The sequence below is a fragment of the Papio anubis genome, chromosome 5 (assembly GCF_008728515.1).
Source record: "Papio anubis isolate 15944 chromosome 5, Panubis1.0, whole genome shotgun sequence".
Taxonomy (NCBI): domain Eukaryota; kingdom Metazoa; phylum Chordata; class Mammalia; order Primates; family Cercopithecidae; genus Papio; species Papio anubis.
The window spans coordinates 39,057,192-39,129,280 of record NC_044980.1 but is presented as its reverse complement, the minus strand read 5'-3'; the positions used below and the strand labels follow the sequence as shown (position 1 = coordinate 39,129,280).

General features: G+C 38.2%; 1 long non-coding RNA gene and 1 other non-coding gene across 2 annotated transcripts; one reads left to right on the top strand and one right to left on the bottom strand.

Moving 5' to 3' along the window:
* The first annotated feature begins 47,138 nt into the window (after positions 1-47,138).
* On the top strand, positions 47,139-58,174 carry LOC110743445. Its single transcript, XR_002522513.2, has 3 exons — positions 47,139-49,568; positions 54,494-56,118; positions 57,714-58,174. It is a non-coding gene; the product is annotated as an uncharacterized LOC110743445 (long non-coding RNA).
* On the bottom strand, positions 55,471-55,632 carry LOC116275184. The gene has a single exon (XR_004184136.1). It is a non-coding gene; the product is annotated as a U1 spliceosomal RNA (small nuclear RNA).
* Positions 58,175-72,089: the final 13,915 nt, after the last annotated feature.

The following is a 72,089-nucleotide window of genomic DNA, read 5'->3' as shown; positions in this document are numbered from 1 at the left end:
GCTAAGAATAATTAAGTATCTGGAGAACCTGCTCCCAATGTTTAATGTGGGTTCTTTTCTATTTCCTAAGTGTCTCGGCTGGGTTGAGAAATAATGGGAAAGAGCACAAGAGAGAGAAATTTAAAGCTGGGTGTCCGGGGGAGACATCACATGTCGGCAGGATCCGTGATGTTCCCTGAGCCGTAAAACCAGCTAGTTTTTATTAGTGATTTTCAAAAGGGGAGGGAGTGCACGAATAGGGTGTGGGTCACAGAGATCACATGCTTCACAAGGTAATAAAGTATCACAAAGCAAATGGAGGCAGGGCGAGATCACAGGATCACCAGATGAGGCGAAATTAAAATTGCTAATGAAGTTTTCTGCACGCGTTGTCTTTGATAATATCTTATCAGGAAACAGGGTTTGAGAGCAGACAACCTGTCTGACCAACATTTATTAGGCAGGAATTTTGCTTGTCCTAATAAGCCTGGGAGCACTACAGAAGACCGGGGTTTATTTCATCCCTTCTGCTTTGACCATAAAAGACGGCACATGCTTCCAAAGGGTCTGTTTATAGGCTTACCTTCAGGGTACATTCTCTTTCTTAGGGATGGTCCTTGCTGAGAAAAAGAATTCAGCGATGCTTCTCCCATTTGCTTATGAAAGAGGAGAAATATAGCTCTGTTCTGTCCGGCTCACCGGTGGCCAGTTCAAAGTTACCTCTCTTGTTCCCTGACCATCACTGTTATCCTGTTCTTTTTTTAAAGATGCCCAGATTTCGTATTGTTCAAACACACATGGTCTACAAACAATTTGTGCAGTTGATACAATCACAGGGTCTTGAGGCGGCATTCATCCTCCTCAGTTTACGAAGAAGATGATGGGATTAAGAGATTAAAGTAAAGACAGCCATAGGAAAACACAAGGGTATTGATTGGGGAAGTGATAAGTGTCCATGAAATCTTCACAATTTATGTTCAGAGATTACAGTAAAGACAAGTATAAAAAAGTATTAATTTGGAGAACTAATACATGTCCATGAAATCTTCACAATTTATGTTTTCTGCCACGGCTTCAGCCGGTCCTTCCGTTTGGGGTCCCTGACTTCCTGCAACAATTAAGTACCTCTGCAAGGTTTTGTTTTACTCTTGCTTTTATCTAGGAACTCATTTTTAATTAGAAGATCTGCATTTAAACCTATTCCACTTCTCGTTTAATATTCTACTAAGTTATTCTGTAGAACCTAGAGGTACTCTTTGATATTTACAAAAATGACTCTCACTAGACTCTCATCTCCATATTTCCCATGTTTAGAAGTTGTGGGCAAGTAGATATGGTAGTCATGAATTGATTGATTGATTATTTATTTTGAAAAATATATTGAACACATACTATATATCAGACATTGCACTAATGTCTGGGACAGAGCAGTGAACAAGAGAGACATAGCAGTGAACAAGAGAGACAACGAGTTTTAAGTCTATTTATAATACTATATTCTATTAATACACATTTAATAAGTACATACAACTTTAACCTCTTTAGTACTTTGAAGCAAAGATATGTTGTTCCACAAATTCTTGAAACCTGCAAGATGCAAAACATGCAACTGAAGCATTAGGAGTTGAGTAATAATGGCTTTGAAGGTATCAATTACAGCAGGAGAGTATATCACTCAAAGGAAGAGTGATGAGGATAGAGAATACCACCCAATAATCAGAGACTCATTTGTATTTATTTTTGGAATTCATACGAAACTTTTTGAAAGGTGGCAACTTGTTCTCATTAGAGACATGTGCTTTACTTTATTGAATATTAATTATATTTTGATTAGGCTATATGTAGTCACTCCAGAAACCAGTGTTGAGTGTTAGGAAAATCTACCTAAAACCCAGAAGGTGAAATTTTACTTTTTTTTTTTTTTTTAAGAGGGAGCATGATAGGAAAACTGGACCCTTTCTTATTACATGGGTGAAGTAGAGGACTGTATGTTAGTCCCAGCAGTGTTGGTACCAGGCCGTGTGTCCCTCCTAAGTGAAAATTCCTTGTTCACAGCTTATAGGGCAGGTATACTGTGTGGCCCAATAGTCTTCCCTACCCAAATCCAGAGATTAGCCAATTATCTACAATGAGTCCTGGTAAAAAAAGATGTACAGACCAATCAGACTTTTTTCATATAAACCAAATTAGGAAATGCAGAGAGAAATTGGAGGTATGTCAAAGGAAATATAGAGAGCATTCATAATATATGCTTGGGGTCATAAGTCAAGGCCAAGCTGGAGTTATGTTTCTAAAGCAGAAAATATTAAAGAAGAAAGAAGAAAATATACGAAGGTAAAAAGAAAAAGAATAAAAAACTGGTGATGGCACAGAAAATGCCAAGCAGAAATATTAATGACGTATCACTACAGGGCAGCCATAAAGTCTGGAAACAGATAATACTTTATTGTGCATTGTAATGCAGTATCAGTGAAGTGTTTATTATTTGCTTGGCTACATTTACAGACTTGAAATTCAGCCTGTAGGTAGAAATTCTGTAGCATGTCTCTGCTGTGGATCCCACTCCAGTTGTCTGACTTTTCCTGTATTCCACGGCATTTGTATTCACTGTATACCATCTTGCCATCCTCCATATTTCTGGGGATAACTAAAGTAAATCTTTCTTTGCATGCAACAAGAAGATGCTAACTGAACTAGACTCTTTGAGGGGAAGCACATTTCCTAACATAGGTTTATATACTATTTTTGGCTGGGGAGATTTTTCCTGTGTGTGTGTCTTACCTTTCCTGTAATCTATGCTCCCAAGACTTCTAAAAACTTACATTTGTCTTAAGTGCTGTGCATCTATCAGTGCTTCTCTTTGTGTAAATATTTCTACCATGATATAAACTGCAGTGTTTGATTAAAACCATTGATTTGTACTTGCAGAGCAGAAAACAAACCATTCAGTTTACTTCAGTTGAATCTAATATTAACTCTAATACCATGCTTGCCAAAACTTCCATTAAAGACATAGGCCTTGACTCATTGATTCCAATAATAAGGAAAAGCACCATTTCCCAGCAGCTGGAGATTTGATGTTGCTTTTGAGGAAAAAAAAATGATCCCGCCAAAATATTTATATAGCTTGAGAACTCTACAAGCCCCTTAGTAGCAGGCAGGATTCTATGATCTCTAGTAGCACAGAAATCGCTAGTTTTTGAGGAAGTCTAAATTGGCTCATAGTGAGCACATGGATGAGACAAGTAACATAGAATATAAGTTAAAGTAATAATGTTGGGAAGGACAGACATCTAGAAGAGAAGCAAAATTAAAACAAATCTCAGACTAAGAATAGTATCATCATTAAACCCAAACTTAATACTCAGATTCTCAGTAGCTCAGGCAAGAGGGAAACTAGATGATGATGTAGTTCTTATTGTCAACTATGAGATGTACATATTTTAGCTCATTAAACAAAACCCAAACCTTTTCCTGGTCCTTTAATTAGAGGTGAATGTATTATGATGTCTTTATATGTTATGACAGCATTGAATAACATTGTGAACCTCAACCTGCAGGTTGGTAACCATATCTATAAATGTAGTCAAGCACAAAATTATGTACTAAATGGCTTTTTTCTTTTTACTAAAAACTCTTACAGATTACACGTTCGGTGTTTTTATTTTGATTTTTTTTTTTTTACCATAGCTCTTGGTGATAGTCAAAAACTTTAAATGATAATTATGTAAAGACAAGTTTACAGGGCCCTGGAGTAGACATTGAGTGATATGTTCAAGATACATACCTGTCATGCATGTCCTGGATAAAACGTTGGCCCCAGGCCTTGCTTGCACTTCCAGATTTATTTTGACATTCTCATGTAAGCGTCTACCATCTATTTCTCTTGAATCATCTGCAGCTGCCGTGAATGTCATGCTGCCATTTGCCTTCTTGCCCTTTCATTTCGCCTGCCTTTATTTGGAACACTTCTCCATAGCCATCCAATTTTGCCTTTTTCTTATGTTAACTCTAGCGCTGCCTACTGCCAAGGAGAAGAAGGGGCATGGTGCTGGGTACCTACAGGCACCAGAACATTCCTGAGGACTCACACCACAGGGAAAGGTAAGCTATTCACTTCTTGTGCCATCTACTCACAATTTTAGGGAAAGGTATATAAATTAATGGATTCAGTAAACATTAAACTAAATGGAACATTTTGTCTCTTTCTTTTGCTAACCAGTATCTTGTGCTTAAGTGAAAGATATTTAAAGAAAATTATGAAATTAAATTTTCTATGTATTTCTGAGTGGTAGCATGACAAATTTTGTGACTTTCTATATGCCCAGTAAGGAAAAAAAATTTTTTTAAACACACTGTAGTTATAGAAGATATTTGCCAGAATATATGCCTAAAAAAGGTTCATAAACCTTGGATGCCAGGCCACAGACAATCTTCTAACAAGTACTTTTTCCTTCTCAGGGCTTTGTACTCATTGTTCTTCATCCCACTGCTGTGTGCTATTGTCTTTGTGATGTTCATGATTAGATTTTGCTTCTTCAAGGAAGATATAACAGAGCCCAAGTAATTCTGGAAACCAGCATTTTACCCTTGACCTCCTGCTTTTCATACTACTGGTCCTTGCCAGAAGTCGCTGGTTGCCTGGTATAAGAAAACAATCATAATTATCTCATTAATAATTGGACCTTGCCTCCCTGCTAATCAGGTTTGTACTGCTGAGATTTCAAAGAAGGAGAACAGAAATCTACTAAGAATAAATAAATTTGTTCTCAGGCTATAAATAGTTCTAGGAGGCTGCCCAGGGACAAAAATTTGCCTACTGGTGAAATAAAAGACCATGTAAACTGTAGATTTATTTGGAGAATGTAGTTCCATGAATTTAACTGCTCTAGACTCTGGGCCTCTGGAAGGCAGAGACCATGCTCTCACCCTTGCCTTTAGTACCTTGTGTGTAACAGGCTATCAGATACGTTGATTGTGTCAAAGATAAGCAAATTCTGAAATGAGTTATTTTTCATTCTCTATCCTCTCTGAATTCACTTAGTGCTTCTCAGAATGTGTCTGAGTGGAAAGGGATTTTCACAGGATATGTCCAAACAGATTATTGTAACTTTGGAGGTAAAAATTATTCCAGGTTATATATGAGACTATAATAGATAAAAATGATTTAGATAATAAAGTGATCTGTAATTGAAGTAAGTGAGAACTGGGTGCTGTGGCTAATGCCTTGTACTCCCAGCATTTTGGAAGGCCGAGGCAGTAGGATCCCTTAGGCCCAGGAGTTTGAGACTAGCATGGCAACATAGTTAGACCCTGTCTCTACAAAAAATAAAAAATTAACCAAGCATGGTGATGCGCACCTGCAGTCCCAGCTACATGGGAGACTGATGTGGGAGGATCACTTGAGCTCCAGATGTTAAGGCTGAAGTGAGCCATAATCATCCTACTGCGCTCCAGTCTGGGTGACAGAGAAAGACAATGTCTCAAAAAAAAAAAAAAAAAAAAAAGAGAAATAAATGAAAACTTAGAGAAATAGTAGTTGCAGCTTCCAAACCAAACCCTGTAATTCTGGTCACTATGTCTTGGAAATATTTTCTAGGACAACTGTGACTCTTGCTATTGCTCTATAAAATACAAGCTAGGTCCAAAAGGGAATTTCCCCTCCACTGTGTATAATATTGTTAGACAGATGGTATTGTATAGATGTTCATAATGATAATTTTTAAAAATTAACACAGCAAATATTAACTGAGCATGATCTTCATGTCCTATTCCACACAGGCTGTATTTGTTGATGTGGTCTCTAATAAAACTCAAAGTTCTTCTACTAATGAATACAAAACCATCTCATTGCTTACGTTCTTTCTAGAATTTGCATATGCAAAGATACAAATTCCAGAAATAACACACAAGAGAACAGTCTGTAGAAATCTTGTCTAACAACTCTAAATTTTCAATCAGAATTGAATCAGAATTATAGCCATATTTCTCTGAATTATTCATGATAAATAGATGACTGGCTACCCATGGGACTCTGATACAGTGCTTTCAATGTGGTAAAATAATTAGAATTGTCATATCCACTCTTTGTAAAATTATGAGAGCTGTTATTTATTAATAGCAAATGTCATAACATAATCCAACTGTTATTTTCCTATCTAATTAAAGAATACGTGTTCTGATTCTGAGACTTAATTGTTTGTTTACCAGCTGGAAGCAAGCAACGTAAGGAATCATTTTTTGTGTGTGTTCTTAATTGCCAGATCATCCCCAGTGTGCCGTGGTTACAGAGGGCATGGTCACTTGGTAGAGTAGCTAGCGTTGGAGATGAATTTCTCAGGGAATGCCTTTGAACCATCATTTGTTTTCTTAGGAAAAAAGTAGACAATACCATAAGTAAACGTGCACTTTTTTGGTTTTCCAGAAAACCTGGAAATGTCAGAGCTGATGAAGAGCAATTAGGAATGAAAATACAATCCATTGAATCAGATAAGAAACAAACTCGGCAGGATGCTTCTTGTTGTTGTTATTCCATTCATAAGAAAATGTCATCCATTCAAAATAATTTGATTTTCTGCAGCAAATTCCTTGATACAAAAAAGATCCTGGGGTTTATATAGGGCATTACCACATTTAGTGAAAAATTCACCCATTTTTTTCCGCCATAAATGTGTAATTTTTAGATCAATTAAGTACCAAGGAAGCTATTCTCTGATATAATAAAGAGAAAAGAATCTTGAACCTGGTTAAGAGTGGTCTCAAGCCAAAACAGATAATTTCTACAGAACGCAATAAATACTCTTTGGTTCTGTGTGGTGATATTGCCTCCCAGACATTTTAAGGCTTAACACCTAAAGAATGGGTTGATTTTAAATTAATAAATGAATAGAAAAGGAATAAAATCTTCTGTCTTTGTTAATGTCAGACTTTCCTAACCTTTTTCTAATCATCTTATCAATATTTTGTATATTTTTCCTGTTCCTTTTAATTCTTTTGGCATTTACTCAAGGTCTGTCTTTTGGCCTTTTGTTGCTCTGTGTTCTCTCTCTAGGCCTTCTCAACCACTCTCATCACTTCAACCATCTTGAATGATTTGGAAACCTGTATTGGGTCCCAACATTTTCTTGTGGTCCAAAGTGATAACAACAACAGGCTGGGCATGGTGGCTCACACCTTTAATCCCAGCAGTTTGGGAGGCCTAGGTGGGTGGATCACCCGAGGTCGGGAGTTTGAGAGCAGCCTGGCCAATGTGGCGAAACCCCATCTCTACTAAAAATAAAAAAATTAGCCAAGTGTGATGGCATGCACCTGTAGTCCCACCTACTTGGGAGGCTGAGGCAGGAGGATTGCTTGAACCTGGAAGGCAGAGGTTGCAGTGAGCTGAGATCATGCCACTGCACTCCAGCCTGGGCAACAGAATAAGACTCCATCTCAAAAAAAACAAAAAAAACCCCCAAAAAAAAACAAACAAAACAAACAAACAAAAAAACTCACAAAGTGATAACAACAATAATGGCAACATTCATTGTATACTTACTATGTGCTGGGCACTGGGTTAACAAGTGAACATGCATAATCTCATTTAATTCTTACAGCCACCTGTGAGGTAGATGCCATTATTGTCTTCGTTTTGCAGGAAAAAAACCTAAAGTTGAGTGATATCACACACTTCCCCTAGAGTCATACAGATAATAAACAACTAAACTGGGTTTTAAACCCTGACAGTTTCACTCTAAAGTGAGTGTTTTGTTTTCAGCCACCTGCTAAGCAACTGCCCTTGAATCTCCTATAGGCCTCTTAAAGCCAATCTACATAAAACACATTTCCAATTATTCCTGCTTCCCTTTTGGCAATTAATTCATATGTTCCACAAATAAGAATTAATCAAGCATCATGAAGAGTCAGATGGAAGCCTATGCACTGAGGATGAAATGTTGAACAAAATAGTAGTGATTCCTGCATGTATAGAGTTTACTTTTCAGAGAGGGGAGACTCTCATTAATTACATTATTTTGCAAACAGATAATTATTCCAAGCTGGAATAAGTGCTAAGATGAGAAAGTAAAATATGCTGTGGGAGCATCTAATAGGAGACCTGCTTTCTTTGAGGGGAAGATAGGGAAGGGGGAATGCGAGAAGGGCTTCCCCTATAAATTGCTATTTAAGTTGAGATCAAAAAGATGAGTAGTAGTTAACTAGGCAAGGGATGACTTCCAGGCAGCGATTCCAATACCTACAAAGGCCCTGAGATGAGAGGGAGCTTAGCATATTAGAGAGACTGAGAAAAAAATTGGTATATCTGTGACAGTGGTCAAAGTTACAAGGGTAGCAAGGACAAGACCATGTAGGCCCTCCTAAGATGTGTTAAATATTTTCCTCTTGTTCTAAGACCACTGAAAAGTCCTTAGGAGTGTTTAATTATTGTAGTAAAGGAATAAAATCTACATCTTGAAGATGCCATTCTGGCTACTGTTGGGAGGCTGGTTTGGAGGGGGAAGAGTAGATTCAGGGAAACCAGTGAGGAGGATATTTCATAATCTAAGTGAGAGATTATGGTCTTATCTCTCATTATTTCTGTTTAAAGAAGGATTGTAGTCTTGGAGATAGAGATGAAAGACATTCAAATATACCTTTCCATTCAAATCAGAAATCTTGGACTTATCTCAACTTCATCCTTTTTCCTACTCATTTTATCCAATTATCCTCCTGTTGATTTTACCTCAACATGTCTTGTGTCTTTTCCCCTTTCTTCATTTTTATGGCTACTACCTGAGTTCTAAATTACTTTATAAATAGTACTAATGCAATAGTCTGTTTAATTCATTCTCTATACTATTGCCAGACTGTTTATTTTGAAATATAAATACAATAATATTTCTTTTCTGTTTATAACCATTCCATGGTTATGGGATAAAGTCTCAACTTTAGAACATAAGAATCCTATGTTAGCCATATTGAAATATTAGCAGATTTATATGAAATAAATAAATATAAGGCATTTTCATTATACAAATCATTATAATATAGTTGATCCCCGTTAGGTGGAATGGCTGTCTAGAGGTAGAAGAAGTACCAATGATTTTATATGAACAACTCTATTGGTCACCTCAATCTCTGCAAGCTCTTTCTGCAGCAAAAGCTTACTCATATGCACATGTATATATATTTTTTCTGCTATGAGGTGTCCCTGATAGCACAGGTGAAATGCTTTCAGAAACCTCTGCAGTAATTCTGTGCAAACTGGAAGTAGAAATTAATGCCAGTGGGAAACCTGTGCCCAGTGAGAATTGGAATTGGTGGCTATATACCCCCTTACCCATCTTTTGGAAGAAAAACTCTGTACAGCTTCCATAGAACATTCTCCACAGCTTCTCAAAGGGTCCCAATAGGATCAAGCTCCCATTGCCAATTCAATAGATTCTTCAAATGGCCATCTCTCCTTCACTCCTCTTCCCTGGAGTTCTCAAAATAAACCGATTGTGTATAACCCTTGTCATAAGCTCTGCTTTTGGGTGGGAACACAGGCTAGGACATCCATGTTGACTCTGGTAGATGTAATGGTGACTAGAGATTATGATGAAGTAGTTAATGACTTAACAAAAAAAGGTGATGTTTAATTATGCTTAAACAACAGCAATAATAAATGGTTCTTATTAATAATCATTCAGCAATTAAAGATCACAGGAAAATAATTAACAAGCACTATATATGTTAGCTCACTATTTTCAATGCACACAAAAAAGAGGCACTACCAAAAAAAATTGCAAAAAACATTTGATAAGAAAAGTAAAAATGTTTTGGCATTGAATGATCACAACCTTGGGATTTGTAGTGCTAGGAAAAAGTTATCAACTCTAACATAAACTGGAAAGAAAAAGGCACAACAGAGCTTTTATAAGAAGCTGTGCTGTGAAGAACACATAGCATACTGGCAAAAGGGTACAATATCTCACCAAAATTCCAGTATGTGTGTGTCTTTTGTAGCACTCTTGGTACATTAGCTTCCAAGATCTATTCCTTGAATGGTAAGGATAGAAAACTGAAAAACGGCAACTCTTCAGTGAAGATTGAGACTCATTTGGAAAATGTACTTGATTACATGTTAATAATATCATTGCCAATAAGATGAATCTCAACTTTATTTGTTAGAGGACAATCATGAGTCAGTACCCAATTTTTTCAGCTCATAAATAACAGATTGAAATAATACGGCACCCAAAGATGATGGAATTAATACAGAAACTTGTTTCATTGGTAAGGATCAGGTGTTCCTGGTCCACCATTTCATCTAGAGAATCCAAAGTGATGAACCAGTTCATGTTCCTGATATGGAGGTGTTTTAACTAAGGAGATAAATCCAATTGTAAGTAAACTCCCTTTTTCTAGGTTACCGTTTCCATTAAGTATTTTAATTTCAGATTTCTGTGCACATTTTCACTGGTCATGAATACTTGCAGAATTTCTGAGCCTACACTTTCAGAAAGTCATCTTGTGGGAAATAACCATCACAGGAGACAAAATGAAAAGATCAGCTTCTATGTTCCCCTACTATTGCCTTGAATAGTGAGGGCAGCAATAACTTTCTGCTCAACTGTGTCTCACCATATGTAAGTGTGTCCATGGGTGTGATGTGTGTGTATGTACATGTGCATCAGTGGTTTTTGAAGCTTCTCCAGATATTTAAAAATCCCTGGTCTCTCCTTGTCTTGTGCTTGGTTACTGACCAAAAATTCCCCAGGAGAAACAACTCCCAGTAGGGGCCAAGAGACACCTCAAACAAGTGGGTGCCCCTCTGGGATGAAGCTTCCAGAGGAAGGATCAGGCAGCAATATTTGCTGTTCTGCAGCCTCCGCTGGTGATACCCAGGCAAACAGGGTGTGGAGTGAATCTCCAGCAAACTCCAACAGACCTGCAGTTGAGGGATCTGACTGTTAGAAGGAAAACTAATAAACAGAAAGAAATAGCATCAACATCAACAAAAAGGACATTCACATTAAAACCCCATCTGTAGGTCACCAACATCCAAGACCAAAGGTAGATAAAACCACAAAGATGGGGAGAAAGCAGAGCAGAGAAGCTGAAAATTCCAAAAACCAGTGCACCTCTTCTCCTCCAAAGGATTGCAGCTCCTCACTAAGAAGGGAACAAAACTGGATGGAGAATGACTTTGACGAGTTGACAGAAGTAGGCTTCAGAAGGTCAGTAATAACAAATTTCTCTGAGCTAATGGAGCATGTTCTAACCCATCGCAAGGAAGCTAAAAACCTTGAAAAAAGGTTAGACGAATGGCTAACTAGAATAAACAGTGTAGAGAAGACCTTAAAGGACCTGATGGAGCTGAAAACCATGGCACTGAGAACTTTGTGACACATGCACAAGGGTCTGTAGCTGATTTGATCAAGTGGAAGAAAGGATATCAGTGATTGAAGATCAAATGAATGAAATAAAGCGAAAAGACAAGATTAGAGAAAAAGAGTGAAAAGTCCAAGAAAAATGGGACTATGTGAAAAGACCAAATCTACGTTTGACTGGTGTACCTGAAAGTGACAGGGAGAATGGAACCAAATTAGAAAACATCCTTCAGGATATCTTCCAGGAGAACTTCCCCAACCTAGCAAGGCAGGCCAACATTCAAATTCAGGAAATACAGAGAATGCCACAAAGATAATCCTCAAGAAGAGCAAACCCAAGACACATAATTGTCAGATTTACCAAGGTTAAAATGAGGGAAAAAATGTTAAGGGCAGCCAGAGAAAAAGGTTGGGTTACCCACAAAGGTAAGCCCATCAGACCAACAGTGGCTCCCCTGGTAGAAACCCTACAAGCCAGAAGAGAGTGGGAGCCAATATTCTACATTCTGAAAGAAAGGAATTTTCAACCCAGAATCTCATATCCAGCCAAACTAAGTTTTATAAGTGAAGGAGAAATAAAACCCTTTACAGACAAGCAAATGCTGAGAGTTTTGTCACCACCAGGCCTGTCTTACAAGAGCTCCTGAAGGAAGCACTAAACATGGAAAGGAACACCCATACCAGCCACTGCAAAAACATGCCAAATGGTAAAGACCATCGATGCTATGAAAAAACTGTATCAATTAATGTGCAAAATAACCAGCTAACATCACAATGACAGGATCAAATCAAACATAACAATATTAACCTTAAATGTAAATGGGCTAAATGCCCCAATTAAAAGACACAGACTGGCACATTGGATAAAGAGTCAAGACTCATTGGTGTGCTGCATTCAGGAGACCCATCTCATGTGCAAAGACACACATACGCTCAAAATAAAGGGATAGAGGAAGATTTACCAAGCAAATGGAAAGCAAGCAAACAAACAAACAAACAAACAAAAACAGAGGCAGGGGTTGCAATCCTAGTCTCTGATAAAACAGACTTCAAGCCAACAAAGATCAAAAGAGACAAAGAAAGCCATTACATAATGGTAAAGGGATCAATTCAACAAGAAGAGATAACTATCCTAAATATATATGTACCCAATACAGGAACACCCAGATTCATAAAGCAAGTCCTTGGAGACCTACAAGGAGACTTAGACTCCCACACAGTAATAGTGAGAGACTTAAACTCCCCACTGTCAATATCAGACAGATCAATGAGCTAGAAGTTTAACAAGGATGCCCAGGACTTGAACTCAGCTCTGGACCAACCAAACCTAATAGAACTCTACACCCCAAATCAACAGAATATACATTCTTCTCAGCAACACATCACGCTTATTCCAAAATTGACCACATAATTGGCAGTAAAACACTCCTCAGCAAATGTAAAATAAGAGAAAGCACAGCAAACTGTCTCTCAGACCACAGTGCAATCAACTTAGAACTCAGGATTAAGAAACTCACTCAAAACCACACAACTACATGAAAACTGAACAACTTGCTCCTGAATGACTACTGGGTACATAACGAAATGAAGGCAGAAATAAAGATGTTCTTTGAAACCAATGAGAACAAAGATACAACATACCAGAATCTCTGGGACACATTTAAAGCAGTGTGTAGAGGGAAATTTATAGCACTAAATGCCCATAAGAGAAAGCAGGAAGGGTCTAAAATTGACATGCTAATATCACAATTAAAAGAACTAGAGAAGCAAGAGCAAACAAATTCAAAAGCTAGCAGAAGGCAGGAACTAATATCAGAGCAGAGCTGCAGGAGAAAGAGACATAAAAAACCCTTCAAAAATCAATGACTCCAGGAGCTGGTTTTTTGAAAAGATCAACAAAATTGATAGACCACTAACAAGACTAATAAAGAAGAAAAGAGAGAAAAATCAAATAGATGCAATAAAAAATGATAAAGGGGTATTACCACTGATCCCACAGAAATACAAACTATCATCAGAGAATGCTATAAACAACTCTATGCAAATAAACTAGAAAATCTAGAAGAAATGGATACATTCCTGTACACATAGACCCTCCCAAGACTATTCCAGGAAGAAGTCAAATCTCTGAATAGACCAACAACAAGTTCTGAAATTGAGGCACTAATCAATAGCCTACCAACCAAAAAAAGTCCATGACCAGATGGATTCACAACTGAATTCTACCAGAGGTACAACGAGGAGCTGGTACCATTCCTTCTGAAACTATTTCAATCAATAGAAAAAGAGTGAATTCTCCCTAACTCATTTTATGAGGCTAGCATCATCCTGATAACCAAAGTTTGGCAGAGACACAACAAAAAAAGAGAATTTTAGGCCAATATCCCTGATGAACATCGATGCGAAAATCCTCAATAAAATACTGGCAAACCGAATCCAGCAGCACATCAAAAAGGTTATCCACCATGATCCAGTTAGCTTCATCCCTGGGATGCAACACTGGTTCAACATATGCCAATCAATAAATGCAATCCATCACTAAACAGAATCAACAACAAAAACCACATGATTATCTCAAAAGATGCAGAAAAGGCCTTTGACAAAATTCATCAGCCTTCACGCTAAAAACTCTCAGTAAACTAGGTATTGAAGGAATGTATCTCAAAATAATAAGAGCTATTTATGAAAAACCCACAGCCAATATCATATTGAATGGGCAAACCTGGAAGCATTCCCTTTGAAAACTGGCACAAGACAGGGATGCCCTCTCTCACCACTCCTATTCAACATAGTGTTGAAAGTTCTGACTAGGGCAATCAGGGAAGAGAAAGAAATAAAGGGTATTCAATTAGGAAAAGAGGAAGTCAAATTGTCTCTGTTTGAGGATGACATGATTGTATATTTAGAAAACCCTGTCATCTCAGCCCAAAATCTCTTTAAGCTGATAAGCTACTTCTGCAAAGGCTCAGGATACAAAATCAACACGCAAAAATCACAAGCAATCCTGTAAACCAATAACAGACAAACAGAGAGCCAAATCATGAGTGAACTCCCATTCACAATTACTACAAAGAGAATAAAATACCTAGGAATCCAACTTACAAGGGATGTGAAGGACCTCTTCAAAGAGAACTACAAACCACTGCTCAACAGAATAAAAGAGGACAGAAACAAATGGAAGAACATTCCATGCTCATGGATAGGAAGAATCAATATTGTGAAAATGGCCATACTTCCCAAAGTATTTTATAGATTCAATGCTATCCCTATCAAGCTACCACTGACCTCTTTCACAGAATTGGAAAAAACTACTTTAAAGTTCATATGCAACCAAAAAAGAGCCCGCATTGACAAGACAATCCTAAGGAAAAAGGACAAAGCTAGAGGCATCACGCTACCTGACTTCAAACTATACTGCAAGGCTACAGTAACCAAAACAGCATCTTACTGTACCAAAACAGATATATAGACCAATGGAACAGAACAAAGGCCTCAGAAATAACACCACACATCTACAGCCATCTGATCTTGGACAAATGTGACAAAAACAAGCAATGGGAAAAGGATTCCCTATTTAATAAATGCTGCTGGGTGAACCGACTAGCCATATGTAGAAAGCTGAAACAGGATCCCTTCCTTAAACTGTATACAAAAATTAACTCAAAATGGATTAAAGACTTAAATGTTACACCTAACACCATAAAACCCCTAGAAGAAAACTTAGGCAATACCATCCAGGACGTAGGCTTGGGGAAAAACTTCATGACTTAAACACCAAAAGCAATGGCAACGAAAGCCAAAATAGACACATGGAATCTAATTAAACTAAAGAACTTCTGCACAGCAAAAAGAAAAATAAGAAATCAAACAAACAAAAAAAAACTATCATCAGCGTGAACAGGTAACCTACAGAATGGGAGAAAATTTTTGCAATCTACCCATCTGACAAAGGGCTAATATCCAGAATCTACAAAGAACTTAAACAAAATATACTAGAAAATACAAACAATCCCATCAAAAAGGGGGCAAGGATAAGAACAGACACTTCTCAAAAGAAGACATTTATGCAGCCAACAGACATGTGCAAAAATACTCATCATCACTGGTCATCAGAGAAATGCAAGTCAAAACCACAATGAGATAACATCTCACACCAGTTAGAACGGCGATCATTAAAAAGTCAGGAAACAACAGATGCTGGAGAGGATGTGGAGATATAGGAATACTTTTACACTGTTGGTGGGATTGTAAACTAGTTCAACCATTGTGGAAGATGGTGTGGCAATTCATCAAGGATCTAGAACTAGAAATACCATTTGACCCAGTGATCCCATTACTGGGTATATACCCAAAGGATTATAAATCATGCTACATGCTACTATAAAGACACGTGCACACATATGTTTATTGCAGCACTATTCATAATAGTAAAGGCTTGGAATCAACCGAAATGTCCATCAGTAGTAGACTGGATTAAGCAGTTGTGGCACATATACACCATGGAATACTATGGAGCCATAAAAAAGGATGAGTTCATGTGCTTTGCAGGGACATGGATGAAGCTGGAAACCATAATTCTAATCAAACTATCACAAGGACAGAAAACCAAACACTGCATGTTGTCACTCAAAAGTGGGAGTTGAACAGTAAGAACACATGAACACAGGGCGGGAAACATCACACCGGGGCTGGTCAGGGGGTGGGGGGCTGGGGGAGGGATAGCATTAGGAGAAATATCTAATGTAAACGACGAGTGGATGGGTGCAGCAAACCAACATGGCACATGGATACCTATGTAACAAATCTGCACGTTGTGCACGTGTACCCTAGAACTTAAAGTGTAATAATAATAATACAAAATTCCCTAGAAGATGGTGAGGTTTCACACGCATTTTTTAATGAACCCATGTCTAAGATACATGAACCTCTCTGCTAGCTCTCAGAAAGGGTATCACTACTAGAGGGAAGCTATTAACAGTGACTCCACTGAACACAAATAGTTTTTTCACGAAACAGGAGATGGAAGCAACTTGATCAATGTCACCTTGAATTGCATTAGGAAGGCAAAACTGAAGCTCCATTGACTCTGTTTGTGTCATTTGTTGTAATTATCTCTAAGACTCTTTTCAGAGTATTGCAATATGGGTCTATTAATCCTTCCTGGAAATGTTCCAAATCAGATATCTGGGAAAATGGACAATGACTATTTCTATTTCTCTATTTTATTTAGTTCAAAGAAGACCAAGCACATATACAGAGTAAGTTTTATTTTCTCAGGAATAATATACAAAACAACTCTAGCAGTACATGTAAATACATATAGTCAACTACACACAGAACTTGGGTTTTCTCATCAATATATTCTGTTCATGCTTTGCTGTGCATATGTTTTTATTATTCTTTGTAATTGAGACAGCCAACTACTTACAAAACAAGAGATTTTCATATGAAAACAAACAGAATTGGTTAGAGCATTTGGTAAAATAGATGGAGAAAAGAAAACTATGCAATATCAATAGTCTTTATTTTCTATTTAAGCAATAAGCCATTAGAAGTGGAATGGGAAAAACGGTCTATTCACAATATCAACAAAATCTCATAAAAGTCTTAGAAACAAGTTTAATTGGGATGGAATGGAAAATTATAAAACTTATTAGCATTCATAAAACAATATATACCAAATGAAAAGAAATATGTCTTCAAATTGTAAGATTTAATTAAGCTGAACTCCATGTATATCCCATATACAGATGACTTAGAGATTTGAGTATAAATATCTTAAAATTATAAAGCTATAAGCAAAAATCTGGGAAGCTGCATTTTAAATTAATTTTATATTTCTAGTAACAAGTACTAGAAACTCAGAGTCCGTAGGGAACAAAAAAACATAAATATTTGATTTTTTAAAAAACCTGTATTCAAAGCTACTCTAAGTGAAGTGAATTGACAGAAAAGAAACTAGACAAAAATATTAGTACCACAGATGAAAAAAATATTAATATCTATTTTATAAAATAGAGTTTTTTCAAATTGGCAAGATAAAACTAAGCCAATATAAAATTAAGCAAAGAATGTGGATAAACAGATAACAAAAGAACAAATTAGAAAGATCCAGAAACATAAGAAGAAATGGTATTATTTTTCAATGATCAGGGAAATTCAAGTTAAATAGTTATAACTTTGCATAACTAAAAATTATTCAAATAATGGAATCCTTAACACTGTTAGGAATATTAAAGGAGCCTTCTCATACATTGTTAGCAAAAGTGTGTATCATTGCAATTCTTTTGTGAAGCAATTTGGTAGCATCTGCTAAAATTTAAAATACATACATCTTTTAACCCAGTGATCACAGATTTCAGAATATATTCATTAGAAAAAAAGCACCACTACATAAGATATATATTTAAGGCCACAACAGCCTTATTCCTAAAGATAAAACAAACTAAAAGCCAATTTTTCAAACTAAACATAATGCCCATGAATAGAAGAAATAGTGGGAAAAAATATGGCTATTCACAACATGGAATATTATGCAGCTATTACAAAGAATGAATTACTTCTCTGGTTGACCTGGAGGGATTTCCATGAGATAGTGTTGAATGAGAAGAGTAAGATACAGAAAATCATGTGCTTATACATTTCCATTTTTTATATAATAAATGATACTTAAACATCCTATATATGTGTGAACCCATATCTGATTTACATGAGGCTGAAGCTGAAAAATATTAAAGAACAATACTAGGATGTTAATATGCTTGTCGGACAGGTACAGGGCAGGGTGCCCTGAAATGTGTGTGAAAAATAAAGGTAGGAGGAAAAGAAAACAAGTAAAAAAGGGGGGAAAAGAATGTTGAACAATATATATGTTAAAAATCACATTTACATATTTAATAAAAATTGTATATCTGTATAAATATATAAGAAATTTCCTTCAAAAAAGAATACTATAAACTACATTTTTGCTTTGCAGATTTGAATATCTATAATTTTTATTTTGCTAGACTTGTGCATGTTCTCAGAACAGTTCAGTAGGCACGTGCTTCTCTTAACTCTTCTCCAGAAAACTGTGTTCTATTGGGAAAATAAGCTTATACTTCAAGAGAAGTTCTGACCTCTTTTTTTCCCTCCCACATAAAGATTTTTATAAGTAACCCCCTTTCAATTTTTCAGAAGTTTCTTGCTAAATCTTGTATTGTGCCTAGATAGCCTGAAAACATCTTGGTCATCAGGTGTTCCAATAAAAATATAACTAATTTATTGACATTAAGCCAAATGTATTGTTTGTTGTGGTGAGAAAAACAATTTTTCAAAAATGTTTAATCAAAAATAGATGTGTTCTATGAACACAGCAACTAAACTTCATAGCTTGACAATTAAGGATCTATCTTTTCCTCCTTTGTATGTTAGTTTCCTGAACATTTACTATGGATATGACCTTTTATCAGTTTTTAATCCTGGGTATACTCTAGTATCTATATAAATGCTGAAACCATACAAAATAATTTGTTTCTAAATGATTTTATAATAAAAACTAACTTAGCAGAAGTTCTAAATGGTAGCTTCTTAGTGCCTTTGTTTTCTCATCTATTAGGATGAGAAAAAATAGGCCATGTGCGGTAGATCATGCCCATAATCCCAGCACTTTGGGAGGCCGAGGCGGGCAGATCACCTGAGGTCAGGAGTTCAAGACTAGCCCGGCCAACATGGTGAAACCCCATCTCTACTAAAAATACAAAAATTAGCTGGGCATGGTGGCAGGCACCTGTAAACCCAGCTACTAGGGTGGCTGAGGCAGGAAAATTGCTTGAACCCGGGAGGTGGGGGTTGCAGTGAGCCAAGATTATGTTATTGCACTCCAATCTGGGGGACAAGAGCAAGACTTCGTCTCAAAAAAGAAAAGGAATGAGAAAAATAGATTTGTTTTAAAGATTAAGTAAAATAACACAGAGAAAGCATTCAGCGAAGGCTTCTAGCATTCACTCAACTCCTTCTCTTCTTTTCTTTTTTTTTTTGATGATTATTGTTTGAGAATGTTGATAACAACGTAAGTACATATGACATGCATGGAAAGGTGTAGTATACACTAACATTATATATGCTTTTTTGAAATGTTAAAAATAAATAATGTTCTCATTATTATTACATTGGGATTTGCAGGTCTCAAGTTGGGAATGATTTGCCTTAACATGAATCTAATCTCCTTTTAATCCTCATATATAAGACCATGGTCCTTTCTGTCAACTGATTTTGGCTCCTTCTGCTGTCTCCTCTATCACTTGGTTTCCTAGGTGTCCTATAAGCCAGAACTCAAGTGCCACTTTCTTTATTGAATTCCTACATTGTTTTAATAAAAATTCAATGATCAATTCTTTTTCAACAAATAGTTATCAAGTGCATATGTATACAATGAACAAGACAGTGTCCCAGAATTCATGGCATTGTGGGAAACATAAATAAATAATTAGCAACCAAAACACAGTGAATGCTTTTCCATTAATTTTTTTCATGCTCTAATCTCAGGTATCCAAATTCAACTTGAAGTCTGGAAGGCTTTCTAATCAAACAACTAATTAGGAATTAGTCTGATGAAACAGGAATGAGGAAGGTGAACTTCAGAAAGGGGAATGAGAGAAGCAATAGCTTGGGAAAAGGCTCAGAGATAACAAGCAGCAGAATATGTAAAGAACTCAACAACAAATTGAGGAAAACTAAACCCAAAATGTGGAAAAGAGACAGAATGTATGGACCACACAGTAGGTGAAGTATTTGTTGTTCATTTCATCTCCCTATGTAGATTTACATTCCATGTGAGCAATAACCAAGTCTTCTGACTTTTATTTACTATTTATAGATATAGCATAAAACTGGGCTTCTAGTGGACGCTCAAAGAAAACTTACTGATGGATTTTGACACAGCTTCTGTGTGAGTTTTGGCTAAAATTACTATTATATTTCCAATTTTAGCCAAAATTTCATGAGTATCATAATGATCTTAAGTGCCTCATTTGACTTCATAAATGTCTGTGATTCTGTCCTGAGTCTCTAGGGATGTATATTCCAAGCATAAATTTTTACTGAGATTTATCACATGGTCTTGCTTACTCTGGGATCAGTAAGGGCAAGCCCCTGCCAAAATAGTAAAGCAGTGACATTTGTTTTTGAGGCTGACCATCCTTCTTTCTGCACTTCCCTTCTCTTTCTTAATATCGTCATAGCCACTTTTCACCCCCAAGCTCTACCCACACCCCAAAACCCACACCTGCTACTAGAACATCCATGCAACCCCCTGGTTCTTTGTGACATTAACTTCACAGTTAATGCTAAGGATCTGTAGAGAATTACCCTTACTTTGATTTTTTTTTTTTGGTCCACAATACTCAAATATAAACCACAAAGGGAAGAGAGGGTTTTGGCATTAGCCTAAGACGTACTTCAGCCTGTGATGGAAATGATAGTGACTAAGAGAGGGATAATCTGATTTCTGAGAAACTTGATAAATTCAGCTTTACAATATGTTGCATCTGAAGTGTTTATAAAATACACATGGCAGACAATTGAAAATATGTGTTTGGAGCTTGTGAAAAGTCTAGGCAAAAGATAAGAATTAGCCACAGAAGTGACTGTTGAAGTCATGAATTTATATGCATTCACCCAAGAGAGTGTAGAAATTGAAGCTAGGGCTGAGCCTGGAGTCCACTGGAACACTAACTTTTGAAAGAGGCGTGGAATACGAGAGCCCTGGAAGGATATTGAGGAAAAGCTGCCAGAGAGGAAAGAGAAGATCTGGAGAGCATAACGTCAAAGAAGCCATAGAAGGAAAGAGTTTCAAGAAAGATAGGTCACCATGTAGATGATATTGATTGTGCTGTCTTTTCAGCATGGCCTTTTCTAATTGTGAGCCACTCCTCCATTATTCCTTGTATCTATAATGGTAATGCCATTCCCAGACTTCTGCCTACACTCTGGCACAAGGGTAGGTATAGAACTCAGACCTGATGAGTCATAGCATAGGATTTCCCTCTTTGTAAAGATTGGTCCAAATGAGTAGGAATGTGATGAATTTTTTTTCATGTCAGAGTGGTTTCCAACTTGTGTTGATACCGTTTCCTTAAAAAAGCAACAAAAGGCCAATGAGCATCTACGTCAACTGTGATGATTAATTTTACATCAACTTAAGGGGGCTATGAAATGTCCAGATAGCTGATAAAACATTATTTCTGGGTGTGTCTCTGAGAGTGTTTCTGGAAGAGGTTAGCATTTGAATTGGTAGACTGAACAAAGAATTCTGATGGGCATCATCCTATCCATTTAAAGGCCTGAATAGAACAGAAAATGCATAGGAAGAGAAAATTTGCTCTCTGCTTGAGCTTGAACATTCATCACTTCCTGCTCTTGGACATCAGTACTCCTGCTTCTTGGGGCTTTGATACAGGTTGGAACTTACACAATCAGTTCTTTAGCTTGCAAATGGCAGATCATGGAACTTCCCAGTCCCTGAGCCAATTCCTAGGATGGGTGCGGTTGTTCATGTCTGTAATCCCAGCACTTTGGGAGGCCAAGGTAGATGGATCAGTAGAGGCCAGGAGTTCAGGACCAGCTTGGGCAATATGGGGAAATCCTATCTCCACTAAAAATACAAATATAAGCTGGGCATGGTGGCACACATCTGTATTCCCAGCTACTCGGGAGGCTGAGGCAAGAGAATTGCTTGAACTCAGGAGGTGAAGGTTACAGTGAGCTAAGACTGCACCACTGCACTACAGCCTGGGTGACAGAGTAAGACTCTGTCTCAAAAATAAATAAGTAAATAAATAAAAATAAATAAATGAATAACCTCTTTTTATGTATATTTCTCTCTGTATATTCTATTGGTTCTGTTTCTTTGGATAACACTAATATACCAGCTATAAGTGTGTAACAGAGTGATAGGATCCAGATCCTAGTGAAATTGTTCCCCATAGAGTTAAATAAACCAATAACTGACATAAATTCTTGAATTTACAGGACAGCAGATAAGAAAAGAAAGAACTTGCTGAAATTCTGAAATGTTCTCTGCTTGTGAGATAACAAAATTCGCAGAAATTGCTTGGAATCTACATGGCCAACTGGAGTTCGCATAGAACGAAATTGCTGATGCCACAGCCTGAGTTTCCATTGCACGTTTTACACCAATTCCCCGAAATTTGCACACATGATCTATGAGGTAGCATGATGGAATAGCTGTGCATGGCCAAGGACTTCCCACACCTCCCCTTTCTTTCCACCGATCACCTACTAATCCTAGAATCCACCCCCGGTGTCGGGTGGAGCTTGAAAGGAAGGCGGGTAATAGGTCTTTTGATTTGTCCTCTTGCTATTGTCTCTTGATCAAATGGTGACCTTTTCAGATAAAATTGCTGCCTTAAAGTCAGCACAGTGAGACAGATTTGAGCTGGACTCCTGTCTCCTTGTTGGTTGACTTGCAATAAAAAGCTTTTCTTTTTTCAAAAACCCAGTGTTGCAGTATTGGTTTCTAGTTCATCAGTCAGTGAGCCCCTTTACTAAAATCTACTGTTTGAAAATCGGCCATATTTTCCTGGCTAGATCTTAGTATGAAACTTAGGAGGTAGTAAAACAAATCCAGCATTTTAAAGATGTTCTTACACATGAAGCTCATGGATGACATTGATTTGGATGATTCTTTTGTTTGGGAAAACATTTGCAAGAGAGATATATTATAGCAATATTAACACTTTGAAATGAGACCATTGTCATAGGAAAAAGAAAAAACTGGAAAATTTCAATTGGAAAGAAAAAAATCTCCAATCTAAAGAAAACCTGCAAAATTATGATATTAAGTCACAGGGTGTCTCTCAATTTAGACTGCTAACTAATCTGAAAGGCAAAGAGGATCTTAGACTTTTAGATTGGGAGGGCCTTTAGAGATTATCTAGTATTCGAATCCCATCCTTTTATAGAGAAGAAAATGAGGCTAATTTCCCACACCATTCAACTGGAGGCATATCAGAAACTTGCAACAATTCTCAGCTCAGTGATATTTCCCCTTTGCCATACTGGGCCGGGATTATCCTTTCTTAAACATCAATGGGAGCACAACCAGCCTCTGACTTAAAACAACTCAAGTGTTTTTATTATGAAATGCTTGAAGCTATAAGGTTAAGTAGGGGTTCACATAAATAATGTGATTAATATTTTCTGTGACCATGTGCTTTGTCTTTTCATAATTGGGATGTGAACATAGTTCACAGAAGCTAAGAAGACCCTATTCTTTATAAATGCTATGCAACAGCTGGACAGTATCACCTTGGCTCCTGAAAGTTTATGAAGTAAAGCAAACTACTGAAATAGTATTAACTTTATTTGGTTTATGAGAGGTATTTTTGACTAATTGCATATCCTGACCAAGATTAGTAACATTTCATAGTTTAGATTTCTGACCTGAGTCCACTTTTTTCAATGACCACTGTCATGAATGGTGCTGCCCTGTCCTATCAGTGGCACATTAATAATAGTATTATGGAGAACTGTCTGATACATCCAGCTTAATTCCATGTACTCCCACAGTTTTCCTCAAGGAGGCACCAGCAGGAACCCTGGAGCATGCATTAAAGTATGCTTTCAGATGCCTAATAGTTGCTTCTAGCTGGATAGACTTCATGAAAAAGTCCACAAGATTTTTTTTTCAGGAGCTTTAGCATGCTTGTTTCTGTAAACAGCAATCTTGTTTCTGTAAATACCATGACCAGACTTGGCAGTGAACCTACAATATCATTACCCGATGTACTTGCAAAGGGTTATTATGTTCCAAATTTAAGTGATGTGAATTTAGGTGATGCAAAGTCCAGATCCCCCTTAATGAAGGACTTGTTGGTAGTGCTGTCAGCAGATATCCTTCCCTTGTCAACCCTCCAGGGCTTGCCTCCATTGTGGACAGCCATCTTGCTCAAGGTCAGATCCTTTCCTAGATGACCCATGTCCAACAATAGATGGCAAATAAAAGTCTAGCTATCTTGATTTAACTTAAGACAACGCTAATGTTCAATTTTACCTCCAAGGGTCCTCACAGGATTGGCCAATCTCTTTCGGGGCCATCACTGCAGTTTTGCCTTTAATTTTTCCCCTTTTCTGATTCCTTCCACTGCTCCCCTCAAATATTAATTCCAAGAACACTCCTTATGAAACATCTTTCATGTAAAATTTTATGTCAGAGTCTGATATACAGACCAAAATTTGATTTATTACCTGGGGTCCAACATAATCATTTACCTGATGGTTGGGCAATGCTAGGCATTGAAAAATGCATTAAAAAGTCAACCTGTTTTTCAGGAGAATGGAAAGCAGTGTGCATCATCAATATGACACCAAATTCTCTTCAACAATGATTAGAATATTCTTTTTTTTTTTTTTTTTTTTTTTTTGTGGAATGTGGGCCAACCTCAGACCTCATCTATGTATTCTTAAGCAGTTTCCACTGAGTCATATCTAGGCAACCCTGCTGAGACAACTGGCCACAGAATCATCATACCAGGCCCTGGGGAGGAGTCAGGACCCAACAGAGAAGTGAATGTGCTGTGGTGTTGGGTGGAGCTTGAAAGGAAGGTGGGTAATAGGTCTTTTGATTTATCCTCTTGCTATTGTCTCTTGATCAAATGGTGACCACCTAAAAGCAGGTGCAATTTTTTTATTTATCACTGTCATTTTAGTGCTTATCTATGTCTGCCAAATTGTAGACAGTTTTCTTAACTTGACATCATCTAGACAGACTCTGAGACAAGGACCTGAGAAAAGTAGTTTGGAAGGTTCAGGAAACACTGATGTAGAAGAGGGAAAGTGAAAAGGGAAGGAAGTCAGGACTACAAGGGGTGTATTATCGAAAACGTGACTGTGTATGTGCTGGGCTGTTGGAGATTAATTTCACAAAAATACCCTGGGAAACTTTAAGCACAGGTACCTCAAAGTTACTCCACCTTAGGGCCAAGGGAGGTGGGATATTTATGCCTCCATTCCTGTGGTTATCTGGCGAAGGCTTTTCCTGAGGAGTGATAAATTTCAGACTTTATAACTGCTCTGCTTGGGAAGAAAGGCCATTCCGGGTTTTGGAGAAAGTCCTCAGGTAAAGAGGGGCAGGTGTTGGCAGTAAGAAGTTAGGCCAGTGCATACTGAAGAGAGTCATTGATTGCGTCTGCTGTGATAGCTAAAAATATATTTCTTAAACTCAATAGCTATAAATGAACCTCAGTACTCGTAAAAATATCACCCTCAATTGTGTAGGTATTTCAGGAATATTCAGAAAGACTAATTGGCCCCATGTTCAAACATAATTGCCAGATATGAAAATGATGACTATTCAAAATATCTCAAGAACAGAGTGAACAGAAGCAGACTCAATTTACTGTTTGCTGGTAGAAGAAAATTCTGGATAAAACCCATATTTGCAATAAAATAGGAATAAAGAAAACTTCAGTATAAAGAAATGACCACAAAACAGAGGCAAAGCTCAGGGGAGAAATAGACTGAGCAACAGAAGAGACCAGAAGCAGGAAGGACAGAGAAAACAGGCGCCATGGTTCTGCATGTTTTTTAATGCTAGGTATTCCCACCACACAAGGTCTGGTTAGGGGAGCATCTTGGCCTGCCTGCAGCTGGTTACAGGCTCCCTGAAGGGTCAAAGGACTCTAAATAGTTATGAATGGAAGTGATTTGTGCAAGTTTGTTCCCGCTTGCTATAGGGAAAGTCAGATGGCTACAGGGAATACAAGTACAGAAGGAGTTCTGTGGTCATGGTCTACCTGGTATTGCCACTTGAATGCTTTGATCGGTGGTTCTAAATGAAGGATTAAAATTTACGCTTTCTAAATTTCCGGTTTTCTTGCCCATTTAATGTTCCTAATCAATGGGCATATTTATCTTGGCTACACTTGTTGGCGTAAAGTGCTAGGTGTTTAGGAAAGACTAAAGGTGAGGAGGAGACAGAAGTCTCCAAGGGACACCGGACACAGACACTTTGGGAAGTCATTTCATTTGAAATTAGCCGCGTACCCCCCCCCCCCCGCATTAAGTACCTTGCTCACTGTGGGAACAGAATACATAATGAATTAAAATTATTCTATGAACTATTTTGGATCTGTGAAGGTATTAGAATTTAATCCAAAGCTTCAATTAATCACGATAGTTTTTCAGGTGTGACACTTTTCAAAAGAAACAGAAAACAGTGGCAAAATTAGCTGTGAAATGTAGTCATTTAAAAGTACCAATTTCTCACTTTATCTTAGAACCAGTCTATAAGGTGCCAAGTGTGATGACTTTGAAGAGTTTGCTTCCACATGGTCAATGCTGTAAAATGAACTGAGTTTACAGTTTTTCCCCAACTTCTAGAATGTAAAAATCTCTATGTAAAATGACAGCCCTGAGTCAGGTAAGAGTTTCATACAGTAAAGACTGATTTAACTATGTTTACAAGAGAGATCAGCTTATTAGAAACATGAATAGTCGAAACAAAAAAATTTCTGATTTATTCTCTTGTTAACTAGACAATTCAATGAACAAACAAAAGCCTGCACCCTAGGGGGTCTTAAACTTTCATTAACCAGAGAGTAAAGGGGTCTTTGAAAGAGCTCACTCCTTGGGAGTCACTTCTAAATTTAACAGAAAATACTGAGAAAATCTCCTTCTGAGGGACAAAATTTTTTCTTCTTTGGATGAATGACTTAAGGAAAGGTTGGAAATAGAAATAGTGAAATATCAATTAGTGGCAGAGAAAAAGAGACAAGTGCTTTAATTATGAAGTAGACTTTTTGAAAACGATTGAGCCAAGTATGAGGAAAGGCATTCAACTTTGGAAGTAAATGGTTTATTATTTAGTGTTGGGAATTATATATGTATACATGTCTCTCTAACACAGAAATCAGGTATGTTCCATTAATTTTACTTATACAGGATAGATAATAGAACTACAGTATTTAGCACATATTTTAAATAATTTTTAAAATGTGTATACATATTATTTAATTCTGTGACTTCCCACAATTTTAGAATTATTTTTATTTTACAGATGACAAAACTAGAGGGCCCAAAAGCTAACATTTACCCAAGGTCACATTTTTTAATTGGTAAAGGAGTTGTGGAATGTAGTCTTTGTTCTTCTGACCCCAAAGCCTTTTCCTGTCACCATACTTATAAGTGTGAATTGTTCTGGTAATTTGTAACAAGCCTGAAGAGCTGAGAGCCAAGGTACCTTGCTATTGCTGTTCTTTCCCTTCTGCAGATGTGGAATTGAGGAAGATAAATTCCTGGAATTGCTTCAGCTCACGGAGCAGTTCAGCAAAACAACTGGAATCAGGACAAACTGTCCTTGCATTCTCCCTTTCTCCTTCCTGAAGGGGAACGGATTTCTCACACATGTTCAGAGCTTGATTGGATTGGGCATGCCAGAGGGTGGTTAAGCACACTTTTTCCCAGGTATGACGTATATCCGCAGCTACTCAATACTAATGTTCTTTCTGAGAATTTCCTTCATGCTCCGTAATTTCAGGTCCAAGTAGTTAACATCTCCTTTTACCTTCTTGAGTTTACCTTAGCACACAGTCATAACCATTAAGCTCTTAAATTACAAGAAACTTTAGGAGACGGAAATACAGATTAAAGTTGTTTGCCGGAATTTCATGTGTCATTGGGCAAGAGGCTCTAAGTTCTTTAGTTATGGTGCCTAGGAAAGGAGTATCCTGTGGACATAATTATTCAGCTTTCACAATTATGAGAACCATTTACTGTGGATTCTTTAGCAGCATCTTTGCTATTGTTCTTATCCCCCAGTGTGTGACACATCATGGGGCATGGCATGGTCTAACTGTGCCATGTGCTGGAGTGCTCTGCTAGGCATTGCATTTTGATTGGTAGCAACATTTTGTGAAACAATTGCAAATAGTTTACCTGAATTTCTATTACTGCTTTTGAAATAACTTTCGCAGATATTTATGTTTATTATATGAATATCTTCAAATGTTGATCCCTGACACCTGGCACCTAACTAACCCAAACCTACACTAATTCCCACCCAAAAATCTGTTCTCATAAACCTGATAATTATGGTATAGTCTATTTTCTTAGTCAGGGCGGCTAAAATCTTAACATCATCTTTGAATTCTCTTCTTTCTCAGGCAATCAAATACTACGTTTTGTTGTTTCTGCCTTCTCAATGTTTCTATAATGCTGCGATTCCTAAATTCAGGTGCATGGAATACTAGTAGACAGTGAGATGTTAACAGGCTTTCCATATGATCAAATGAATTTGGAAAATGGTGCATTAAATAATGTTAAATATGCTTCTTTATGGTAAGATTTCTCACGTCTTCAATATGTTTGTATGCATTTCAAATGTTTAACAGGATAATGTAATAGATGATATTTCTAAAATTTGATCAAACACAATCCCTCCAACTTGCCATAATATAAATATTAATAATAATGTTGACTCTAATAAATATTTAAAGACATTTATTGGTAAACAATAGTGTTCTACTGAATATAGTTTGGGAAATAGTGCTGAATCTACTCTTTATTTTCTTGGCACTTTTCTATTTGAACCCAGTCACCTTGCTATAGGTTTCTGGAGTGGACACTTAAGAGTTACCCTTATTTCTAACCTCTCGTCTCTAAATCTAGTGTTTTTGCTGGTAATACCTTTTCTCTTTCCAATAAATAGGTCAAATTATTTTATCCTTTTCCTGAAAACTATTTAATTTTTTCTAACGTCTCTAGAATAAATTATTTATATAATAAACTCTTTGGTACACATTCAAAGTCATTGCTGATCAAGCCGTAGTACATTTTCTATTTAATCTCTAAACAAATCTATATGCTTTGCTGATGGTACCCATTAACCTGAAGCAAACTTCTCTTCCTTTTTAAGATTCTTCTCGTGCGTCTGTAACCCAAGTATTACCTGGACTAAACTATTCCAGTATGACTTGCTTTCTCCACTTCTAAACATAGAAGATGATGGCACTAATTTTGAGCATTCTGCGTCACTGATACACATTTCAAAGGAAATATAAAAATCAAGTGCAAGAAAATAGGAATCACACCCAATCCTGTCACTTAGTAATAACTGTAGTTATAACTTGCCATATAGATTTAGAGTAATATATATTTATATATCCATGTCTGTCTGTATATTTATATCTATACCTATACTTATCTATAACCATCTTCACACACATGCACACACATTGACACACATACACACATGGAGGTCATGCTGTACTACTTTTTTCAGTTAATGAACATATTAGATGACAAAAGCAAAATCCCAAAGGGAGTTTGGAGCATTGTGTTGAATTTAACAAAATGCATTTAAAAATTGGTATATAAAAATGCAGGCAAGTGGGTTGAAAATACACAAAAGAGGGGGTGGCTTTGTAACAATATGTGTAGAAAAGACTTAAAGGTTTTAGTCCAGAGGAGGTAATGTGTATACAAAAGGGTAAAGTGTTAAGTGACTATCAAAAAGTTGATGGGACCTTAGCATTACTGAAAATTTTGTATCGAATAAGAGACAAATGTCAGTCTCACTCTAGTTTTCTTTGTCAAAATGTACAGACAGTGATGTGTTTTATTCTGGGCCCCAACAGTTAAAGAATATAAACCATATAAGAATCTGTTCATAGGAAAGTGATCAAGGTGGTGCAGAAAAACGGATGAAGGCACTACCCAGGGCAGAGAAGTCCCCAAAAGATGTGAAAACAAACTCTCTTCTAATTTCTGAAGAGCTGTCATGTGAAGAAGACATTCGACTTACTCCGAGTGTTCAAAAAAAAAAAAAATAGTGTTTTGGTCAAGTACACGAAATACTGTCAAAATTTAACACACTTAATTTGCATTAATTCAAAGATTCTCACATTTTGCTCTATATTGAACACCAGAATCAAATAACACATTTCTTCCCCTAACATATTGAATATATGATATTTCAAAGTATTGTTTTGTCTTATTGGTTTTTTAATAATACCTTAGCATTATATATATATTTTAAAAATGATTATTACCAATTTACCCTTTATAAACACATCCCTGTTGCTTCGTATCATTGCCAAACTTTGATACAGATACTCTTTTTGCTTTTGGCCATTCAGAAAGGTATCAGTTAGTGTCTGAAAGTGGTTATAATTTGCATTTCTTTGAATATATTTTAATATGTTTACTGCCTACTTGAATGTCCTCTTTTGTGAAGGGCCCGTTCAAATCCTGTCCATTTTAAAAAATAGCCTTTTTCTTATTAATTTTAAGGAGTCATTTATATGTTCTTGATACAGACAAAAGGTAGATACCAACTTCAGAAAGTACCTAAGATTTGACTTTTCTAAAAGCAAGAGGCTCTCTCTGGAAGAGCTGAATGGTTTGCTGGTACCTGGGAACCTCTGTACCACTGGGAGTGCCTTTTGTCTATGTGGCTGTGTGTGACCCTCCTGGTACTTATGACTCTATGTAGTCAGTAGGGTGTCCTAGAGGAAGACCCGGAGAGACTTCTTAGTGCCACTGCTCATTTCACTTGGGGGTCTGGGACACCTGACCATGCCTCATCTCTCAGAATCTAATCTCCCAGCTAAGATTTTGGGATGTGAAAGGGAGAAGAGATAGGGCTAGGGTTCAACAAAAACAGTATTTCCCTCTGTTTTTGACTGATGGGTATCTCTACCAAATTCATATGTTGAAGCCCTAACCCCCATTACCTCAGAATGTGAGTATATTTGGAGACAGGGCCTTTAAAGAGGTGATTACATTAACATGAGGTCATTAGGATGGGCCTTAATCCAGCATAATCTGCATCTTTATAAAAACGGGAATTTTGGATGCACAGAAAGACACCAGGGGTGTGTGAGTGCAGAAGAAAGACCATGTGAGGAAAAAAACAAGAAGATGGCCATCTGCAAGCCAAAGAGAGGGATCTCAGGAGAAATCAATTCTTTTGACACCTTGATCTTGGACTTCCAGCCTCCAGAACTGTGAAAAAATAAATTTCTGTTGTTTAGCCACCCAGTTTGTGGCATTTTCCTATGTCAGCTCTGGCAAACTAATATATCCTCTGATCATATTCCATATATATTTTACTACTCTCCATTACCACCTTTTCCTCCATTTCTCCTCTCTCCCTTCCTTCCGGAGATGTTGGAAAAGCACCTTACTCTGTGCATGCCCTATCCTAGGTACTGGGATCAGAGCAATGCCTGCACATTCCTGATGCCTGCACTGTGGGACGCTACACTACAGCTATGAACAACTATGTGCTATGGCCAGAGACATTACTGTGGATGGCCATTGCTTCCTCCTCATGTGAAAACTGGTCTTGTCTCTCACCTGTTGGAGATTTACAACTGGGTTCTATCATTTTTTTCTCACCTATTGCGGATGACAAAATTCACCCCAAGTATACCAGTGGATCAGGGGTACTTAGAATGAAGATGCCAACATCAAAGAATTTACCTTTCCCACTATTGCGATTTTACTCCCACTTTCTTCTTCAAAGACATCACGGGAAAATACTAAGCCCACATCTATTCAGGTCTAAAGAAACCAATAGCAAGCTATCCTATTTTTCAGCTACTGAGAGAACTGGGTAAATTTGAGGGTAGGGAGTGGTAGGTGGAGGGTGGGTGATCACTGCTTAGTGAGCAATTTTCAGTACCAGCCTATAACCTTCAAGTCACCCAGTTTGCTGGGAACCTGAAAAAAATCCCATTTCTTTGACACTTACCAGTAACCCAGGCCACACTTCCAGTGTCGTAGGAGCCACTAAATCATGTCCTACAGCTCTCAGGCTCCTAACACAGGAAAAAAACCATAGATCACTTGAGTGGTTCTGGGTGGATGGAGATGACACTTTGCTACGGCTAATACAAAATATTATCCAAAGGCTTGTTTGACATTTGTTTCCATCAGGAGTTTACCTTAGGATCCAGGGTTCTTAGCATGGATTTTATAAATTGACTTCACAAGTTCTGAAGCCTCCAGAATTCTATGCATGTGTAGGTCTATTTTTTTTCTCTGGAAGAAGATTGTGATTCTTAAAGGGGTTCAGAGACTACCACAATAGTAAGAGTTGTTAATTTTTGATACCTACATAGAATTGGCTTAAGCAGAAAATTTTGTACCTGTTTCTGTCCTTTTTCTAGGAGCATGGGGTAGAGAGTCTGTTTTTACAAAGTTATTCTTGGTAAAACACATGTGGAGTTGCCACATTTGAGTTAAATATTTTGGTATTACCACATATGTTTCAAATCATTAACATAACAAATTAAGGACTATAATTTTTTGGCATTTGTTATTTTAAAATAGTTCCCATAGATCTCCAAATTATCCCTTGATGAATTTCAGTTTCATAATATAAAAAAAGACAGTGTTTTCTTAACAGCGTTGTTTGATATGATTCCAGGCCCATTACCAAAAAGAAGAGCTTGTCTGAGTCATTCCAGGAGAGGCTGACCAATTTTTTTCATAAGAGTTTTTAAGGTATTTTTAAATTTTCAATTTTATATTTAGCTTTTCTTTTCATGCTCTGCTTTTACAACAACTGACTCCAATTAGATTTTATAGAGATTTATAAAGCAGACACATATTTTTCATTTTTTGTCTTCTCATATGTATTATCCACTATATACTTCAAATTGTTTTTTAACCAAACAAAACACTGACTGCAGATTCCTGCCAATTATTTCATTTTCTCATAATGATTCAGAGCACATACAGAATATTTAAATAAAATTAAAAGTAGCAATTTATGTATTTATTTGAGACAGAGTCTTGCTCTGTTGTCCAGGCTGGAGTACTGTGGCACCATCTTGGCTCACTGCAACCTCTGCCTCCTGGGTTCAAGTGATTTTAGTGCCTTGGCCTCCCAAAACCCTGGAATTACAGGTGTGAGTCATTATACCCTGCCAGAAGTAGCAATTTAGTTGCAACAAGACATTGAAAAAATTTCAGATGGTTGTTAGGACTTTGTGTAGCTTTCATAAAAAAAAGAAGTCTTCAAACTGTTAAAGGCAGCTTCAAATTAAACACTAGATTATTTAACCAAGTTTTGTATTAAAACTACTAGCATCTTTTATGGACCTACAGTAACCTTTTGACATATTATACTAACTTTTGTTTTTTTGGTTTGATTTCAAGCGTACATAATTACATTAATGTGGGTAATAAATTATGTGAGAAATATAAAGGAGATTGGAATACAATTTCAACCTGAGTCATCTTTCAAATTTAGTTTTCTTCATTAAATACGACTTTTGCTCTCCTGTTCTTATATAAAGGAGGAAAAAGTTGGGTTGTGTCAGGCAACTAGAGTGGAGAATTTAGCGTGGTTGGATGTTCAGTGGGTTTTCTTAATAACTTCTTCTTTCCCAATTTACGAGTATCCATTAGTTCAGGGATTGAGCAATCTCTCAGGGGAAGAAAGTCGGGGGAATTATTAAAAGTGATGATCCCTTCTCCTTCCCTTGGCATGACACTCATTTCCTTTCCACACAGTGTGTTCAAATGACCAACCATGGAAAGTATGTTTAAATGACCAACTGCTCCCTGTTCAGTCCTGTAGAAAGGGAGAAAGTGTTATCTAAATGGAGCATTTCTTTATTTAACTGTCTATTATGGATGGCAAGTGGATAGAGAGGGAGGCAGGGGTAACGACTGTGGAGAAAGTGCTCTGCTAGGTTCTTGTAACCCAAACCAGCAGTGCTGCAGGCGTCCAGCATGCTGCTCTCCTCCCTCAGCCTGGACAGCCACAGCTCCTTCCCTATTAGGTCTCTCCATTGCTCACTTACATAGCAGAATCCTAGGTATATTTGCACCATCTCGTTGGTTTTCTCTTTTACTTGCCTACGCTTCACCCCTGTCTACTTCCAGAGTTCTCTTTACAAGCCATTCATTCTAACTCTAAATTCTTGCCAATTTCCCCTCCTCACTGACCTGGGTTTTCCCTTTTTGCAGCATTCATCATTTTCTGGGGAAGTCTTGTAAAAGACTTTGGGGGAGCATCTGAGGTTCAGGTAGCAAGAAGCCTAACAAGGGGAGAGTGTGTCTCTCAACATTGTCTCAGCTATGTGATGACAGATGAAAACCATCCCACTAGCTGTGGGGCATTAACCAAATAAAACAAAGTGCTGTCTGGCTGAGCCTGGTCCATCAGCAGAGCCTCAGCTAAGTCAATTTAAATGACTTGATCTATATTCCTGAATACTTACCAAAGGTGGCAGATTGAAGGTGAGAGTCAACAGCTGTTGATTTGGCATAATGTAGGATGAATTTGCAAGATCACCTGTTCATTGAAAGTCATTGAATAGGAGATCCGGATTGCATTCTGGCTGGTTTCAGATAAATTTTCCCATTGTGGGCTTTAATTTCCTAACCATAAAACAAAGGCTATAGGGGGCGGAGCAAGATGGCCGAATAGGAGCAGCTCCAGTCTTCAACTCCCAGCGCCAGTGACACAGAAGACTGGTGATTTCGGCATTTTCAACTGAGGTACTGGGTTCATCTCACTGGGGAGGGCCAGACGATCGGTACTGGTCAGCTGCTGCAGCCCGACCAGCGAGAGCTGAAGCAGGGCGAGGCATTGCCTCACCTGGGAAGCGCAAGGGGGAAGGGAATCCCTTTTCCTAGCCAGGGGAACTGAGACACACAACACCTGGAGAATCGGGTCACTCCCACCCCAATACTGCGCTTTGAGCAAACAGGCACACCAGGAGATCATATCCCACACCCGGCTGGGAGGTCCCACACCACGGAGCCTCCCTCATTGCTATATCACAGCAGTCTGTGATCTACCAGCAAAAGACACAGCAGCCAGGCTGGGGAGGAAGCCATGCATTTGCTGAGGCTTAAGTGGGTAAACAAAGCTGCTGGGAAGCTCCGAACTGGGTGGAGCTCACAGCAGCTCAAGAGGCGCCTGCCTGTCTCTGTAGACTCCACCTCTGGGAGCAGGGCACAGTAAACAACAAAGCAGCAGACACCCTCTACGAAAGGTAAGCGACTCTGTCACGACAGCTTTGAAGAGCAGTGGATCTCCCAACAGGAGGTTGAGATCTGAGAAGGGACAGACTCCCTGCTCCAGGTGGGTCCCTGACCCCTGAGTAGCCTAACTGGGAGACATCACACTGAGGCAGTCTGACACCCCACACCTCACAGGGTGGAGTACACCCCTGAGGCTTCCAAAAGCAAAGAATCAGACAGGTACACTTCGCTGTTCAGAAATATTCTATCTTCTGCAGCCTCTGCTGCTGATACAGAGCAAACAGGGTCACCAAGGTGGACCTCAAGCAATCTCCAACAGACCTACAGCTGAGGTCCTGACTGTTAGAAGGAAAACTATCAAACAGGTTACATAAAACCCATCAGTACATCACCATCATCAAAGACCAGAGGCAGAAAAAACCACAAAGATGGGGAAAAAGCAGGGCAGAGAAAAGCTGGAAATTCAAAAAATAAAGAAGCGCATCACCCGGCAAAGGAGTGCAGCTCATAGCCAGCCAGCGGATCAAAGCTGGGCCGGTGGCTTTGATGAATGAGAGAAAGGCTTCCAGTCCATCATTTCTCAGAGCTAAAGGAGAGGTCACGTGCAAAGCGTAAAGAAACTAAAAATCTTGAAAAAAAGTGGAAGAATTGTGACTAGACTAATTAATGCAGAGAAGGTCATAAGCAGAAATGAAAGAGATGAAAACCATGACCACGAGAAATCGTGACAAAATGCACAAAGCTTCAGTATGCGACTTCGATCAACTTCTGGAAGAAAAGAGTATCAGCAATTGAGGATCAAATGAATGAAATAAAAATTGAGAAGAAACCAAAGAAAAAAAGAAAGAAAAGAAATGAACAAAGCCTGCAAGTATGGGATTATGTAAAAAGACCAAATCTCCGTCTGATTGGGTTACCTGAAAGTGAGGGAAAATGGAACCAAGTTGGAAAAGCACTCTTCGGGATGGTATCATCCGGGAGAACACCAACAGTAGGGGCAGACCAACATTCAAATCCAGGAAATACAGAAGAAGCGCCAAAAGATACTCCTCGAGAAAACAACTCCAAGACACATAATTGCCAGATTCATAGAAGTTGAAATGAAGGAAAAAATCTTAAGGGCAGCCAGAGAAAGGTGGGTTACCCACAAAGGAAGCCCATCAGACTCACAGCAGATCTCTCGGCAGAAACTCTCGAAGCCAGAGAAATTGGGGGCCAATATTCAACATTCTTAAAAGAAAAGAATTTTCAGCCCCAGAATTTCATATCCAGCCAAACTAAGTTTCATAAGTGAAGGAGAAATAAAATCCTTTACAGATAAGCAAATGCTTAGAGATTTTGTCACCACTAGGCCTGCCTTACAAAAAAGAGACCCTGAAGGAAGCACTAAACATGGACAGGAACAACGGTGCCAGCCATTGCAAAAACATGTCTGCCATAAAATGTAAAGACCATCGAATGAGGCTAGGAAGAACCATCAATAGAAACAAAATAATAATAATAGCAGGATCAAGTTCACAAATAAATGGACTGTAATGAAAGGCAGACAACAAACTGGATAAAGTCAGACAGAATATCTTTCTCGGCTCATCAGGATGGAAATTCGTGGAGAACAAAAAGCTGAGGGGTTGCAATGTTAGTCTCTGATAAACAGACTTTAAACCATCAAAGATCAAAAGAGACAAAGAAGGCCATTACTTAATGGTAAAGGAATCAGTCAACAGGAAGAGCTAACTATCCTAAATATATATGCACCCAATACAGGAGCACCCAGATTCATAAAGCAAGATCCTTAGAGACACAAAGAGACTTAGACTCCCCATACAATAATAATGGAACTGGCCTCCACTGTCAACATTAGACAGATCAGCGAGAGACAGAAGGTGAACAAGGATATCAGAATTGAACTCATCTCTGCAGCAAGCAGACCTAATAGACATCTACAGACTCTCCACCCCAAATCAACAGAATATACATTCATTCTCAGCACCACATCATTACTTACTCCAAAATTGACCCGCGTGAGTGGAAGTAAAATACTCAACAAATGTACAAGAACAGAAATTATAACAAACTGTCTCTCAGACCACAGTGCAATCAAGCTAGAACTCAGGACTAGAAACTCGTCAAAGCAGCTCAACTACATGGAAACTGAACAACTGCTCCTGGACTACTGGGTACATAACAGAAATGAAGGCAGAAATAAAGATGTTCTTTGAAACCAATGAGAACAAAAGATACAACATACCAAGAATCTCTGGGACACATTTAAAACAGTGTGCAGGAGGAAATTTATAGCACTAAATGCCCACAAAGAGAAAGCAGGAAAGATCAAAATTGACACTCTAACATCACTTGAATTAAAGAACTAGAAGCAAGAGCAAACACATTCAAAGCTAGCAAGAAGGCAAGAGATAACTAAAGATCAGAGCAGAACTGAGAGGGAGATAGAGACACAAAAAACCCTCAAAAATCCCAATGAATCCAGGAGTTGGTTTTTAAGAAAAAGATCAACAAAAATCCGACAGACCACTAGCAAGACTAATAAAAGAAAGAGAAAGAAGATCAAATGCGGCGTAATTAAAATGATAAGGGATATCACCACCGACCCACAGAAATACAAACTACCATCAGGGAATACTATAAACACCTCTGCTTAAAACTGGAAAATCTAGAAAAGAAATGGATAATTTCTGGACACTGTTCAAGACTAAACCAGGAAGAAGTTAGAATCCTGAATAGACAATAGTAGGCTCTGAAATTGAGGCAACAATTAATAGCCACCAACAAAAAGTCAGGACAGATGGATTCACAGCTGAATTACCAAGAGGTACAAGGAGGAGTTGGTACCATTCGCTGAAACTAATTCCGAATCAATAGAAAGAAGGGGGCTCAGAGTGAACGGAGAAATGGCGAATAAGGAACAGCTCAGTCTCCAACTCCCAGCGTCAGCGACACAGAAGACCGGTGATTTCTGCATTTTCAACTGAGGTACTGGGTTCATCTCACTGGGGAGTGCGGACGGTCGGTGCTGGTCAGCTGCTGCAGCCCGACCAGCGAGAGCTGAAGCAGGCGAGGCATCGCCTCACCTGGAGCGCCAAGGGGAGAATCCCTTTTTCAGCCGGGGAACTGAGACACACAACACCTGGAAAATCGGGTAACTCCCACCCAATGGCGGCTTTAAGCAAACAGGCACACCAGGAAGTCATATCCCACACCTGGCGGGAGGGTCCCAGCCCGCGGGCCTCCCTCATTGCTAGCACAGCGGTCTGTGATCTACCGGCAAGGCAGCAGCGAGGCTGGGGGAGGGCGCCACGCCATTGCTGAGGAGGCTTAAGTAGGTAAACAAAGCTGCTACCAGGAGGCTCCCCAGCAGGTGGAGACTCACAGCAGCTCAAGGAAACCTGCCTGCCTGTCTCTGTAGACTCCACCTCTGGGGACAGGGCGCAGCTACACAACAACAACAACAACAACAACAAAGCAGCAGACACCTCTGCAGATGCAAGCGACTCTGTCTGACAGCTTTGAAGAAGAGCAGTGGATCTCCCTACAACACGGAGGCTGAGATCTGAGAGCAGGACAGACTGCCTGCTCAAGTGGGTCCCTGACTGGGTAACTGCTTTGGGAGACATCCCCACTAGGGGCAGTCTGACACTTGCACTTCACAGGTTAGGTATACCCCTGAGAGGAAGCTTCCAAGAATGGGACAGAGTACACTGGCTGTTCAGAAATATTCTATCTTCTGCAGCCTCTGCTGCTGATACCCAGGCAAACAGGGGTCTGGAGTGGACCTCAAGCAATCTCCAACAGACCTACAGCTGAGGGTCCCTGACTGTTAGAAGGAAAACTATCAAACAGGAAGGACACCTACCTAAAACCCATCAGTACATCACCATCATCAAAGACCAGAGGCAGATAAAACCACAAAGATGGGGAAAAAGCAGAACTGAAAAGCTGGAAATTCAAAAATAAGAGCACATCTCCCCGGCAAGGAGGCAGCTCATGCATGCTCTGTAGGATCAAAGCTGGACGGAAAATGACTTTGTGAGATGAGAGAAGAAGCACAGATATTAAATTTCTTGGGAGCTAAAAGGAGGAATTACATTGCCAAGCGCAAAAGAAACTAAAATCTTGAAAAAAAAATTTGGAAGAATTGTGACTAGACTAATTAATGCAGAGAAGGTCATAAGCTATGAGAATAGAAGGAGATGGCTCAGGACCTGAAATCACGTGACAAATGCACAAGCTTCAGTAACCATTTCGATCAGCTGGAAGAAAAGAGTATCAGCAATTGAGGATCAAATGAATGAAATGAGCGAGAGAAAACAAAGAAAAAGAAAGAAAAAGAAATGAACAAAGCCTGCAAGAAGTATGGGATTATGTAAAAAGACCAAATCTCAAGATCTGATTAGGGTGCCTGAAAGTGAGGGGAAAATGGAACCAAGTTGGAAAACACTCTTCGGGATGTCAGGAGAACTACAACCCTGGTAGGGCAGGCCAGCATTTCAGGAGGAAATCCAGGAAATACAGAGAGAGCGCCACAAAGATGTCTCGAGAGCAGCGCCGGAACACATAATTGCCAGATTCCCGCAAAGTTGAAATGAAGGAAAAATCTTAAGGGCAGCCAGAGAGAAAGGTCGGGGTTACCCACAAAGGGAAGCCATCAGACTCACAGCAGATCTCGGCAAAACTCTCAAACCAAGAGAGTGAGGCCAATATTCAACATTCTTAAAGAAAAGAATTTTCAACCCAGAATTTCATATCCAGCCAAACTAAGTTTCATAAGTGAAGGAGAAATACAATCCTTTACAGATAAGCAAATGCTTAGAGATTTTGTCACCACTAGGCCTGCCTTACAAGAGACCTGAAGGTACTCAACATGGAAAGAAAGGAACAACCGGTACCAGCCATTGCAAAAAACATGCCAAAATGTAAGACCGTAGAGCTGGGAAAGAAAACTGCATCAATAACGAGCAAAATAACCAGTTAATATCATAATGGCAGGATCAAGTTCACACATAACAATCTTAACCTTAAATGTAAATGGACTAAATGCTCCAATGAAAAGGGAGACACAGACTGGCAAACTGGATAAAGTCAAGACCATCAGTCTGCTGTATTCAGGGGCCCATCTCCTGCATAGAGACATACACTAGGCTCAAAAATAATAAAGGGATGGAGGAAGATTGCAAGCAAATGGAGAACAAAAAAGCAGGGGTTGCAATCCCTGGTCTCTGATAAAACAGACTTTAAACCATCCAAAGATCAAAAGAGAGACAAAAGGCCATTACACTTAATGGTCAAAGGGATCAATTCAACAGGAAGAGCTAACTATCCTAAATATATATGCACCCAATACAGGAGCACCCAGATTCATAAAGCAAGTCCTTGAAGACTTACAAAGAGACTTAGACTCCCATACAATAATAATGGGAGACTTCCAACACTCCACTGTCAGCATTAGACAGATCAGCAGACAGAAAGTTATGAGGATGTCAGGAATTGAACTCATCTCTGCAGCAAAGGAGACCTAATAGACATCTATAGAACTCTCACTTTAAAATCAACAAGAATATACATTCTTCTCAGCACCACATCGTACTTACTCCTAAATTGACCATATAATTGGAGTAAGCACTCCTCAGCAAATGTACAAGAACAAGAAATTATAACAAACTGTCTCTCAGACCACAGTGCAATCAAACTAGAACTCAGGACTAGAAACTCAATCAAAACGGCTCAACTACGGAAACTGAACAACCTGCTCCTGAATGACTACTGGGTACATATGAAATGAAGGCAGAAATAAGATGTTCTTTGAAATTAATGAGAACAAAAGATACAACATACTAGAATCTCTAGGACATTTAAAGCAGTGTGCAGAGAAATTTATAATGCCCACAGAAAGCAGGAAAGATCAAAAATTGACACTCTAACATACGCCAATTAAAGAACTAAGAAGCAAGAGCAAACACATTCAAAGCTGGCAGAAGGCAAGAAATAGCTAAGATCAGAGCAAGAACTGAAGGAGATAGAGACACAAAAACCCTCCAAAATCAATGAATCCAGGAGTTGGTTTTGAAAAAAGATCAAAATTGACAGACCACTAGCAAGACTAATAAGAAAAGAGAAAAGAATCAAATCAGCCTTAATTCATGTCAGGGGATATCGCCACCGACCCACAGAAATACAAACTACCATCAAGAGAATACTATAAGCACCTCATAAAATAATCTGGAAAACCTAAGAAGAAATGGATAATTTCCTGGACACTTACACTCTTCAAGACTAAACCAGGGAAGAAGTTGAATCCCTGAATAGACCAATAGTGAAGCTCTGAAATTGAGGCAATAATTAATATTACCACCAGCAAAAAAGTCCAGGACCAGATGGTTCTGGCTGAATTCTGCCAGAGGTATAAGGGAGGAGTTGTGGTACCATTCCTTCTGGAAACTATTCAATCAATAATAGAAAAGAATCCTCGTAACTCATTTTATGGGAGGCCAACATCATCCCTGATACAAAGCCTGGCAGAGACACAACAAAAAAGAATTTTAGACCAATATCCCTGATGAACATCGATGCAAAAATCCTCAATAAAATACTGGCAAGCAGTTCAACAACACATCAAAAGCTTATCCACCATGATCAAGTGGAGGCACATCCCTGGGATGCAAGGCTGGTTCAACACGATACATAAAATCAATAAACATAATCCAGCATATAAACAGAGACCAAGACAAGAACCACATGATTATCTCAATAGATGATGCAGAAAAGGCTTTTGACAAATTCAACAGCCCTTCATGCTAAAGCGCTCAATAAATTCGATTGATGGAATGTGCCTCTCAAAATAATAGAGCTATTTATGACAAACCCACAGCCAATATCATACTGAATGGGCAAAACTGGAAAAATTCCCTTTGAAAACTGGCACAAGACAGGGATGCCCTCTCTCACCACTCTATTCAGCATAGTGTTGGAAGTTCCGTAGGGCAATTAGGCAGAGAAAGAAATCAGAATTATTCCAGTTAGGAAAGAAAAGAAGTCAAGTGTCCCTGTTTGCGAATTGAGCATGATTGTATATTTAGAAAACCCCATTGTCTCAGCCCAAAATCTCCCTTAAGCTGATAAGCAACTTCAGCAAAGAATCTCAGGATACAAAATTAATGTGCAAAAATCACAAAGCATTCTTATACACCAATAACAAGACAAACACAGAGCCAAATCATGAATGACTTCCATTCACAATTGCTTGAAGAATCAAATACCTAGGAATCAACTTACAAAGGGATGTAAGGACCTCTTCAAGAGGAGAACTACAAACTACTGCTCAGTGAAATAAAAGAGACCACAAACAAATGGAAGAACATACCATGCTCATGGATAGGAAGAATCAATATAAAGTGAAAATGGCCATACTGCCCAAGGTAATTTATAGATTCAATGCCATCCCATCAAACTACCAATGAGTTTCTTCACAGAATTGGAAAAACTGCTTTAAAGTTCATATGGAACCAAAAAGCCCGCATCTCCAAGACAATCCTAAGTCAAAAGAACAAAGCTGGAGGCATCCAAGCTACCTGACTTCAAACTATACTACAAGGCTACAGTAACCAAAACAGCATGGTACTGGTACCAAAACAGAGATATAGACCAATGGAACAGACAAGTCCTCAGAAATAATACCACACATCTACAGCCATCTGATCTTTGACAAACCTGAGAGAAACAAGAAATGGGGGAAAGAGTTTATTTAATAAATGGTGCTGGGAAAAGTGGCTAATAAGCCAGTAGAAAGCTGAAACTGGATCCTTTCCTTACTCCTTATCTGAAAAATTAATTCAAGATGGATTAGAGACTTAAATGTTAGACCTAATACCATAAAATCCTAGAGGAAAACCTAAGGTATTAGTACCATTCAGGACATAGGCATGGGCAAAGACTTCATGTCTAAAACACCAAAAGCTGCTTGACAGCAAAAGCTAAAATTGACAAATGGGATCTAATTAAACCAAAGAGCTTCTGCACAGCAAAGAAGCTACCATCAGAGTGAACAGGCAACCTACAGAATGGGAGAGAATTTACACCCAATCTACTCATCTGACAGGGGCTAATATCCAGAACCTACAAAGAACTCCAACAAATTTACAAAGAAAAAACAAACAACCCCATCAAAAAGTGGGCCAAAGGATATGAACAGACATTTCTCAAAGAGGACATTCTTGCAGCCAACAGACATATGAAAAAATGCTCATCATCACAGCCATCAGAGAAATGCAAATCAAAACCACAATGAGACACCATCTCACCAGTTAGAATGGCGATCATTAAAAAGATCAGGGAAACAACAGGTGCTGGAGAGGATGTGGAGAAATAGGAACACTTTTACACACTGTTGGTGGAAGTTGTAAAGCTAGTTCAACCATTATGGAAAACAGTATGGCGATTCCTCCAAGGATCTAGGAACTAGATGTACCATATGGCCCAACCATCCCATTACTGGGGATATACCCAAAGGATTATAAATTATGCTGCTATAAAGGAACACATGCACGTATGTTTATTGCAGCACTATTCACAATAACAAAGACTTGGAATCAACCCAAATGTCCATCAGTGACAGATTGGATTAAGAAAATGTGGCACATATACACCATGGAATACTAATGCAGCCATAAAAGGATGAGTTTCGTCCTTTGTAGGGACATGGATGCAGCTGGAAACCATCATTCTTAGCAAACTATCTAAGAACAGAAAACCAAACACATATTCTCACTCATAGGTGGGAACTGAACTGCTGAATCACTTGGACTCAGGAAGGGAACATCACGGGGGCCTATCATGGGGGAGGGGGAGGGAGGATTGCATTGGGAGTTATACCTGATGTAAATGGCGAGTTGATGGAATTCACGGCAGACTAACATGGCACAAGTATACATATGTAACAAACCTGCATGTTATGCATGTACCCTACAACTTAAAGTATAATAATAATAAATAAATTAAAAAAAAAAAAAAAAGAGGGAATCCTCCTAACTCATTTTATAGAGGCCAACATCATCCTGATACCAAAGCCTGGCAGAGATACAACAAAAAATGAGAATTTTAGACCAATATCCTGATGAACATGATGCAAAAATCCTCAATAAAATACTGGCAAACTGGATTCAGCAACACATCAAAAAGCTTATCCACCATGATCAAGTGGGCTTCATCCCTGGGATACAAGGCTGGTTCAACGATACGCCAAATCAATAAACATAATCCAGCATATAAGAAACAGAATCCAAAGACAAGAACCACATGATTATTTCAATAGATGTAGAAAAGGCTTTTGACAAAAGTCCAACAGCCCTTCATGCTAAAAGCTCAATAAATTAAAATTGATGGGCGATGCCTCAAAATAATAAGAGCTATTTATGAGCAAACCCACAGCCAATATCATACTGAATGGGCAAAAACTGGAAAAATTCCCTTTGAAAACTGGCACAAGAACAGGGATGCCCTCTCTCACCACTTCCTATTCAACATAGTGTTGGAAGTTCTGGCTAGGAGCAATCAGGCAAGAGAAATCAAGGAATTATTCAGTTAGGAAAAGAGATCCAAATTGTCCCTGTTTGCAGATGACATGATTGTATATTTAGAAACCCCCATTGTCTGTTAAAATCTCCTTAAGCTGATAAGCAACTTCAGCAAAGTCAGGATACAAAAATTAATGTGCAAAAATCACAAGCATTCTTATACACAGTAACAGACAAACAAGAGAGCCAAATCAGGAATGAACTTCCATTCACGAATTACTTCAAAGAGAATCAAATACCTAGGAATCAACTTACAAAGGGATGTAAAAAGGACCTCTTCAAGGGAACTACAAACCACTGCTCAGTGAAATAAAAGGAGACACAAACAAATGGAAGAATATGCCATGCTCATGGACCGGGAGAATCAATATCGTGAAATGGCCATACTGCCCAAAGGTAATTTATAGATTCAATGCCAGCCCCATCAAGCTACCAATGAGTTTCTTCACAGAATTGGAAAAACTGCTTTAAAGTTCATATGGGGCAAAAAGAGCCATCTCAAGACAATCCTAAGTCAAAAGAACAAAGCTGGAGGCATCCAGCTACCTGACTTCAAACTATACTACAAGGCTACAGTAACAAAACAGCATGGTACTGGTGCACCAAAACAGAGATATAGACCAATGGAACAGAACAGAGTCCTCAGAAATAATACCACACATCTACAGCCATCTGATCTTTGACAAACCTGAGGAAAACAAGAAATGGGGAAAGGATTCCCTATTTAATAAATAGTGCTGGGAAAATTGGCTAGCCATAGAGAGTAGAAAGCTGAAACTGGATCCTTTCCTTAAGCCTTACGAAAATTAATTCAAGATGGATTAGAGACTTAAATGTTAGACCTAATACCATAAAAATCCTAGGGGGAAAACCTAGAGTAGTACCATTCAGGACATAGGCATGGGCAAAAAGACTTCATCATCCTAAAACACCAAAAGCAACGACAGCAAAGCCAAAATTGACAATGGGATCTCATTAAGCTAAAAGCTTCTGCACAGCAAAAGAAACACCATCAATGTGAACAGGCAACCACAGAATGGGAGAAAATTTTTTGCAATCTACTCATCTGACAAAGGGCTAATATCAGAACCTACAAAAGAACTCAAACAAATTTACAAGAAAAAAACAAACAACCCATCAAAAAGTGGGCAAAGGATATGAATAGACATTTCTCAAAGAAGACATTCAGCCAACAGACACATGAAAAATGCTCATCATCACTGGCCATCAGAGAAGTACAAATCAAAACAATGAGATATAACTCACACCAAGTTAGAATGGCGATCATTAAAAGTCAGGAAACAACAGGTGCTGGAGGATGTGGAGAAATAGGAACACTTTTACACTGTTGGTGGGATTGTAAACTAGTTCAACCATTATGGAAAACAGTATGGCTGATTCCTCAAGGATCTAGAACTAGATGTACCATATGACCCAGCCATCCCATTGCACGGGTATATACCCAAGGATTATAAATTATGCTATATAAAGACACATGCATGCATTATGTTTATTGCAGCACCTATTCTAATAGCAAAGACTTGGGAATCAGCAAATGTCCATCAGTGACAGATTGGATTAAAGAAAATGTGGCACATATACACCATGGAATACTATGCAGCCATAAAAAGGATGAGGTTGTGTCCTTTGTAGGAATGGATGCAGCTGGAATCCATCATCCTTAGCAAACTATCACAGAATAGAAAACCAAACGCGTGTTCTCACTCATAGGTGGGAGCTGAATAATGATCACTTGGACTCAGGAAGGGAAACATCTGCAGGGCCTATCATGGGGAGGAGGGAGGGAGGGATTGCATTGGGGTTATACCTGATGTAAATGTGAGTTGAGGGGTGCAGCACACCAACAAGGCACAAGTATACATATGTAACAAACCTGCACGTTATGCACATGTACCCTACAACTTACAGTATAATAATAATAAATAAATTAAAAAAAAAAAGAAAACAAAAACAAACAAACAAAAAAAACAAAGGCTGTAGGGAGAGGTAAAAGCACTGGTTTCTAAAATTCTTTTTTTTAAATTTAATTTAATTTTAAATTTTAAAAAATTTTAGGCAAATCTCACCTGGATGGTTTCTAAAGTTCTGAGCTCCAAAATTTAATGATTTTAGGACAATTTTATCAAAATTTTGTTTTGTTAGCTTGCCCCTGTATTTAAAATTCCACATTTAGAGGTGATTTTGTAAAACTCATGTTGGGGAGGGACAATAAATTATGGCAGTGTTAGCATTGGAATACTTTTTTTTTCAGGAAGCTAGCTATAGAATGCAGCAACATGTAGGTGAAGCTTGGAAAAATATTGAGCTTATAAAGTACATTGGCAGGGGATAATTTCTCTATAAAAACCTGAACCTCAAGATACTGGGTGCTGAGAAACGAGTAGAAGGCTGAGAGATGGAAGTCCCCAAGACCAAACCTATATTTATGTTTTTTCAAAAAGCAGTGTTATGTTGCAAGAAAATGGAACTTCCAGAGAAAGTTGCTAAGGTTTAGATGACTCACTTCAAAGGTACAACAATCAGTTTCCCCAGGATTTATGCTACTTCTCGGAAGAGAGAGAGTTTGTAGAAAAAAAGTTGATGAAGATTTAGAGATCTGTTCTATAAACCTAAGAAAGGAAGGAAGCAAAGATACTTGTGATTTCATACTACCTTCTGTAGGTTTCACAGATTTGAAATTTGAACCTACATCAAAGGAGCTGAAAAGAAAAAAATTAGTCAAGGCAGATGAGCAGATCATACCACACCTCTGCCAGCAGCACCAGAAAACAAGGAACATTCAAAGTGACACTTGGGCCCAGGAAGGAATCACTTCAGTGGGAGTCAAAGAGGAGAGGCTGTACAGGCAAGGTACCTGGGCCTGGTGTCAGATAGATTGGAAGTGAAACCTTACTCTCCCCTCCTAACTGTGTATTTAGGCAAGGGGATTCACTTCTGTGAGTTTCAGTTTCATTCTCTGTAAAATACGGGTTGCCGTGTACTCCCTAAAGTCGGGAAGTGAAATGAAACAACTTGTAAAGAATGAGATATCACTTGTTTTCAAAGAGTTGTTACTCATATAATTAGCAGGAAGACCCTGTCCTTAGGTGGACACATCACATTTAAAAAATGAAAAAGTTCTTCCCAATAATACTGGTTAGTGTGAGACTAATTCCTCAAGATTGACTTTGCTAGCTTCAGTTCCCTCTCCTTGCCTTCTTGACACAGAAAGAAGTGAGCCATGAGCAGGATTTGCCAGTGTCTAATGTTCAGGCATGGAGAATTCCATGTAAGGGCCCAGGATCTCTAAGTTTCCAGAAAGTTCTGGGAGATATTTCACAATCTCAAGATGATCCATTGGGCACAGGATTCTCTCTCCCTTTACATGCATTAGTGAAGTCCAAATTGTGATCTAATATCCCATACATAGGAAATCCTGTCATGTGAGTTTTTAAAATGTGAAGGGGCAGAATTATGGAGAATTATATCTTAGACTATGCACACTTCAGTATGAGTGAGTTGCATGTGACAATGTGCTGAGAGTGATGACCTTCCATTTGTGTGCTAAAGTGACTTCCCGTGCATTAGCAAGGTTTTTGGAATTAGATTATTTAAGTTGCACTTTCTAAAGTTCTTTATGTCTTACACATGAATTGATTGTGCTTTCCTATACTTCTGAAGCCATTTACTCTACCCAAAAAATAATTGAAGCCAAGTGTTACTGTCTCTTATTGCAAACAGAACATATGATTTGCACAATGAGATTTTATTGCTTGGCGCACATGACTTTAGCGTGCTTTAGTGTGAAGTAAGTTTTCCAAGTCTAGAGGATTTGGCAAGTATAAGAGATTGAAGTTTTCATTTTAGGTACCCCCTCCCCCAAGTGTCTCCAAAGATGACGGAGATGATTGATACACTAACAGATGTTTTGTTAACATCACATTTCCAGAACTCTTCTTACTCAGCCTAATAGCATTGCATCTGGTTAGCTGTACTTACCCTTTTCAGCTTGTAATTTTCCTTTGGCTAAATTATTATTGACATCAACAAGAGGTGGACTTCCTCAGGGTCATGTAGAACACAGAGGCATGCCTAAAAGAACACAGGGCATAGAGATATCTTTTCTATTTATTTAAATTTCAATCTCTTTTGACATGAGGTCTCGCCTTCAATCCAAAACACTTCAGCCTTCCTGGCTAAGAGGGCTAAATGTGCCCAAGGCAAAGAAGCTGCTGTTTTCTTCTCTTACATATTTCTCACTTCTTTCCCCTCTTTGATTCTGTAGTGGGCTTAATGGTAGCCACAGAAAGCTGTGTCTGTGTTTTATGTCTTAATTCCTGGAACCTGTGAATGTGATCTTATTTGGTAAAAGGGTCTCTGCAGATGTAATTAAATTAAGGATCATGGGAGAGCGAGCTTATCCTGGGCTATTCAAACACATGTATCTTTATAGGGTACAGGTGCATAGGAGACACACAGGAGGAGGCAATGGGACTGCAGAGGTAGAGATGAGAGTGATGAGGCCACAAATCAAGGATTGTCAAGATCAACCAGAAACGTGAAGAGGCAAGGAAGATTCTGCCCTAGAGCTTTCGGAAGAAGCATGGCTTTGCTGAAAACTTGATGGTGGGCTTCTGCCTCCAGAACTGTGAGAATACATTTCTGTTGTTTTATGCTTCCCAGTTTGTGTAATGGGTTACAAAGGATAGTAGTATAGCTCCTTTTCACTTTCTTTTCTGCTCCATTTCAGTTTTTCTATCTTTTCTGCACTTTTCCATTTCTCTCTCTCTCTCTCTGTCTCTCATTGTATCACTGCCAAGACAAAGTACATAACAATAATTGATGCATGTGGGTATGATTTTTTTTTTTTTTTTTTTTTTTTTGAGACGGAGTCTCGCTCTGTCACCCAGGCTGGAGTGCAGTGGCCGGATCTCAGCTCACTGCAAGCTCCGCCTCCCGGGTTCACGCCATTCTCCTGCCTCAGCCTCCCGAGTAGCTGGGACTACAGGCGCCCGCCACCTCGCCCGGCTATTTTTGTATTTTTTAGTAGAGACGGGGTTTCACCGTGTTAACCAGGATGGTCTCGATCTCCTGACCTCGTGATCCGCCCGTCTCGGCCTCCCAAAGTGCTGGGATTACAGGCTTGAGCCACCGCGCCCGGCCGTGGGTATGATTTTTTGCAAAGTTGATTGACTGTTAAGCCAACTGCCCATGTTTTAAATATTAATGAAAATAAAATTACTTGGCAGTTTTGTTAAAAATGCAGAATCCCAATGTCCACCCTAACACATTTCTGATTTTATTGGTCTGATATGTGACCTGTGAACCAGTATTTTTTAACAAGAATCTGAGAGATTCTTTTATAGATGGCCAACAATCCATACTTAGGAAGACTAAAGTAAGGCATGGTTCCCTTTGTCTGCTATCAATAACTGATATATATCTGGGGTATAGGATTGTCAGTCTAAAATCCCATTACAATCCAGGAAGTAGTGTCTATAGAATGCCAAATCCCAGGCCTCTGTAAAAATATAAGTAACCTCAAAAGGATTTGGTTAGACTCACATTTAACAAATCACAGTGGCTAATTCAAGGAAATGAGGGTGGTTCTTTAACCTTTGAGTGGAAAGCCTGGTTGGGGGGGTGGGTAGCATAACATTTCCCAGCATGTTCCTTACTGCCACTGCCTGGGAGCGAATTCTAGACAGGCCTGGCAGGCCCATGTTCCCACACACTGGGCCAATTTTTGTTCCTGGCTCAGTGCTGTGCTTACTTAGAGGGGTAATAGCTTTGTCTGTTTTGCTCCTCAGTGGGACATATCTCCCATCTATTTTGTTTAGGAACTCTAAACACGTCCAAAGGGAAGCTCAGCTGTGGAACTCTGAATAGGATCTGGCTAGAAGCAGCCTCAACACACTTTTTTTTTTTTTTCCACTCTTCTCATAGTCCTTTTCAGACCTGGGAGGTTTTTCAGAAGACTTGCTGCTGCAGGCTGTTGCCTGAAACCACCCATCAAGGAGCATGTCCAACCTCTTACTTCTTGGCTGGCTGTAAACCTTGGTACATTCAGCACAGAAAGTGGAGGCTGAAGAGGGTCATCAATTTGTGCCTGAAGGAGGCCATTGTTTACCCCTTATGAAAGCAATGGGAAGCAGAGTCTTTTTCTCCTACTTCCCAGAAGCAGAGTAAACATACCCTTTTGAATGAGCAATGCTGGTATGTTAGGCAAGTTTCCTATAAGAACCCAACTGCATCTTGTCTTTACTCTTTCTGGATGCCTTCAGCTTATACTGCCCTTATCTCTTTCCTATCTCCTGATAGCCCTCCTTAGACATTTGACATGGTTTCCTGATGACAGCCTGTCTTGACTCATTGTTTAATTGCTGTGCAGTGCTCAAACTTCTCCTTCAGGCAAACAGCGTAAATACACAGCACATTCTTTAGAAATTGATTTAAAGTCTTGCTCTCTATAAACAAGTACCTTTTTTGTATAATGATGTATTTTTCTCTGGGTAGATACCCAGTAGTGGGATTGCTGGATCAAATGTTTTTTCTACTTTTAGTTCCTTAAGACGTCTCCACAATGTTTTCCATAGTGGTTGTAATTCACAATTGCAAAAATGTGGAACCAACCTGAATGCCCATCAATGAATGAGTGGATAAAGAAGCTATGGTATATATATATATATATACCACATATAAAATATATGATGGAATATTACTCAGCCATAAAAAGGAATGAATTGTATTCACAGCAACCTGCATGGGATTGGAGACTATTATCTTAAGTGAAGTAACTCAGGAATGAAAAACAAAACATAGTATGTTCTCACTCGTAAGTGGGAGCTAAGCTATGAGGATGCAAAGGCATAAGAATGGCACAATGGACTTTGGGGACTCAGTGGGAAAGAGTGCGAAGGGGGTGAGGGATAAAAGACTACAATTTGGGTTCAGTGTATACTTCTTGGGTGATAGGTGCACCAAGATCTCACAAATCACCACTTACTCATGGAACCAAATACCACCCATTTCCCAGAAACCTATGGAAATAAAAAATTTAAAAATAAATAAAGTCTTGGCCTCTTAAGAAGCTGAACTTTAAAGTATGGTGTTTCCTACCTATTCATTAAACAGTGTTTCTCAAACTTTATCTGAAAGATTTGTTGTAAATATCACTGAGTCACACTCCCTGAGTTTCTGATTATGATTCTGCTAGAATTTGCATTTCTAACAAGTTCCCAGCAGCTGCTGCCAACCCTGGAACCACCCTTGGAAAATCACTGCTTTAGGGAATGTATCCTTTTTACTTTGCTTTGTACTATGTGACATAAACGCTTGTATTTTATATCCCTTGAGAAATAAAGATGTCTTTGTTTGCAACTCAGTTACCCAGAGTGCAAAATGGGTGATAAGCCAAGCAAATGTGATAAGTACTTCTCTAAGTATAATGATGCTTTAAAAACAGCCAACCATGACGGAGTGCTCAGTTGCAAATGATGGTTCCTTTGCAGCTTGGTAGGCTGCCTCAGGTGTCATGCTCAGTTTTCCATCTCCTGCTTTTTGGTCTGCAACTATTTTCCTATGGGCAGCCCCTCAATCCCATGTTACATGTTCTGACCACATTCCGTTTTATTTTACTCCAGTCCTCAGGGAGCTATCTTCAGCATTCCATACCTAAGGACTCTTATGGATTTGAGAAAATTTAAAAATAGTCTCTCTTCCTCCCAGTATCTACTTTAAAACACATGAGTTTCATGTGCTTTAAAGTATAATGTATATATACTCATATAGTATCATGAGTGTCTTAATGTGTATTGTGCACTTTTAATTCCATGGCAAGACTCTTCAAGTTAACATTACCTTCTTATTCCTATCCTCATAAGTGTTTGTGAGCTAGATTGCAGAAAATTTGACATTCAAAAGCCCTTGCTCTTTGAAAGAGAAAGCGTATTGTGAGAAAATATACATTCATTTTGATGAATGAAGCAGAATCGGATGAGACCAAAAGTTTTGGTTAATCCATAATATTGTGGGAGATAAGTACAACCCTCAAAGTTTCTACTATTTCAAAGCCCTTGTTCCTTATTAGGTTTCTCAGGGCAAGTTTGATTACTGGATGAACCTGTCCCCTCAACTTCAATGTTATCTGCTTAATAGATCAGACATTATAAAGTTTGTTCTTTTTCCTGAATTTCTATTGAAACTAACGCCTTTGTCACTCATTATGCAATGTTTGGCTCTTCATTCTTTGCATGTGGAGACTGACTGGCCTACCTCTCTGCACATAGTAGTTTCCACAGGTATAAAGTTGCAAATGTTTAGTTTTTCTTTTCCCTATTATAAGATTAAAATGATAAATAATGAGACTAAAAGAAAACAGAGAACTAACAAAGAGAAAGACTAATATTGTAATTAGTAAGCGGAAAAGAAGCAAGCGACTTTAAAAAAGACATCTTGCTTGGAATAGGTTGTGAAAACAGCTGCTCCAGAAACTACCACTCATATGTCCAGAACTAATAAAACTATTCTTCAGCTGTTTTCCATTGAAAAAAATGAGAAGAGGAGATTGCAAAAGAAAAACAAAAACAAAAACAAAAAACTGTGCACAAGTAACTACTCCAGACAAAGCTGCTGGCATTCTAAGTTCTTTGAAAGAAATACACCCTAAATGTGTCATAAACAAAACCTCAGCTCCTCTTTCTTCTCTCAAATCCTTCACACCTCAAGATAAAGTAATACAAATTTCAGAGTTGTACTGCAGGTTTTATTTTTCTTTTTAATCATTTGTAATTAGGGAGATTTATTTGTTTAGTACAATGTGTCCAGCCAGTAACTTCCATGTTCCAAGCATCGAATGGCGTCTTGGGCCTGTAAAAGGGAGTAGTAATTAGAACTGGGATGAATCCCATTTGACAGAATGGTCCGATGTCAGTCCACACCCTTGTTCTTGAAATTCAGAGAAAAGTTAAATTGGTACAAAAATAAATTCTCTTGAAACATTTCCTCCCTGTACTTGACATTTTGGTGCTCTGGTTCTTTTGATGTTTAGCACCGAACACCGAGGAGTAAATAACAATGGGAACCGTTCTGAGAACACCACATAAACGTGGTAATTTATAAAGCAGATGCTGCTAAATGCCCAGCAGTCTGCCATTTTAGACTGTTGTTGGAGTGATCTTTATGCTCTTGGATTGCAACTGCAATGTTCATCACTGTTAACTGAGGGTCTGGAGTAGTAAAGGCATATCCCGTCAAATGTGAAGGCTATCTTACATTTGGCACTGGTTGCACAGTTCACTAACAGAGAGATTTAAACTGTATATGTTTGTGTGCCGCGTGTATATAGCTTAAAAATAACAATTACAAATACAATGTGCTTGAGGTCTTCAGAAAAAGAAATGTTTAAAAAGGAAAGAATGCCAGAGCTGGAAGGCTCTTAAAGTTCATGCTTTTTTTTTTTTTTTTTTTTTTTTTTTTCCAGCCAGTCATTATATTTTTTAAAAAAACTGATGTCAAGAAAAGGAAATGATTTGTTCAAGGCCTCACAGTTTTTTTCTGCCACTTTCTATTTAGAACCCCAATGAGATTTCAGCGACTTTCATTCTCTGCTATATCATTGCCAACACTTTTCAGAAATGAGACAGAAAAGAGGGCCATGAATCAGGCTGAAGAGTCCAGATGAAGAGGATTAGCTGTTGCAGAAAGAGCTGCATGTATCAGAAGGCACGCCTGTGGTAGTGGCACGAGGGTGATCCTCCACCCCTGCCCCATCCTGCTCAGCTGGAGCCACCACCAGTGATTGCCGGCAGAAACAATCTGCACTGTGTTCAGGGAAGCATTCCTCCTTCATCTCAACCTTATGCTTGTTCCCATTTACCAAGATATCTAAAGTTGTTTTTCCTTCCTAAGGGTCAGAAATGCTCACTCCCATTTAAGATGATTTTTCAAAAGTCGACAACTCCATGTCCAAGACTAGATAACAAAACTCTTTCCCAAAGGTCAAAATCCAACACAGTGAGCCTTGCTCATGGCACCGATTACTTTTTCAAAGACAGTGAACCCAGGGTGAAATGGAGGGAGGAGTCAGCAAAAAATGCTGACACCCAAAGAATAACCAGACTGTCAGAACCACAATGTGGACCTAGGGTTTCATTCAGCATTTTTCTCAATCTCTCAAACCTTTGACATTTTTTTTTTTTTTTTCTGACCAAATGTAGGAAAATAAGTCTTCCAGAACAGAGAGCAGAATATCTTTTCCGAAACATTAGATTAGGCAGGCTGACTGGGGATCAAAGCAGTTTTTAATGGGATATGGGATTAATGATAAGACTCTGTAGTAAAGAAAAAAAAAAAAAAAGGAAACAAATTAGCTGAAGTTGAATTCAAGATCAAGATAACCTAACATTATCCCAGAAAAAGTTAACTTCCTCAATCAATCTTTGTCTGAAAGGTTTTGAATAAAAATAATAGCATGCAATTAGTAAATAGATATTTTAGAAATCCCCAAAGATTTGAGGACATGAAGTTTCTTTTTTTTATATCAAAAACATTAGGGGAGAGTGCCAACTCAGGCCCCCACTACCATAAAGTATGCAGTCGAGCATCTCACATTTGGGGAAATATCAGGAATCAGCACCTCGGAGACAATGGTTAAGTCTCACTCTGAGAAAACCACCTTTGTGATCATGGGATCCCTCCTGCCAGGTAAATATTATGCATGAGGTTTCTTGAAAAAAAAGGAAATTTAAGAAATGAATGGAATCAAGTACCTTATCTCGTAAAGAACTATAATACTATTGAGTGGTAGGAGGCCAAGAACTGTGTAGAAGAAACATTCTTAAACTGGGAATATTTTAGTATGGTGGCAAAATATGAATGAAACCTAACCTTGATAAAGAAAATGAAACTACCATAAAAGAAGATATTTTATTTTTCTAGGGTTAGAGTTCACAGAATATAGCAGGCATCTGGGAATATCTTCCAGTAAGAGAGTTCATGGGAAGTATGTATGCAAAGTGATGGAAGTGCCCATTTCCTGCCACTTGCTATGGCTCAGACTCTGGGTTACAAGTTTACAAATGATATCTAATTTAATCCTTAAAACAACCCAGTGACTCAGGTGTTTTCACTTCTATTTTACAGGTAAAGAAAATAGAGGTTTAGAATGGTTAAGTAACATGTCTAAAATATTACAGCTGGTAAGTATAGGAGCTAGAATTCCAGTTCTTACCTGTCTAGCTCCAAACTTTTTTACTTTCGCTGCTGCTGGATTGCTGTGTCTGTATCCCTGGTCTTCTTTAACAATTTCTTCTTTAACCAAGTTCAATCCAAATACCTATCAGAAATATCTGTAAATCTGGAAAGTTAAACCAATTCTTTATTTTATTTTATTTTATTTTTGAGATAGATTCTCACTGTGTTGCCCATGCTGGAGTGCAGTGATGGGCAACACTGCAGCCTTCACCTCCTGAGCTCAAGTGATTCTCCTATCTCTGTTTCCTGAGTAGCTGGGACTACAGGTACACCCCACTATGCCTGGCTATTTTTTTTAAACATTTTTGTTTTTGGAGAAACAGGGTCTCACTATGTTGCTTAGGCTGGCCTTGAAATTTTGGGTCCAACTGATCCTCCAGCCTTGGCTTTCCAAAGTACTGGGATTAGAGATGTGAGACACCACCCCCAGCTAAACCAATTCTTTTAAATTTCTCTGGGCTGGGTTTGATAGTTACTAATCAAAACACTGTGACCCTGAAATAGATTGAGATTTAAAATACATTTGAATTGTACGATGTTTTGCATATATATGTAAAAATATGCATAGCTTACCATTTAAAAAATATCATCCATCTACATTTTAAAATTTTCTAGAATATTTATATGAGGTTACTATTTTTAAAACTATGTCATGCTTTTCATCTAGCTTTAGTGTTTGCTAGCATAAGTATATTCATATTAGATTAACATTCCATTGGGTTCAGACATTTGTTTCAGCTTCAGTGAGTGCCTGTTAGTCACATTAGAAATCTGTTATTGTCATTTGCTATTTAACAAGCCCATTATTTGGCAAGTGTTTTCTTAAAAGTGGCCAGTTAAAGAACTGTCTGTGATTTGGGTAGATTGTCTGAATAAATGTGGTTATGATGTTGCCCATAATCAGCTCAAAATTAAGCTTATATTTTATTTACGAGTTGGCAGTTGACACCAGTCTGATGAGAACAATGCTGCCATCGGAAAAATGCAGACCAAATATCAAAGAGAAGCAGTTTTTTGTACATTCCATTTAGATACAGCTTGAACTAAAGGGCTCTCATTTGGCTCTGGTGATGGGGGTCCATGGTTCACCTTTAAAACTGATATGGTCCTTGCCAACCTCATATTCTTTACAAAATCTTTGGTCAGTTTGCAATCCCATTGCATACTCAAACACATTGGTAAGCTGACTATCATGCAAGTACATCACAGTGTTCGAAAGATGGGTGATGATTTGGTGCAGAGCAGCAGGTAACTGTGTCCCCTGATAGGTACTGGGTAAAGGTGGGTAAAGGATTACAGAAAAGGTGCTATATGCTATGGGTTTGAAGGCTTTGGAACACGCATCAGGAGCGCAAAGCCATGCATCAGAATTTACTTTTGGGCAATTTTAATTATGGTTTTTGTTTACTTTTCCAGTAGAAATTAACTGCTATTTGTCCTTTTCACACAGAAAACATTTTCATCCTCTTTCCCCACGTATTACTGTAGAATGTATGTTGGGCATCTCTGGGCATTGACTTTTAGGCTTGTCATTCTTCAGACATCCCAGGCTGCTGGAAACTTGACTGAGGACCAGGCAGGGTGAATGATCTGTTCTGGGAGACAACATCTTCTTTTCGTATGGCCTGATTTCAGGAGAAAAAGCAGTTTCTGAAGAACTGGCCCTGGAAATCAGCATACTGCAAGTGAGAATGATATTGTTAAATCCACTGATAACAACTTAGCTCTCTTTCCATTCCTCAAGTCACTTCTTATCCCTAACGAGGCCACCATAGCAAAGAAGCTGGACTGTGGCTACTAGATTACCATGTTTAGCTTGGTTAAGCTTCAGAGTCTAATGATGACTGCATACTTCTACCCTACCGATACTGGCCAGGGAGCTCTTGTGGGCACATCCATACCCATTGTGTTAGGGTTCTCTAGAGGGACAGGGCTAATGGTATAGAGGTATATATGAAAGGGAGTTTATTAAGGTGTATTGACTCACATGATCACAAGGTGAAGTCCCACAATAGGCCATCTGCAAGCTGAGGAGCAAGAAAACCAGTCCGAGTCTCAAAACCTCAAAAGTAAGGACACTGACAGTGCACCCTTCAGTCTGTGGCCAAAGGCCTGAGAGCCTCTGGCAAACCATTAGCATAGATCCAAGAGTCCAAAAGCTGAAGAACTTGGAATCCAATGTTCAATGGCAGGAAGCATCCAGCATGGGAGAAAAATGGAGGCCAGAAGTCTTAGCCAGTCTAGTCCTTCTATGTTCTTCTGCTTTTATTCAAGCTGAGCTGGCAGTTCATTAGCTTGTAACCACCCAGATTGAGGGTGGGTCTGCCTTTCCCAGTCCACTGACTCAAATGTTAATCTCCTTTGGCAACACCCTCGCTGACACACCCAGGATCAATACTTTGCATCCTTCCATCCAATCAAGTTGACACTCAATATTAACCATCACACTCATCTTGTAGATTAGAAGGGCACACTAAGTTCTGGACTATGGTTTGAGAGAAAGATCACTGTTATCCTATTAGCTATGAACTTTATTTTGTAGGAATTAAAAGGGTAATTGTATAATTTAGGGGGACAGCAGACAGTTATTGGTAGCCTACGTAATAAGCTTACAATTTGACTTTGTGATGGAGGGAAAAACATTTTCCAGTTGGGCTTGCTTTTTCTGGCAGGACTACACTAAGAGATCTCAAAGCAGTTGAGATTTGCCTAACAACTGTGGTTCTTTGCCTTTTTTCCACTGTAATACATACACTCACATATGCAACAATTTCATAGGTGAATGTGGATTTAGACAGTTAAATTACTGTTGGAATAAAATAGATTTTTGGATAATGCATAAATTACATCTCCTAGCTTCTAATGTTTTTCTTCCAAAACTCCTTTGTCACACACCTGTGTATCTCAACTTCCCAGGTGAGAAGAGATAAATGTAAAACAGTAATGGACTTTTTCTGTGCCCACATAGTGTTTCTGTCTTAGACTGACACAAATTAAAAGACCAAGGACAGATGTCCAATGACGTAAGTGGAGGAGATAGAGTGGGGAGGACACACTAGTCAGTATGTGTTTTTTTGCTTGGGATAAAAGTTTTTGAGAAACTGAAATGTGAGTTGGAGGGTATTTTGAATGATGCCTCTTGCTAGGTGTACCCATGGAATTGTTACTGTAGATATTTACATATGAGGTGTAGCATAATAAAAAAGGTGGAAAATTCCTATTAAATGAATTTGCTTTACAATGATCATAATCTCAATGAAGAATGTCGTGATGTTACAGTGAGTTTTGTCTTTCTGGATTTGTGACAATTTGGGCTTGTCTTTAGTAAACTATTGATGGGTCAGAGTTGGTCTTGCGACTGGCATCTGGAGAACAATGTAATTTCAGACATTCACGAGAAAAGAGAAGATGTTGGAATTATATATAAATGTAGCCTGAGAGTGACACTCTTTTTCCTGGTTGGTACATGGAAGCATAGTTATTTGAAGAACAATATTTCAAATATATGGTCCTTTGAGTAGGAATGCTACTGTGTTACCCATAATTTTTGAGATTTTTTTAAAAGCTAAAATTAGCAAAGTTTTTTGGTATTTGTTTTCAGCTACTCTGAAGACAAGCTAACTTTCTCTTTCAACATATATTGCATGTTTACAAAAGCCTTACCTAGTATTGCATAAATATGATGAGAATTGGAGTTGAGAGTCATGAAACCTGAATTTTATCGTTATTTATCAATTATTTATGAAGCCCCTACTACATGTTCTGTATTGAGAAACAAGGATGGAGTAGACTAGTTTCTGTCATCAAAAGTAGTAAAACCTTGCAGATTATAATTATCTATCATTGTGAGACATCTGCCCACCTCATATAAAGCATAAATACACATAGGTATGGGTTCATAAACACAGTTTTGTTTTGTTTTAAGCTTATATAAGTAGTATGCTGAATTTATCATCTTGAAACTTCGTTTTTGTGCTTATTTTAAATTGCTGTTATTCTTTGTTGTTTAATTATTGTAAATTATCCCCTTATACAAATATATAAAATATATTTATTTCTTTTTTGATTAGTCAGAATTTTGGTTGTTCCAGTTTTTGCTGTTATCAACAAAGATGTGAATATTCTCGTCCATGTCCCTTATGCCTATGTGTGTTAAAGTTTCCAGGAAGAAACTTATGTGGTCATAGGAAAAATGCATTTTCAACTTTATCAGCTAATGCCAAATCATTTACCAAAGAGTATGTACCAATTCACGCTCATCAGCAGCATAAGAGAAGTAAAATAGCCTTATTGCCAGACTTCCAAATTTTTTGTCAGTTGAATGAACATGAACTGGTGTCATATGATTGTTTTAGTGATAATTGTCCAGAATTCTTTGAGTTGTGTTTAATATATTTATTAATACTTTTAGTTTCTTCCCCATGAATAATATTGACCTTTTGGTCATTTTATTTGCTTTGGATCACTCTTTTATTACTTATCGACTTGATCATTATTCTTTATATAGTAATCTAAATACTAATTATTTGCAATTTGTGGATAAATATCTTTTCCCGGTTTATCATTTTTCTTTCATTTTTGTTTATAGTGCCCTATCCTACTCAATTCAGTATATTTGAGCTTACCAATCATTCTCCTTTTTGTTCCTTTTTCTCATTCAAAAAATATATTACTACTCCAGTTCATAAATTATGTTCTCCTATATATGTTTCTGAAGTCTTTAGAATTTTGGTTTAAATATTTGTTAATAACTCATCTGGAATATATCTAATGTTTGTTTTTTGTGCTACTTTTTTCATATATTTTATTTCTATGCATGTTACAAACTACATAATGGATTATTATTTTTGCTTTAAGTAGGTAATTATTTTTTAAAGAAATTAATAACTAAAGCATTTCATACTTGCCATTTCCAATGCTCTTCTGTTCTTTCTGTAGACCTGTGTTTGTATCTGGTATCATAACTTAAAGCTGAAGTACTCCCTTCACCAATTTTTGTAGTGCCAATCTGCTGCCAATGAAGTCTTACCAGCTTTGTTACTCTGAAAATGTTTTTACTTCACCTTTATATTTGAAGGCTATTCTACTGAATATAGAATTTTAGGTTAGCAGTGACTTAAAAGATTTTTTAGCTCTTTAAAAATACTGTTTCATTGTCTTGTAGGATGCATTATTTCTCATATGATGTCAGCATTCATTCTTATTTGTATTTTTCCCCTTTGGTTCATTCTCTGTCTCTCTTTCTCTCTCTTCATGTATATGTTACACACACACACGGAAAAGCCAACGGTGTAGCTCTGGTAGGAGTCCGAAAATCTGACAATTGGTAGTGCTGATGGTGTAAGTCCCAGTCTAAGGGCAAGAGAAGGCTGATGTAAGCAGTTCAAGCAGTCAGGTGTAGAAAGAAAATTCTCTCTTCCTCTACCTTTGTGTCCTATCCAGGCCCTCAGTGGATTGGATGATGCCTATCCACATGGAGAGGGATATCTGCTTTACTCAGCATACTGATTCAAACATGAATCTCTTCTAGAAATACCCTCACAGACACACCTGAAATACTGTTTAACCAAATATCTGGGCATCTTGTGATCCAGTGAAGTAGACACATGAAATTAGCCATAACACATACCCATTCTCTTTTTCTTCTCTTTGGTTATATTTCAGGGCTTCCTCTTTCCCATATCCTATCTAAAACCGCCTTCCTTCCCTCCTCTCTTTCTTTCTCTCTCTCTTCTTTCTTTCTCCTTCCTTCCCTCCCTCCTTCTCTTTTTCTTTCTCTTTTAATCTTCTGTCTTTCAAAAGAATTTACCCTGTTGGTTATACTGCTTCTCTTTGAGAATTGACACTTTATTTTATTTATAATTAATTAACACATAATTATATATATTTATTGGATACAATGTGTTTCAATGCATATACACATAGTATAATGACCAAATTGGGGTAATTATCATATCCATCACTTTTAAAATTTATTATTTCTTTGTTGTGACCATATTCAAAATATCTTCTAGCTATTTGAAATATGCACTGCATAGTTATAGTAACGCTCTTGTATTTCTTAATGATATTCTTACTGGCAGCAATTAAATATCCTCAGATCTATTCAACTCTTTAAAAAACACATTTTACCCCACCACCTTTTCCCTCTGTTATCTTAGTTTTCTCTCATTTCCTAGCATGTCTTTCAAGAGAGTTGTATCTACTTGCAGTTGCTATTTCCTCAACTCTCCACCCACTCCTTAATCTGTTCCAACCTGACTGGCTAAAGTAACCAACCACCTCCATGCTACCAAATGCATTGGAGATTTAAAATTCTTTGTAAGTGTCTCAGCACAATCTGACATCATTGAATACGCCCCATTTATTTAAATGATCCCTTTATTGGTTACTGAAATAATACATCTTTCTGGTTTCCTTTCCTACCTCTTTGGCAATTACTCTCTTGTCTTCACTGGGGGCACATTCTTTTCACATTGTGTCCCGAACTGGTGGGTTCTTGGTCTCACTGACTTCATGAGTGAAGCCACGGACTCTCGCGGTGTGTGTTACACTTCTTAAAGATGGTGTGACTGAAGTTTATTCTTTCAGACGTTCAGATGTGTCTGGAGCTTCTTCCTTCTAGTGGGTTCGTGGTCTCGTTGTCAGGAGTAAAGCTGCAGACCTTCCTGGAGAGCGTTACAGCTCTTAAAGGCAGCGCGTCTGGAGTTGTTCATTCTTCCCAGTGGGTTTGTGGTCTCTTTGGCTTCAGAAGTGAAGCTGCAGACCTTTGCCGTGAGTGTTACAACTCATAAAGGCAGTGTGGACCCTAAGAGTGAACAGCAGCAAGATTTACTGCAAAGAGCAAAAGAACAAAGCTTCCACAGTTCAGAACTGGACAGAGCTTCCCGCTGGCTGGCTCGGGCAGCCTGCTTTTATTCCCTTATCTCACTCCACCCACATCCTGCTGATTGGTCCATTTTACAGAGAGCTAACTGGTCTATTTTACAGAGAGCTGATTGGTCCGTTTTGACAGAGGGCTGGTTGGTGACTTTACAATCCTTGAGCTGGACAGCGTGCTAGACTGAAAAGTTATCCAAGTCCCCACTAGATTAGCTAGATACAGAGTACCAATTGGTGTATTTACAAACCCTGAGCTAGACACAGAGTACTGATTGGTGTATTTACAAACCCTGAACTAGACACAGACTGCTGATTGGTGTATTTACCATCCTCTACCTAGACATAAAAGTTCTCCAAGTCTCCATCTGGCTCAGGAGCCCAGCTGGCTTCACCTAGTGGATCCCGCACAGGGGCTGCAGGCAGACCTGCCCACCAGTCCGGAGCCACGCCTGCACTCCTCAGCCGTTGGGCTGTTGATGAGACCAGGCTCCATGGAGCAGGGCGCAGCCCCATCGCTCCAGCAGCGCTGGAGCCCACGGCAGTGGGGAAGCCCAGACATGACGGGCTGCAGGTCCCCAGCCCTGCCCCGCCAGGAGGCAGCTAAACCCTGAGAGAATTTGAGTGCAGCCCCGGCTGGCAGGCACTGCTGGGGGACCCAGCACAACTTCCGCAGCTGCTGGCCCAGGTGCTAAGCCCCTCTCTGCCCCGGGCCGGTGGCGCCCTGCCGGCCACTCTGTGTGTGGGCCCGCTGAGCCTGCGCGCCTGCCCGCGAGAACTCGCACTGGCTAGCCAGCGCTGTGCGCAGCCCGGGTTCCCTCAGGCGCCTGTCCCTCCACACCCTCCGCAAGCAGAGGGAGGCGGCTCCTGCCTCAGCCATCCCAGAGAGAGGCTCCCACGGTGCGGTGGCGGGCTGAAGGGCTCCTCAAGCTCTGCCAGAGTGGACGTGGAGGCGGAGGAGGTGCTGAGAGTGAGGGCTGCTTGCACATTGTCACCTCTCAATATTGGCCATTAATTACTGGAATTATTTGAATTTCATATATAGATCTTTTTTCTTTTCATAATCTTTACTTTTATATTAGAAAATCTCATCTTTTGTTTGTTTGTTTTTTGAGACAGAGTCTCACTTTGTTGCACAGGTTGGAGTGCAGTGGCGCCATCTTGGCTCACTGCAACATCTGCCTCCAGGGTTCAAGATCGTGTCTCTGTCACCAGAGTAGCTGGGATTAAAGGTAGGCACCACCACACCTGGCTAATTTTTGTAGTTTTAGTAGAGATGGGTTTTCACCATGTTGACTGGGCTTGTCTTGAACTTCTGACTTCAAGTGATTCGCCTAACTCGGCCTCCCATTGTGGTGGGATTACAGGTGTGAGCCACTGCACCCAGCCAGGAAGTTTTATTTTTAACAATGGCTTCAGTTACCATGTACCTATTTGTTTATAGCTCTTGGATTTTTTTCTGTAGTCCAGAATTCTTTTCTGAACTCCAGACACATATTGGACTATACACTTAATATTATCCGTCAGATATCTGAAAATATTCTCAAACTTCAAAGGTACAATATCAGTCTCATGATTTTGTTACATCAAATATAATCCTTTTCAATTATTTTTTATATGATGAATGGGATCATTATTCATCCATTTCGTCATGTTCAAAATCTAGGGGTCAACTTTTATCTTCCCCCACCCTCCCACATAAATCATATTTATTACCTAGTTAATTTTAAAATAGATGTTCATTCTATAATATCTTTATGTCCAAGTCTATTTATATCAACAGAAACTTAGTTTAAGTTGCCATTTTTCCTTGTCTGGACCACTATAATTATTCCCTGCCTGTTTTAAGATATATGTTTAACAGTATGTACATTGAGACTTTTAATTGTTTCAGAGTTTTTGCCAAAGCTCCAAAGCTGAGAACAACAAGTAAAAGATACCCCTTAATGCTGATGTGCTGCTAGACATCTTTGTAATGTATTAGATAAACAAATTTATGATTCCATACAGCTTATGTAAGAGAATGCTGGAGTTTATTGAGAAAATGTAGAGAAGGAGAGAATATGTTTCCAGGGCCCTGGTGCCTTCAATAAGAAAACATTTCCTATAGTTTTTAGGGTTGATAAATTCTCAGTACATTTAACCTGGCAGGGATACTACAGATTTTTAAACGACATTGTGGCTATTGTAGAGCTATTTTTAATTGCTTACCTCTCTCCTGAGACTCTTGCCCTTTCCTTTGACGTTAAGCTTCATCTGACACTTAGAGATTTTGCTGCCTTTCAGCTTCTGAATTGTCGGACATTTCTGTACAGAGATTAGCATGATTTTTACAGGCAATATTCTGTAGCCCTTTTTCACCCAAGAGTTCCTGTATCTTCCAAAAATAATCTCAAGTATTCTCCCTCTAAATATAACAGGTATGTAAGGTTATGAAAGGAAACAAGGGAAGAAATCCCTTTCAATGTTTCAATTCCCTTGTACATGAGCTGTCTGGCACTTTGACTATGGGAACTGCTAACTCAGTTTGTTTGCTGACAAAATATACTTTGCAGAATTATCACACAGTTTCATAGTTTAAAAGTCAGATGGCAATATATCTCTTCTGTACCTAGTTGCATTCTTGTGGTTACTGATTGTTTGACAATATTAGCAAATTTTTATGTCATCCATATTTCCAGCATGGCCTCCAATGTGAAGCTAGATTCTTAATTTCACAAAACTCTTCCAGATAAAAAGGGTTAAACGAGATATGTCAAGCAAGAATTAAAAGATAGAAAATTAATGCTGATTCTTTCAGATAGCTTGTTTTTTTTTTTTTTTTTTTTTTTTTTTTATCATCTCTACTAAGCCAAGTGACATTTGGTGTCAGAATTTTTCAGAAAGCACTAGTATCAAAGACATCTACAGAGTGGGAGGCTGTAACATGACTGTAAGTGTAACTTTTTCCATCCATAGAATTGTTCATAAATTGTAATAAAATACCTCATGGAGTGTATTTTGCTGAAATACATCACATTTATAAGGGTCTGTTTTATAAATTAGACCACATCAAGTACATTGAGTGAGACAATGGAGAACGCATTTCAAGTGTTATTTAGGTTACCCAGAGGTGTTGTTGGAAGTATACAAAACCAAAAACTCTTAAGAAATTATTTTTGTTTTCCAAGAAACTTATGTGATGGCTTTAAGTGTCAGAACAGGGCAAAAAGGCAAACAGAAGAATGTATGGATCCATTTCACTGCCACAAAAGGTGCTGCCTGAAGAAGATGAATCACATTACAAATTATCTAATTTAAAGCAATTAAGAGATACATCAGTGTGAAATTTAGTATATTTATAATTTTGACAAATGATTTATTATGAAGTCTCTCATTAATTAAAATAGTGCCAATTGAAATTAGAATGCTGGATTTTTTTAGGACAAAGACAATTTCATCATCTAGGTTTTGCTCCTAATGAATAAATAACTATGTAAATAATTTCTATTAATATTTTAAAATAGCCTTTATATTCTTGTTTTTGTAACTGCAAAGGAATCATACTTCATGCTCAATCTCTATTAAGTCTTTAGTTCATGTCAGGTGCACAGTAAACTATTTACTAGAGACTTTAGTCACCATAATCAGAATAATAATTTGTATCTAGAAGAGGAGGGAGAAACACTCTTCTTATCAATCATCGAGGAAATTTAAATTTTTTTTTAACCTGAATCAAGACAGTTGGGGAATTTAAAACTGATTGTAGGACTTTAGTGAAAATTACAGATTAAAGTTTGAAAATTCTCTCTTCCATAAAAGCAATGATAAAATTGGCAAAAACTTGTTAAAATCAAAACTTTCAGAACTCTAAAAACTAACAAAAGGCTTGCAGTAATATGAAGTCCATTCCCCGCCTCGCCCCCTGCCCACCCCAGGGAAAGTGGCAGAATCTCAATAAGAACAGAAAGTTTTGCGATGTTTTAATTTATCATAGTTCCACTTTCTAGCATCCAGCTCTGTGGTAGCCTTGCAAACTGACAGTCTGCATCAGAGTGAAAACCCGCAGCCTGGCTGCAACTGGAAGTAGAAAGGGTTTGGAGACTCTTCAAAGACCCTTGCCAGAGCATTGCAATTGTTTGTCTTGTTTGATGGTTTACTTAATAGTCCACTTGCAAGACTGTTTTTATTTGACCTCAGTCAGAGCTATCAGTGCAAAAAGCCTCTTCTCTGAGGCAGTTGCTTAACTTCATGTCTGACTGAAGCCATGAATAACTGTTGAGGCAAACAGTAGACAGACTATGAAGCTAAAAAGAAAAATCAGTTAAACAAAAATTCTGTAGGAGCTTTGGAAAAGCCCTAAGGTATTTCTGGGATTCTAAAACACTACGGGCATGCATGTGACTGTAAGCATACTCAGAAAAAAAGTGAAAAGTCCTTAAGCTCTTACTTCTCATTGATTTTGTGACCCTGTGCAAACAGAAAATGAAGACTAAGAAGGAGTTATCAACTATCTGACTAAGTATTGAAAAATGTTATGGGAGCCCAGTGAGAATTAGAGCCATAAAGAAAGTGCCACCTGCGGAGAGCTTTAGCCTCCCATTAGCCAAACCTAGCAGGAAGCCAACTGATAAGGGGATCTAGGATTGATGCAAAATCTAAGAAAAGAGAACCCAGAGAGGTAGGTCTAGCTCTTGCCTTGAGAGTAGTTGTCCATCACGAGAAAATAGTGGCAAAACTTCTGTTGGAAGATTGTCAGGGCCCAGGGGAAAATAATAAACATTTCCAGAGAAATAAAATGATCAGTGGTTTCCAGGGGCTCAAGGGTAGGAGGGGAGAGGTATGATTGGTTACCAATAGACATAAGGAACTTTTGCCTTAAGGAAAATATTTCTTATCTGGGTGTGGCATTTGTTAAACAGGTATATATTCATAATTCAACTCTATACTTAAAACAGATATATTTTAGTGTATATAAACATAACTCAATAAGTTAGACTTAAAAAACAAATGCTTCCTGAATCATAAGACAAAGATAAACAGCCCAGCTAAAAATAGGCAAAGAAAATTTAAAGGCAATTTACAGAAGAAAGAACTTTTGTGACCCTTCCTCCCCCACCAGAAATAAGAAGGTGCTCAAACTCTGGAAAATTTAGTAAACAGTAGATTTATATAACACCGAGATAAATTTATATAACATTGATAAATTATAAATTTATACAACACCAATAATTTATGCAACACTCTCCTCCTGCAGGAATATAAAATGTTTCTACAGTGTATGTCTAGAAATGAAATTACTGGGTCATATGGAATGGACTTGTATAACTTTCAAGAGCTTCTTATTTTTTTTCTAAAGTTGTTCCAGATTACATTCTTACCCTGACGTCTTCATTCTTCCACATTTTACACAAGTGTTTAAAATTTTTGCCAATAGAAAAAATCTGTTTTATTTTTTATTATTTTATTATTTAGAATTTTTTTCTAAATCTATTTTTTTCTATTGGCAAAAATTTTTTCCTCCTAAGGCACCATTATAAACATGCAGTCAAATAGCATGCAAGGCTACCAAGTTTGTTCCTTCCCTTTTGAAGGAATTACAATCTTCCACCTCTTGTGAAGCCACAGAGACACAAAGATAGTATGAAGAATGCTTCTGTGGCATCTGATGCTCTATCCTAGGACTCAATCCCAGAGCCTAGTATAAATTTAAATAGGCACAACTACACTCCCGTTGACTCTCATAAAAGGGGCTCTGTAGTGAATTATGCAATGATTTCCAACCTGCTGAAAAAGCTTTATAAAATAAATTATTACAAAAGTATCAAGTTGTTATAGTTTGATCTGTGATTGTTTTAATGCCCTAAGGAACTGAATGCTGTACAGACACTGATGCTGAAATTAGAGTTGTGAATGAGTTTCCAGTCTTGTGCGTCTGTCATTAGCCAATTAACAGAAACTCCTTCGTATGTGCCTAAGCACACTGGATCATAGTTAAAGGACAGTAAGTCTACTAAAAAGATTAGCTGCTCCAAAATAAGTTTTTCAAGAGGCTTTTGAGCCAAGATAGAAAGACAGGACAATCTCACTTTATTGTGAAATAATATTCCATTAACTAAGGACTGAAGCAAAAAGCCAACCATTTCCAAGCTAAACATATTGAATGAATCAGTAGCCTAGATTATCCAAAATGCAACAATTATTTTTAAAAGATGTTACTTTTACAATTTGTCAGGAAGTCAAGGCATGAACCCTGAACAGAATGCAGTGGGCAAACGTCAGAAGGTTGGATTCTCAGTCCCAAGTCTGACCACAAGCTGACTGACTCTTGCAACCTGTTTATTTCTAATAAGCTCTAGTTTCCAATAGGAGTTTGGTAGAACCATATGTCTTTGAAGACCTTATCCAGCTCTCAAATTCTATTAAGGTGTACCATATAAAATTGCAATATTTGATCAATTTTGTCTTCAGAAATGGCTAGGTCGTGTGGTTAAACCTAAAAAATATGAATCTGAGAGACTTTATATAAGGATGCTTGTAAAAACCTATGAGATTTTTTTTGACAAAGATTATTTTACAAGTAACTTCAAAATATCTGATTGGAATTTTGGCATATTCAGTCCAATAATGTTATTTTTATTGGAGAGAAAAACAATCAATTAAACATGTTATTTAATTGATTCAATTGAGCAATTGAATCAAAAGCCACTCTCTACTGCATAGATTATGCAATTCAAAATATGTGGTCCCCTCTTATTAGGTGCTAAAATACACATATCATATTAAATAGATTATTTATCCACATATTAAATCTCATTGGAAATTTTATATTTTACTGCTATACCTAACAAAAGCAACAAACCATTTTTAAGTTAATATGTATTTTTCTAAATCAACTGAAATATTAATACGTATTAATGGAATTCTTATCAATCCTTTGTAAGTATAGCTGTCCTCAGGGGTTTCTCATGAGCAGCAAAGTGATTTGAATGGAGTTCATATTTTTTCCCATTTAAAATTGTCCTACTTCATTGGATTAAATATGTAGCTTTTTCCTAGAAACTTGTTTTTACAATGTACATTTTGAAGGAGTGGGGAAGATAATCCATTTAGTTCCTAAACTCTTGGTTTGGTTTAGTTGTGGGAGCATGGAATTGGGAAGGTGTTACTGTGATCCAGCCTTCACCCTGAAACCAAAATCATCTGCCCTACATTGCTTGGACACTGAGAACCAAAACTACCTAAACCCTCATCCCCTCCAAAACAAAACAAAACAAAATAAAGCAAAACAACTAAACCTTACTGTCTATATTGCTGGAAAGATCTTTGAAACCTTTGTGCCAACATCTTTACCTTTTTATTTCCAGCAGTCCAGAAAAGTTGGTCAATTCTTATGCAATCCTAATGAAGTCCTCCCTTTCACTTTTCCTCCATCTTACACAAAATTTCCAATTGTTAATAAATTCTGTTCTTGCCCTATTCCCTTCATGACATTGCTGAAACTTTGTGGAGATAGATGGTGTTGTATGTTATATTAAGCAATAAACTAAGTGTCTTAACAGGTGGTGTTAGTGATATTTGAGAGCTGGCATTCAACAGCCTACTTTACACATTCACTAGCATGGTTAGGATTACATGCTGAACATTCCTGGCCTCAATTTGAAAAGCCGTAAAATTCAACCAGAGGATTGTAATCTTGCATTGCAATTATAAGTTATAATTTCACTAATTTGTCTTTATTTTGTAGGATTACTAAGAAAGTCTACTTAAGGACTTAGGTAGACTTTATGTTTATTCATTCAACATATAGTGTGTAACTAATTTGAGGCAAGCATTTTTCCAGGCTTTGGGGATATAGTGGTAAACAAGGTGGTATGTTCTTAGTGTTTATGGTGTTTACATGTCAGGGGAAGGAGATAGATAATGGTCATATGAACAAGTGAATAAACAAGATCACTACACGCTGTACTACTATAGGAAGGAAATAAACGGTTGAGGACCTAGCAAGGACACATAGGATCAGACAGACTGAACAAGAAAGACATTGTTGAGTAGGAGACATTTAAGCTGAGGTCTGAGGGAGGGAGATCAGCCATCCGTTGAAGGGCCAGAGGAAAATCTTTTCAAGTAGAGAGAATAATGGGACAAGTGGAACCTAATTAAACTAAAGAGCTTGTGCACACCAAAAGAAACTATCAGCAGAGTCAACAGACAATCTACAGAATAGGAGAAAATATTGCAAACTGCATCCAACAAAGGTCTAATATCCAGAATCTATAAGAAGCTTAAATCAACAAGCACAAAATAATAGACTCCAATAAATAAATGGGCAAAGGACATGAACAGACACCTCACAAAAGAAGACATATGCGTGACCAACAAGCATATGAAAAAATGGTCAACATCACTAATCATTAGAGAAATGTAAATCAAAATTATGATAAGATACTATCTCATGCCAGTCAGAATGAATATTATTAAAAAGCCAAAACATAACAGATACTGGCGCGGTTGCAGAGAAGGGGGAATACTTACACACTGCTGGTGGAAATGTAAATTAGTTCAGCCATTGCAGAAAGCATTTTGAAGATTTCTCAAAAAAATTCAGAACTGCCATTCAACCCAGCAATCCCATTCATGGGTATGTACCCAAAGGAATATAAATTGTTCTACCATAAAGACACATGCATGTGTATGTTCATCACCATATTCATCACTATTCACAATAGCTAAGACATGGAATCTACCTAAATGATCATCAATGATGTACTGGATGTGAAAATGTGGTACATATACACCATGGAATACTATGCAGCCAACAAAAAATGAAATCACGTCGTTCGTAGTAATGTGGATGGAACTGGGGGCCATTATCATAAGCAAATTAATGCAGGACCAAAAACCCAAATACCACATATTCTCACTTATAAATAGGAGCTAAATACTAAGTACATATGGGAACAAAGAAGTGAACAGTTGACACTGGAGCTTACTTGAGGGAGGAGGGTGGGAGGAGGATGGGGATTGAAAAACTACCTATGGCATTTATGCTCATTAC